General features: G+C 45.1%; 1 protein-coding gene and 1 non-coding gene across 2 annotated transcripts; one reads left to right on the forward strand and one right to left on the reverse strand.

Annotated features, from left to right (window-relative positions):
- Nucleotides 1-6,247: 6,247 nt before the first annotated feature.
- On the forward strand, nucleotides 6,248-20,568 carry LOC132832683 (nuclear factor 7, brain-like). Its single transcript, XM_060850776.1, has 6 exons — nucleotides 6,248-7,102; nucleotides 7,191-7,286; nucleotides 7,380-7,613; nucleotides 9,204-9,226; nucleotides 9,327-9,442; nucleotides 19,842-20,568. Exons 1-6 carry the CDS (start codon nucleotides 6,677-6,679, stop codon nucleotides 20,360-20,362), a joined length of 1,416 nt encoding a protein of 471 aa, XP_060706759.1. The 5' UTR covers nucleotides 6,248-6,676; the 3' UTR covers nucleotides 20,363-20,568.
- A 49,321-nt stretch (nucleotides 20,569-69,889) lies between these two features.
- Nucleotides 69,890-70,053, reverse strand: LOC132833037 (U1 spliceosomal RNA). The gene has a single exon (XR_009647030.1). It is a non-coding gene; the product is annotated as a U1 spliceosomal RNA (small nuclear RNA).
- Nucleotides 70,054-72,089: the final 2,036 nt, after the last annotated feature.

Here is a 72,089-nt window from a genome sequence, read left to right on the forward strand (position 1 = left end):
ACCATCTGCACTTAGGAGGTTCCAGTCAATATTGGGAAAGTTGAAATCACCCATAACAACAACCCTGCTACTTTTGCATTTTCCCAGAATCTGCCCGCCTATGAGATCTTCAATCTCTCCATTGCTATTAGATGGTCTGTAGAAAACCCCCAATGCGGTGGCTGTTCCCTTGCTGTTCCTAACTTCCACCCGTACTGACTCAGTAGACAAACCTTCCTCAACAACCTTCATTTCTGTAGCTGTGATGTCCTCTCTGATTAACAATGCTACACCACCTCCTCTTTTTAAATGTTCTAAACCCTGGAACATCAAGCAACCATTCCTGCCCCTGTGATACCCACATCTCCTTTATGGTCACAACATCATAGCCCCAAGCATTGATCCATGCCCAAAGTTTGTCACTCTTATTTCTGACACTCCTTGCGTTAAAGCAGACACACTTTAACTGTTCCCTTTGTTTCATCGCGTGAGAAACCTTCCCACTAGATTTACTACATTCTGTCACTGTCCCATCTGCAATTGCCCCCCTCTCAGAACAATGGCTTTGATTCCTACCCCTCTGCCAAACTAGTTTAAACCCTCCTGAACCACACGAGCAAATCTCCCAGCCAGGACATTTGTGCCCCTCCAGTTCAGGTATAACCTGTCTTTCAGTACAGGTCCCACCTTCCCCAGAAAGTATCCCAATGGTCGAGGTATCTGAAGGCCTCCCTCCTGCACCAGCCTCGCAGCCACGTGTTAAGCTGTATTCGCTGACTGTTCCTCATCTCACTATCGCGTGGCACCGGTATCAAAATCAAAATCACTACTCTACTCATCCTGCTCTTCAGCTTCCAACCTATCTCTCTGCGGTCACTTTTCAGATCCTCCATCCCTTTCCTGGCTATATCATTGGTGCCAATATGTACCACGATTTCTGGCTGCTCATCCTCCCCCTTCAGAATCCTGTAAACCCGATCGGCGAAATTCTGGACCCTGGAGGCAAAATGTCTTCCGGGAGTCCCGTTCCTGACCACAAAATCTCCTGTCAATCCATCTATTGAGTCCCCTACCACTAGTGCTTTTCTATTCTCCCCACTTCTCTTCTGAGCCACAGTGCCAGGCTCAGTGCCAGAGACCTAACACCTATGGTTTTCCCCTGGTAGGCCGTTCCCACCAGCAGTATCCAAAACGGTAGACTTATTGCTGAGGGGAATGGCCCCAGGGGATACCTGCTCTGGCTGTTGGTTCCCTTTCTTCCCCCTGACTGTAACCCAGCCGTCCTTATCCTGGGTCTGAGGAGTGACCACCTCCCTGTACATCCTCTCAATATCTACTGAGATTATACTGATTCAAGATAAAGATTATACTGAGTTCAACAGAGTCACTCCAAAGGAACACCCTATCGTCGCCAGCCCAACAATAATCTTCAAGCTCGGATGGAACAAGCTGGGGGAGGGAAAAGAACCGTGAAGATACAGTTAGATGGGGTGGCTGTAATGGAGGCACATGTAAAACCAATGAACCAATCAACCGATAGAGAATGAGGTGACACAGGAAATCTTCAACAAAATCAACCTTGCCATGCCTACAGACTCCAGGAGGGCCAGAGGAGAATAAACCTGGACCAGAAAGAAAGAGGTGAGGCATGCCATTGGATTAATAGCACTCAACTGGCAATCCAACACTGACCCTAATCTGTGATAACTCTGATCTATTATTATAATCAGATACATTGAACAACAAAGATAGATCTTGACCGATACACAAAATATAAAATTTCCTCACACCTTTAAGTCGATGTTGTCCCCAAAGAACATGACTCCACTTGTGAATTTGCCCCATTCCCCTTATCCCATCCCTTCTGGAACATCTTCAGCTGATTCCCTGCTCTCCTGTCTCTGAGCCCCGTGACATTTTGAAACATGTTGGCATTTTAATGTGAGTATAAACAGCTCAGTGTCAGAATAATTCTGAGCAACTCGATTCTCTCCCCATTTCCAGATCTATTGGGGCTCACAGTCTCACAGCAGATGATCGAGGTTCCATTGTTGTTTATTTCTCGAGACAGCTGAGATAATCAGGGTCTCTCTCTCTCTCTCCCCCTCTCTGGGCGGATGGGATCAGTTCCTGTGCTTTGATCACAGTTTGGTTTTTGAGCTCCTCTTATGGCCCTGATTGCTCAGTGGGTCAATGCACCGACTGCTGTGATACTGAGCCATGCAGAGCAGGGAGGGCCCCAGCCTGGACTGAGGGATCTGCTCTCAGACACAACAGTGATGGGGAGACGGCATCTGGCACAGAGTATCTGAGGGGAGGGAGATCTCTGACAGATTATTCTGTGTTACTGACAGCACAGACACTGGCCATTCAGCCCAACACATCCGTATTCATGTTTCTATTCTGCAAGAGCCTCCTCCAAACTCTGCTCATTAAAACCCATCAACATCTCCCTCACGGGATTCTCCAGTTTCTCCGGAAATACATCAATGCTATTCCCCTCAATGATTCCATGTGGCAGTGAGTCCCACATTCCCATCACTCTCTGGGAAAATACAGTGCCCATTAAAGTGAAGAAGACTGGGTGTCATGGAGAACTCATGTTCCATCAGGCCCTCCTCCTGCTCCATCTCTGGGAGAAGGAGATACAATCTGAGGGAGAATTGTTGTCTTGTGCTCAGTTTGTAACCCAGCAGTGAGCCCGGAAAAATGGTGGAAATGGCACCGACAGGATTCCCGCCCAAGCTGCAGCCAATTCTGGGGCTGCCCTTTTGGAAGGATGCCAAGGCCGAAGGAATGGTGCAAGGGGAGATTTCCCAGAATGGGACTAGGAATGAGGCTCTTCAGTTCTGTGCAGTGACTCCCAAAGTGAGGATTGAGAGGATCCTGGTGGATTGTAAGGGAGCGGTGAGGAGGTTCTGGGCAATATGTTTCAGCTTGTGTTTCCCACAAAGTCAGACACAACTTGGCCATCCGTGCCTGGGGCTGCTTTGGGACTGAAGGATATGAAGGAGAGCAGCAGGCTGCCAGTCACTCCCAGGACAATATCCCAACCCCCTCCCATCCTCTCTCCACCCACCCCCAACTCCAAACTGACTTTCCCTCCCATCCTGATGAAAGAGCAGCACTCTGAAAGCTAGTGCTTCCAAGTAAACCTGTTGGGCTACAACCTGGTGTTGTATGATTTTTAATTTTGTGCACACCAGTCCAATACTGGCACCTCCAAATCATTCCCTCCTGTCTCCTGGCTTCAGGGATTCCCTGTCGCTGCTCTAACGGTGTATATTCCTCATTGTGCTCTGGAGGTTGTCTCTGCCTCTCAGAGTGGGGGGGTGGGGGAGTTAGAGCAGCCAATAACTCCTTGAGGATTGCAGTGAATGCCCAGAGGGAATGTAGAGTGATAGAGTCATACAGCATGGAACTAGACTCTTCGGCCCAACCTGGACACGCTGACCAGGTTTCTTAAACTGTACTCGTCCCATTTGTCTGCGTTTGGCCAATATCCCTCTAAACCTTACCTCCCCATGTAGCTGTCCAAATGTCTTTTTAATGTTGTAATTGTACCTGCGTTTATCACTTCCTCTGTCAGCTGTTTCCAGAAATGAACCCCCCTCGGTGAGAAAAAGTTGCCCCGCGGGCCTCTTTTAAACCATTTTCTTCTCACCTTAAACCAATTCCCACTTGTTTTGGACTTCCCTACTGTGGAGATAGACCTTGTCTCTTCACCCTATTTTATACACCACCATAAGATCACTCCTCAGCCTCCCTTGCTCAAGAAGAAAAAGCTTGAGTCTATCCTATCTCTCTGATACGAAACCTTCCAATCTTCTTGGAATTGATTTTTGCATCGTTTCCAGTTTAAGACCATCCATAAAGTCACCCCTCAGCCTCCTATGCTCTGCATTGATCCAGCCTCTCCTTAAAACTCAACATTTCCAGTTTCATTTTTAATTGTTTTTGCACCATTTCCAGGTTAATACCATCCTTCCTATGGCAGCCTCCAGATGTGGCCATACCAATGTCTTGTACAGCTGTGACATGACGTCCTAACTCCTGTGCTCAATGAATTGACCGATGAAGGCAAATATACCAAACACTGCCTTCACCACTGTCTACCTGCGACATCACTTTGAAGGAACTGTGTACCTTCCCACCTCCAGCCCCCACAACCCTGCCCTCCCTGTTTAACAACACCTCGCCAGACCCTACAATTAACTGTGTAAATCCGGCCCTGGTTTGTCTTATCAAAATGCAACACCTCACATTTCTCAGAATTAGACTCCATCTGCCATTCCTTGACCCACTGCCCCAGTGATCAAGATGCCATTGTACCCTCAGATAACCTGCTTCGCTGAACCGCTGTGAGCCAAAACAATAGTGTAAAAAGTTTCTTGTTCATTTATTTTATCAATTATGTAAATCTGTGTTCTGTTCTCAATATTCCCCATCAACTATGACCAAAATCATGATTTTCAAAATCCCATCAAACCTCCTCTTATCTCCTCTTCTCCCAGAGAAATACTCCCAACTTCTCCAAACTCTCCATGCAGCTGAAGTTCCTTGCCCTCTTGTTTTAGAAGTTTTCACACCACTGAGTTTACACTGGCATGCAATTGCTGCATTAATCCTCTTTCGAATCCATGGTGTATCATTTGCAAATCTCCAGTTGTCTGTCCCCACTGTTTGAAAGGATTGGAAGGTTACAGCCAGTGTCCCTCCAATCTCCACCATTACTTCCCTCAACGTCCTTCAACACATCAGCTTGGAACTGATGGATACGAAATCTGACTACGGTCAGCCTTCCCACTGTCTCCCATTATTAGTTTTTAATCTAATCAACACGTTATGTTTTAACAATTTGTTCACAAGAAATTAACCAGCATTTATTGCCCATCCCATTCCTAACTGACCTTGAAGTAAGTGACTTGCTCAGCCATTTCAGACAGCAATGAAGAGCCAACCATATCGCTGTGTGTCTGGAGTCACATGGAAGGTAAGAATGGCAGATTGGTCCCCTCAAGGACATTAGTGAAGCCAGATGGGTGACCATGACTAAGACAAGCTTCACTCTCCTGATTTATGACTTGAATTAATATTCTCATGAGATTTGAACCCAGATCCCCATCAGGACATTGGTGAGGCCACTTTGAGAATATTGCACTCAACTCTGGTCTCCCTGCTATAGGAACGATGCTGCTAAACTTGAAATGGTTCAGAAAAGTTTCACAGGGATGTTGCTGGGAGTGGAGGTCCTGAGCCACAGGGACAGGCTGGGACTTCCCTCCCTGGAGCGACAGAGGCTGAGGGGCAGCCCTACAGAGGAGCACGGAGAGGGCGAATAGCCAGGGTAGGGGAGTTCAAAACTAAAGGGCATAGGTGCAGGGTGAGACGGGGAAGATTCAAAAGGGCCTGAGGGGAAATCCCCTCACACAGAGGGTGGTGAATGTACAGAACAAGCTGTCAAAGGATGTGGTGGAGGCTGGCACAATCACACCATTTAAAAGGCATTTGGAGATGTACCTGAGTAGGAGGGGTTTAGACAGACATGGCCCAAATGCTGCCAAATGGAACCAGATCAGTCCAGGATATCTGGGCAGCATGGACAAGTTATTTCCGAGCTGCATGACTCGATGAGCAGTCGGGATTACTGGTCCAGTCATATTCCCACCATCTCCCCCTGAATTTTGTAGTAAAAATAATGGAGATGCCTATATTTCCATGAGCACAACAAATCACAGGAGGGAAGTGGACAGAAAGCCGGTGTTGAAACGATAATGTGATAAAATGAATGTCATTCACATGGTCTTGCCAGGACCAAACACTTGATGGGAGGGCCAGGAGCTTAACAATACACAATTTATATTTAAAGGCTGAGAAACCACCACCAAAAATACAACATAATTTCTTTCAGTGAGTTCTGTACCAACAAAGATCAGTGGGAGAGAATGTAGGGAGAATATTTTCCGCTCAGTGTTGGGGGTTTGGGGTCTGCCACTCATTTCCTGAAAACGGAATGGGGGCAGAACCCCTCAAGGTTTAAACATACTGGGAAATGCCCCACACCTTACAGGGCCACATCCCAAAAGGGGGAAGGTGGGATGACACTGGCGCTCACTTTTCCAGTTTCTCCATCAGTGACCGGCTGAGTGGCCTCTCGCTGGACACTTTCTTTCACATTTTCTGTAAATGCATTTTCTTTCACAGCTTCCCTCCAGAATTTCATTCCCTCATTGTGTCTGTGATTTAACATTAAAACATTCCCAACGTTAGCAAGCGGTCCTGTTTTCTCCATGTATGGGGAAGGGAAGAAATGATTTCAGATTAAACTATTCCTCACCCGGTGACTGTTTCCGAAATGCTGCAATTGTAATTTCTCCCTGAAGTTGTAAACTTGTTCCGGAAGCTGCCATCCTCTTCCTTTCTGTAAACGCTCAAAGGTGAGACATCGCAAAGTTTTCTCAACAGAAATCGCGTCGCTTTCAAGTGCCGTTTAATTCCATCTTGGGGAGAGTTTACCCGAGGGAGCTGCTCCAGTCACATCCAACCGACGGCGAATTAGTCCGAGACTCTGCGATGGACGGTGCCGGTGGATACAGAAAGGAAGCTCCGTATGAACTATCACCATCTCGGTGCTGCCTGAGCTGAATGTGTTCAGCAGCGCAGGGACATTGGAACTGAAAGGGATTTGAATCAGGAAATGCTGAGGGTGAACATGGCTTCCAGACAACAGGGAGAGAGTTGGACCGAGGAGGTAATCTGTCCCATTTGTCTGGGTTTCTTCACCGATCCGGTTACACTGGATTGTGGACACAACTTCTGCCGCTCCTGTATCACCCAGAGTTGGGAAAGGCAGGAGATAAACTCCTGCCCGGAATGTAGACAGGAGTTTCCGGAAAGAAACCTCAGGGGCAACCGGACCTTAGCGAATCTGGCCGAGAAAGCTCGAACATTAAATCTGAATCCACAAGAGAAGGAAAGTGAACATCACTGTGAGGAACATCAGGAAGAACTGAAGCTGTTTTGTGAAACTGACAAGAAATTGATCTGTCTGATTTGTAGAGATTCCCGGGAACACAAATCTCACAACTTCATCCAGATTACAGAAGCTGTTGGAATCTACAAGGTAAAAGGAAACCGATTCCATCCCCTGATTATTCCATCACATTTTCATGATCTAACACTTTTATTTTCTGATTTTCTCTCAATCCCAGGATCGGGTGAAATCTTCCTTGGATTCTCTCACAGGAAAAAAATCAGCAGCTTTAGAAATGGAGCGGGAGCAGAAACAGAAGATTTTCCAAATTCAGGTAAAATCTCCCGGGTTAGGCTTCAACATTTGATTTGTTCATTTGTTGTATGTTTTTTGCAGAAACATATTGTATTTATATTTCCCCTGACAGGAGGAATCCAACAGCCTGCAGACCCACATCAAATCCGAATTCACTAAAATGCACCAGATGCTGACTGAGAAAGAGCAGAGTTTACTCCGAGATCTCAGGGAACAAGAGGAAAACATTCTCAAAGCAATGGAGCAAAATCTGTGTGAAATTCAAGATAATTTAAATTCTCTTCAGCAGGAACTCTCACAATTGGAAAAACAATTGGAACAAACAGACGGAGTGATATTTCTGAAGGTGAGGGATTATGTTTCAGTTTAGTTCAGTGAAAGTGAACAGTCCCAACATGATGCAGACCCCCATCCTCCCTCATTCCCCCGTCACTATCTCCCTCTGCTGCTTTCTCCATCATTACAGTCTCCACTTTCCTGTTCAATAGATTTGTCTCAATCACACTGTGGGACCGTGGGTTCCACATTCTCACCACTTTCTTGATCAAGACATTTCTCCTGAATTCCCCATGGAATTGAATTGAAATGAATTTATTATCACGTGTACCGAGGCACAGTGAAAAGCTTTGTCTTGCAAGTAATACAGGCAGATCACAGAGTTAAGTAGCATAGACAGTAAATAACAGGTAACAGCAGCAAAAACAAAAATACAGGTACAGGCGAATGTTGAGAGTTTGTGAGTCCATTCAGTATTATAACAACAGTAAGGCTTAGGCCGAGATCACAAAGTTTAGTAATCAGTCTCGAGGGGATAATAGTGTTGAAGGCTGAACTGTAGTCAATGAGTAGGATTCTTATGTAGCTGTTCTTGGTGTCAAGATGTTCTAGGGAGGAGTGAAGGACACTGATATGGCATCTGACATGGATCTGTTGGTCCAATAGGCAAATTGGAGTGGGTCAAGAGTAGTGGGGAGGCCGGAGTTGATTAATGACATGACCACCAAAGTTAGGGCCACTGGGTGGTAGTCATTGAGACATGCTGCATGAGCCTTCTTGGATACAGGGATGATGTTGGCCCTCTTGAAACAGGCAGGGACAGTGGCCTGCTGCAGGAAGGGATTGAAGATGTCCGAGAAGACCTCTGCCAGTTGATCTGTGCATGCTCTGAGTGCATGGCCTGGTACTCCGTCTGGTCCCATCGCTTTCATTGGATTCATAGGAAGGAAAGCTGATCTGACCTCTGATGCAGTGGCTGTTTGGATAGGTTCATCTGGACTTCTCTTCACCGAAATCTTGCTCAAAGCGAGCATATAAGGCGTTGAGATGATCTGGGAGGGATATGTCATCGTCTGCTATCTTGCAGTGACTCTTTTTGGAACCTGTGATGTCAATCAGTCCTTGCCATAGTCACCAGGTGTCTGTCTGGGTCTCTGGTTTAGATCGGTGTTGGTCGTTGGCTGGCTTAATGGCTCTGCGAAGGTCATACTTGGATTCCTTATATTTGAGTGGGTCTCCTGAATCTGAAGGCCTCACGCCTGGTTTTTGACAGGTTCTGTATTTACTTATTGGATTTATTGGAATTATTTATAACTGGATGATGTTCACATACTCACATGTTTAAATTCCTTAGAAGTGAAAATATCTTCACTGAATCTATGGAATCAATCCCTTTCTTTATTGTAATTTTAAATATCAAAGTCAGATTTTTATCCATTAAAATATATTATTTTTTTTTTAATCCTTTGTAATTGTTAAAATTTTGTATTTATTCTTCTGGTCTTCAATATCCTTGGTGTCACATCCTCTTTCTATTCGATGCCTGCAACAACCAGAATTGGCAATTCTCAGCAGCTAGTAACAATGTGAGTGTTATTGCTGCTTTCTGGATATAGACAGTCAGTCTCTGTCAACTCAGATTGTGTTTTGTTTATTTCAGGAGGAAGTATCTCGGAAGAGAAGGTAGGACATGCACTTTACTGAAACTCAGTGCAAGTTGGTAAAATTACTCAGGAAAGTGTTTATGCTAAATTCCTAATCAATGAATGTTTAATATTTACAGGATCAGTGAGAACGGTTATGTGCTCTCACTAACAGATGGTACCATCTCCACTCAAACATTCTGCAGCCTCTTCCCTTTTCTTGCATGGAAAGAAATGCAGGAAGCCATTGAACCTGGTAAAGCTCAGATAAGTTCCTCTTTTGGCCTGATTTATATTGTATAATTTGTATTTTTGTTCATGCAAATATCAAAGTCTGTAATGCGCAAAATTTTAGTTAATAGGAATCAGTGCAAATCTCTCTACTTTTTTGAGTCATACTGAACACAAGGGAAGATGGTTGTGATTGTTCAAGATCAACCATCTCAGCTCACAAACATTTCTGGAGGAGTTTGTCAGAGTAATGGCTCAGCCTAAGCATCTTCAGCTGCTTCATGAATGGACTTCCCTCCAGCATAAGGTCAAGGTGGAGGTGATGAGATATTCACTAATGATTGCACAATAACAGCATCATTTCCAACCTCTCAGATCCTGAAACAATCCATGTTCAAATACAACGAGGCCATGACTCTGTCCAGCTGTTCAGCTTTGAGTTGACAAGTGACAGGTAACATTCGTGCCACACAAGTGCCAGGCAATGACCATTTCTAACAAGAGAGAACGTAACCATCAACACTTGATGTTCAGTAACAATTCCATTCATCACTGCGTCCTCCACTTGCAACATCCTGGAGGTTACCATTGACCAGAAACTGAACTCACTTGCCAAACTCACACTACAGCTACAAGAGCAGGTCAGAGAGTGAAAGGTCTGCAGCCAGAAACTTACCTACTGACTCCTCAGTTACTAGAGATTTGGTGTATAACAGAGGTCTCTCCACTTGCCTGGATGAGTGCAGCCCCAATTGTACTGAAGAAGCTCAACACATTCCAGGACAAAATGGGCTGCTTGAATGGCACTCCATCCAATACCTCTAACATTCACTCCCTGCACCACTGACACACAGTTGCAGAAATGTTAACAATTTTTTAAAAAGTGTGAGAAACTCACCAAGCCTCCTCAGAGAGCAACTTCCAATTATGCAACCTGAACTGACTGGAAGGGTAAGGATAGCAGATAGACAGGAAAACCATCACTTGCAAATTGCCCTGTATGCCATATACCATGCTGAATTGGGCCAAAATGCTGGAAATCCTCCCCTAACTGCCCAGTGGGTATCCCTCCCCTACATGGGTGACAATGGGTTAATGAGCAGCCTCCAGGATAATTAGAGTTGCACAATAAATGCTTGCCAAGACAGTGATGCAGAAGTCTCCTGAATGTGAAATATCATCTTCAGCTGGTCAGCTGTGACTGTTCAATCCCAAACCTTCACCAAGACAGGAACTCTCAGACACTGCTCTGTACGAGTTTTGAGAAGATTTGTAGCTCAGGTTGAGATTCTGGATGTAGGTTTGCTCGCTGAGCTGGGAGGTTCCTTTCCAGATGTTTCATCAACCTACCAGGTAACATGTAGGTTGTGGGCCTCAGGCGATTCCTGCTTTCTATTTATATGTTTGGGTTTCTTTGGGTTGGTGATGTAATTTCCTGTGGTGATATCATTTTCTGTTCTTTTCCTCAGGGAGTAGTAGATGGGGTCTAACTTGATGTGTTGTCCCAGTCAAAGTGATGTCCTACCTTATCTCATCAGAATGTCACTTCAATGAGCCTATACACACTACAGCACAGAGGAACTACGGCAGAGCAGAGGAAAATCACCTATACCGTGATTCAAAAAGAATGGATACCCAATGAACACAGTCCGCCAATTTCTCAGCAACAAACCCAAGGAGACAAAACACATCTAGAAACCCTAGCCACTTACCCCTACATCAAAGACATCTCAGAAACGACTGCCAGACTACTCAGACCCTTTGACAACATGGTAGCCCACAAACCCACCAGCACACTAAAACAACAGCTAATGAACTTGAAAGACCCTATATAGACCACAAGCAAAACTAATGTTATTTACAAAATACCATGCAAGGATTGTAACAAGCACTATATTGGACAAACAGACAGAAAACTAGCCACCAGGATACATGAACACCAACTAGCCACAAAACGACATGATCCTCTGTCACTAGTATCTTACATACAGATAAGGAAGGTCACCACTTCGACTGGGACAATACATCCATCTTAGGATAAGTCAAACAGAGAAATGCACGAGAATTCCTAGAAGCATGGCATTCCAACTGGAACTCCATCAACAAACACATCAAGTTAGACCCCATCTCCCACCCCTGAGAAAAAGAACAGGAAATTACATCACCACAAGAAATGACATCACCAACCCGAACTAACCCAAACATATAAATAGAAAGCAGGAATCATGTACACTGCTTTGCCTGAAGCCCACTGAAGATGTTACCTAGTAGGGTACCGAAACGTCTGGAAATGAGGCTGCCAGCTCAGTCCCTCTGTCTCCAGAGGCTGAAGAAGGGGGAGGTTGATCAGAGTTTGATCACTCTTTGATTTTTTTCACAGACCACTTGAGGCTCCGTTCTTAGTTTCAATGGTTCTATTCAAGCAAATACAGGGGACAGGTCCATTGTCAGGCTGATGCACAAACTCTGATTTAATTACAAACAAAGAGTTGATACTTTGTTCATTTCATAATCGATAACATTGATTCCATTAGCTTTGGGAAGTTGTCCGACCAAGATACTGCACACACTTCTGATGTGGTAATCACATGATCACTGGCCAATCTCCTCGATGTTCATGGTGATGACATCACAATGACCAGTTGTAGCAGTGCCCTGTACACCTCAGGGATTTACTGACATCATCAAGTTGAACAGTCTTGTGATGTAACGTCTCCCAGGGGTCAGCTAACACTGCCCCATAATCCCAGATAAACCTGGCTCCCTGTCAAATCCATCCATACTTTACAAATTTCATCAAGTGGAAACCTTATTCTTCCCAGTTGAATTGTTCTGAGGAAGGGTCACTCGACCCAAAATGTTCACTCTGATTTCTCTCCACAGATGCTACCAGAGCAGCGGAGCATTTCCAGCAACTTCTGTTTTCGTTTCTCATTTCCAGTATTGTCCCACTGTCCTCAACTACTCCGCGTGATTTAGTCTGTCAATCCCTGGAATAACCCTAGTGAACCTTCTTTGGACTGCCTCCAACACCAGCATATATTTCTCCTGATAAAACAGAACTATTCAAAGTATACCCAGAGCAGAGCCCACATTGCTGAACACCTACTCTCTGACCATAAAGATGATCTTGAACTTCTAGGTGCCTGCCAATTCAACAAAGCCTCCCCGTGTTTCCATGCTGAAATTTCCATCTCAGACTTGCTGCAGTGCTCCAAAGAAGCTCATCACAAGCTCATCTTCTGCCTTGGTACCTTGCAGTTACACTGAGTTGAACAATTTTGCATGGTACATCACTCACCCCCACAACCCCAGGTCCTGTTCTGTGTTGGCTGTTCCCACCAAAACCAACCCTTTTGTGAAGGTGAAATCATGCCTGACAACTTCACTCAAAATCTTTGAGAAGGTATTAAGCAGGATAGATGGGAGGAAATATAGGGATGTAATATATTTGGATTTTCAGGAGACATTTGATAAGACATCACACATTCAACTGGAGAGATAATTGTCTAATTAATAAAAGACTGAGAATTGGAATAGCTCGTAGATAGTGATGAGCCACACGGTTCAGTGCTGGGTCCACAATTATTTATGAAATACATAAATGACTTGGCTGTGGAAGGTGAATGCCAAGTTTGTAGGTAAAACAAAAAAAGTTGGGAAAGCAAGTGGTGAGGAGGACATAAGGAGTCTGCAGAGGACTATGGTCAGGTTGAGTTAGTGGACAATACTTTTGGCAGATGACATATAATGTAAAGGAACTTTAGGTTAAGGACATTGGCAGGAAGAATAGAGGAGCTGGATATTATTTAAATGTAGAAAGTGCAGGGAGTTATAGAACTAGGGATCTGGGAATCCTTATCCATGAATCACAAAGAACCAGCATCTAAGTTCAATGGATATGTTGACCTTTATTTCAAAGGGAATGCAATGTAGAACTAGGAAGCTTTTGCTAAAACTTTACAAGGGACTGGTCAGAACACAACAATTACAATGAAATGAGGGTAAAGTTATCTGAAGTGAACTGGGTGAATAGATGAGGAGGAATGACAGTAAACAAGCAGGGGAAGACATTTAAGGAGGTTCATCTCAGCTCTGAGCAAAAATATATCTGAGTAAGAGGAAAGGATCTAAGAACAAGATAAACTAAGGAAATTAGGCAGAGTATAATGTTGAAATAGTGTGAGACAAACTAATGGGGCTGAACGCAGAGAGGTTGCTTGGCCCTGATGGCTTACATCTGAGGATTCTAAAACAGGTCACTACAGAGATAGTGAAGGCATTTGTTGTAATTCTCCTTAAATTGTTTATTTCTGGAAAAGTACCAGAGGATTGGAAAACTGCTAATATGACATGTCTGTTTAATAAGGGAAGGAGGCAAAAAGCAGGTAATGATAGGCAGATTATCCCATGATCTATTATTGGAAAAATATTGCAGTGGATTATTGTGGAAGTAACAGTAGAATATTCAGAAAATCATCATCTCATCAAGCAGAGTCAGCAGGGTTTTATGAAAGGACATTAATATCTGTCTCAGTTATGAAAGCTTTTGAGGAGATCTCAACTATAGGGAATGGAACGGAAGGGAGCTAGTAGAGTTTGATTTGGACTTCTAGAAGCATTCGACAAGATACTTCAAGAAAGATTAAGAGACCATGGTATTGTAGGCAGGATTATTTGATGGAGAAAGAATTGGCATATGGGCAGGAAACAGCAGGTGGGGATAAGGAGTGCTTTTTCAGGTTGGTGACCTGTGACCAGTGGGGTTCCACAGGGATCAGTGCTGTGACTGCAAATGTTTACAATAAATATTAATGATTTGGAGGAAAGAAGTTAATGCACTGTCACCAAATTTGCAGACAATTCTAAAACAGGTGGATACAAACAATTCACAGGGACATTGATGGTTCAAGTAAATGGCATAAAGTTGGTAAATGGAGGATTAATTTGGGAAAGTTATTTATTTTGAAGAGAAAACAAAAGCACAAAGAATTATTTAAATGGAGAAAAACTGCAGAAAGGCGCACCACAAAGGCACTTGAGAGTATGTGTGCATGAAATGCAGAAAACTAGCACTCAGGGGCAGCATGTAATCAGGAAGAGCTATTGGAATGGTGGCCCTTTCAATGTGGTTGGAGTGTAAGAGCAGGGAATTACAAGGCCTTCATGGAGTACTGAAAGAGCAGCTGGGAATTTAAGTAAGTAATTGAGAGAGCAAAGTAGGTGCATGAGAAAACACTAGTGGCTAAAATGAAGGAGAATTCCAAGATATTTCATCAGTATATAAAGGGGAAGAGAATAAACAGGAAAATGGATCAAGGAGCAATCCAGGTATGGAGCTGGAGGACAGAGACAGGGTGTTAATTTACTATCTTGAATATGCCTTCACTTGGGAGAAGGACGATGTAAGTTAGAATTTAGAGTCATAGAGATTTACAGCATGGAAACAGACCCTTCGGTCCAACTCGTCAATGCCGACCAGATATTCTCACCCAATCCAGTCCCACCTGCCAGCACCCCACCCATATCCCTCCTATTCATATACTCATCCAAATGTCTTTTAAATGCTGTAATTGTACCAGCCTCCACCACTTCCTCTGGCAGCTCATTCCATACACGTACTACCTTCTGCGTGAAAACATTGTCCCTTAGGTTTCTTTCATTTCTTTCCCCTCTCACCCTAAATCAATGTCCTCTAGTTCTGGACTCCCCGACCCCAGGGAAAATACTTTGTCCATTTATCCTATCCATGCCCGTCATAATTTTGTAGACCTCTATAAGGTCACCCCTCAGCCTCTGACGCTCCAGGGAAAGCAGCCCCAGCCTGTTCAACCTATGGCTCAAATCCTCCAACCCTGGCAACATCCTTGGAAATCTTTTCTGAACCCTTTCAAGTTTCACAACATCTTTCCGGTAGGAAGGAGACCAGAATTGCAGGCAATATTCCAACAGTGGCGGAACCAATGTCCTGTACAGCCGCAACATGACCTTCCAACTCCTGTACTCAATACTCTGACCAATAAAGGAAAGCATGCCAAACGCCTTCTTCACTATCCTATCTACCTGTGACTCCACTTTCAAGGAGCTATGAACCCGCACTCCAAGGTCTCTTTGTTCAGCAACACTCCCTTGGACCTTACCATTAAGTGTATGAGTCCTGCTAAGATTTGCTTTCGCAAAATACAGCGCCTCACATTTATCTGAATTTAAATCCACTTGCCACTTCTCAGCCCATTGGCCCATCTGATCAAGATCCTATTGTAATCTGAAGTAACCCTCTTCGCTGTACACTACATCTCCAAATTTGATGTCATCTGCAAACTTACTAACTATGCCTCTTATACTTCTATCCAAATCATTTACATAAATGACAAAAAGTAGAGGACCCAGTACCAATCCTTGTGGCATTCCACTGGTCACAGGCCTCCAGTCTGAAAAACATCCCTCCACCGCCACCCTCTGTCTTCTACCTTTGAGCCAGTTCTGTATCCAAATGGCTAGTTCTCCCTGTATTCCATGAGATCTAACCTTGTTAACCAGTCTCCCATGAGGAACACCTTATTGAAGCCTAGATAGATCACATCTACTGCTCTGCCTTCATTAATCGTCTTTGCTACCACTTCAAAAAATTCAATCAAGTTTGTGAGACATGATTTCCCACATGTGGGGAGTTGGTTCTTGAGCAGACTGACACAGGGATAAAAGAAATATTGGAGGTTTTAGCAGTGAACAAATTCCCCAAGTTCCAGATGAGATGGAACCCAGTTGGCTTTGGGAGACTGGCTCTGACCCAAACTATTAAATCCTCTGTGGTCACAGGGAGATGCAGAGGCCTGGATGACAACTAACATGGTTCCACTTTTCAAGAAGGTGGTAGGGATAAACCAGAGAATGACAGAGCAGTGAGCCTCACATCAGTGGGAGGGAAACTACTGGAGAAAATGTGGAAGGAGAGAATTAATCTTCAGCTGGAGAGGCCAGGATTGTTTTGGGGTTAGTCAGCATGGCTTTGTCAGAGGGAGTTCATGCCGAACAAAGTTAACAGAGATATTTGAGGAGGTGATAAGGTGCATCAATGATGGCAGTGCAGTTGAGGTAGTTTATACATCTTTCAGCAAAGACCAGATCCCACATTTTGACTAAAAACGAGGGCAAACAAGAGACAGCGAGATGGATGGCCAGTAGATTTAGAGAAGTGATGACACAGCAGGATCAGTCAGACAGATGGGTGACTGCCAGGAATGGTAAGAAGGTAGTCCCGACGTCTCCTGAGGCTGTTCCCCTCTCAACCAGATATTCAGTTTTGTATACTGTTGAAAATGATAATCTCTCACAGAAATGTAGGAAAGGCACTCACATCTTGGACACTAAGATCAAATCTTATTTGGAGTTTGACAACATGTTTAAAAATAATTGTTGTCGGGGACTGTGCTGTCAAGGGCCCAGAAGGGACACTCTGTGGCAGTGAGCGTTTATCCAGGATTGTGTGTTGCTTTTTTGGTGCCGGGATTAAGGACGTTCCCAAAACGTTTTAAAGTGAGTTGTTAAAGCAGAGAGTCAGAAATGGAAGTTATTGTTAAAGCAGAGAATCAGAAATGGAAGTTATTGTTAAAGCAGAGAGTCAGAAATGGAAGTTATTGTACACCTTGGTGGGAATGACACAGTTATAAAAAGCTTGAGGATTTACAGAATGAACATAAACCATCAGGTAGAAGATTAATAAATTAAACCTCAAAAGTAGCAGTCTCTGGTTTACTCCCAGTGCCAAGCTTGAATGAGGGAGAGAGTGAAAGGATAAAGGAGATAAATGAATTGCGAAAGAGGTGATGTAATGTTCCTGGATTCAGTTTCTTGATTCATTTGAATCTTTTCTGGGACAGGGAAGGCCTATTCAAAAAGGATGGATTTCACCTAAACTGGAAAGGGACCAATATCTTGGTGGGAAAATTTGCTAATTAGAGTCAGAGTCATAGAGATATACAGCATGGAAACAGACCCTTCGGTCCAACCCATCCACGCCAATCCAATCTAGTCCCACCTGCCAGCACCCAGCCCATATCCTTCCAAACCCTTCCTGTTCATATACCCATCCAAATGCCTTTTCAAAGTTGCAATTGTACCAGCCTCCACCACTTCCTCTGCAGCTCATTCCACACAGGCACTATCCTCTGCGTGAAAACGTTGCCCCTTAGGTCTCTTTTATATCTTTCCCCTCTCACCATAAACCTACGCCCTCTAGTTCTGGACACCCCGACCCCAGGGAAAAGACTTTGTCTATTTACCCTATCCATGCTACTCATGATTTTATAAACCTCTACAAGGTCACCCCTCAGCCTCCGACGCTCCAGGGAAAACAGCCCCAGCCTGTTCAGCCTCTCCCTGTAGCTCAGATCCTCCAACTCTGGCAACATCCTTGTAAATCTTTTCTGAACCCTTTCAAGTTTCACAAAATCTTTCCAATCGGAAAGAGACCAGAATTTCAAGCAATATTCCAACAGTGGCCAAATCAACGTCCTGTACAGCCGCAACATGACCTCCCAACTCCTGTACTCAATACTCTGACCAATAAAGGAAGCCATACCAAATGCCTTCTTCACTATTCTATCTACCTGCGACTCCACTTTCAAGAAGCTATGAACCTGCACTCCAAGGTCTCTTTGTTCAGCAACACTCCCTAGGACCTTACCATTAAGTGTATAAGTCCTGCTAAGATTTGCTTTCGCAAAATGCAGCGCCTCATACTTATCTGAATTAAATTCCATCTGCCACTTGTCAGCCCATCAGGTCCAGATCTTCGTGTAATCTGAGGTAATCCTGTCCACTACACCTCCAATTTTGGTGTCATCTGCAAACTGTACCTCTTATGCTTACATCCAAATCATTTATGTAAATGACAAAAAGTAGAGAGCCCAGCACTGATCCTTGTGGCACTCCACTGGTCACAGACCTCCAGTCTGAAAAGCAACCCTCCAGCACCACCTTCTGTCTTCTACCTTTGAGCCAGTTCTGTATACAAATGGCGAGTTCTCCCTGTACTCCATGAGATCTAACCTTGCTAATCAGTCTCTCATGGGGAACCTTGTCAAATGCCTTACTGAAGTCCACACAGATCACATCTACTGCTCTGCCCTCATCAATCTCCCTCATCCCCACACACACACCCTCCCTCATCCCCACACACACACACACCCTCCCCCACCACACACACACACCCTCCCCCACCACACACACACACACCCTCATCCCCCCACACACACCCTCATCCCCACACACACACCCTCCACCCCACACACACACACACCCTCCACCCCACACACACGCACACACACACCCTCCACCCCCCCACACACACACTCCCCCTCCCCCCCCACACACACACATTCCCCCTCCCCCCCACACACACACACTCCCCCTCCCCCCCACACACACACACTCCCCCTCCCCCCCACACACACACACTCCCCCTCCCCCCCACACACACACTCCCCCTCCCCCCCACACACACACACCCTCATCCCCACACACACACACCCTCATCCCCACACACACACACCCTCCACCCCCCCACACACACACCCTCCACCCCACACACACACACACCCTCCACCCCACACACACACACACCCTCCACCCCACACACACACACACCCTCCACCCCACACACACACACCCTCCACCCCACACACACACACACACACACTCCCCCTCACACACACACACTCCCCCTCACACACACACTCCCCCTCCTCCCCCTCACACACACACACACCCTCCTCCCCCTCACACACACCCTCCTCCCCCCCACACACACCCTCCCCCCCACACACACACACCCTCCCCCCCCACACACACACACCCTCCCCCCCCACACACACACACCCTCCCCCCCACACACACACACACCCTCCTCCCCCACACACACACACACCCTCCTCCCCCACACACATACCCTCCTCCCCCACACACATACCCTCCTCCCCACACACACACACCCTCCTCCCCACACACACACCCTCCTCCCCACACACACACACATCTTCCTCCCCACACACACACACCCTCCTCCCCACACACACACACACCCTCCTCCCCACACACACACACACACCCTCCTCCCCACACACACACACACACCCTCCTCCCCACACACACACACACCCTCCCCCCACACACACACACCCTCCTCCCCACACACACACACACACACGCACACACCCTCCACCCCACACACACACACACACACACCCTCCACCCCACACACACACACACACACACACACACACACCCTCCTCCCCCTCACACACACACACACACACACACACCCTCCCCCCCCCCCCCACACACACACACACACACTCACACCTCCCCCACCCCATATATCCAGACCCAGGGACTGTCTCTAATTCTCTGTGTTTCTCTCCCAGTCTCTGTGACCCTGGATGTGGAAACAGCGAGTCCCCGGCTCAAGGTCTCTGAGGATCTGAAGAGTTTGAGATGCACCGGGGTCCCGAGGAGTCTCCCTGGCACCGGGAAGAGGTTTACAGACTGGGACTGTCCCTGTGTCCTGGGATCAGAGGGATTCACATCAGGGAGACATTACTGGGAGGTGAAGGTGGTGGGGAATAGGGACTGGAGTCTGGGAATAGCCTCAGAGTCTGTGGAGAGGAAGAGACGGGTCAGACTGATCCCGGAGAATGGATTCTGGATCATGGGGCAGGTTGAGGATCAGTTTTATATAAACTCCTCTCCTCGATCCCCTCTCCCTGTCGGTCTGATCCCCAGGAAGGTGGGAGTTTATCTCAGTTATGAATCTGGGACAGTTTCATTTTACAACGCGGACACCAAGTCCCATCTCCACACCTTCCCTGGGAATACATTCACTGGGAAACTTTATCCTTTCTTCGAGACTCGGGATTTAAACAAGTTTCTGAGAATCAGCTGTTAAAGGGGCGGGGCCTCCCTGACGTCACAATGACCCCCGGGTTTAGGGTCTGGGTCAGGGATTGGGGTCAGAAACCTCCCATTGACAACAGGATGTTACTGAATGTGTTACTGAATTCTGAGATTATACTTTGTATCATCACAACCAAACTGTCAATAAATCAGATACAAATATAAACGTCAGATGGTGAAAATAAAAAGTAAATTAAATATCTTGTGTCTCTCCTTCCTTCATTTACTCCCTGCTACAGTCCCATCCTCCAATCCTTCACCTGTTTCCCAGTCTGGAGCTGGGAATTCTCTGTGTTTCCATTTCTCACTCTGCACCTGGAACATGAAATCCTGAGGGAGAAATCCAAACACTGAAAGGTGACAAATCTGCATTTACATGGCATCCTCTACTGAGCTGTTTGTATCATTGGGGCGGAGATTTACACAGAATCTCTCTCAGAATATGCAATATCCCCAGTGTTTAACTGCCCGTTAACTCCGGTTTTCTTTGCACAGATGCTGCCTGACCTGCTGAGGTGTTGCAGCATTTTCTGGTTTTATTTCTGGTTTCCAACGTTACCCGGGATTTGTTTGAGTGCCACCGCCATCTGCTGGATGACATTGGTACTGAATAATATTGGGCCGCAGTACCATCTCCCGCCTGGCGGTGGCGGTGCTGTACCGTGTTTCTGGAAAAGCTCCGAGGTTCATCGATCAAGTTGTAAATTCACTGAAAAGTAGAAGTTTCCAGGATCGAGCAGTTGCTGTAATACAATGCATTTGTTAGCAAATAAGAAATGTGAGGGATTGATGGCAGTATGGATTAGAAGTTGGCTAAAAGGGAGGAAACAGAGAGTAGGAATAGATAAGCATTTCTCAGACTGGAGACGAGTGAAAAAGATGTTCCCAGGGCTCGGTTTTAGAACCTTTGCTTTTTCTGATTTGTCTATATGGGTGTTAAAGGCAACATTTCTAAATTTGCTTCTGATATTAACCTCGGGATGATATGGGTAATGTAATTTCTGCAGTTTCACACACTCTCTCACACAGGAGTCACACATTCTCACACACACACTTACACACACACACACACTCTTATACACTCACACACATCCTCTCTCACACACACACTCTCACACACACACACTCTCACACACACACACACTCACACACACACACACACTCTCACACACACTCACACTCACACACTCTCACACACACACACTCTCTCACACACACACACTCACACCACACACACACACACTCACACCACACACACACACTCACAGCACACACACTCTTTTGGTATGGGTGAGGTAATTTCTGTATTAAAACTGAGGTTTAATAAGTAAAGGCTAATTATGAGACAGATATTCAACTAGGCCATATGAGAACCTGAACCAGAAGTCACCTCTGTTATGTCAGGAACATGGTAACCTTGGGCAAGATACCAAGGAATGCTTTAGCTAGACACAGAGGGCAAAATACAATAGAAGCCCTTTATGACATGCAGATAAATGCTTTAACCAGCAGAATTGTTAAAAACAATATAACATTTAATTCAGCAGAATTGTTAAAATAATGTAACATTTAATTAAAGAATTGGCAGAGAAAAGCGTGAAATGTTTTAACCAATGGAATTGTACTAATGTTTTTGAATGTAAGAATAATGTATAAATATTACTGCTGTAAACCTTTCGTTGCGATTTCTTCCGAAGCCCCTTTGGAAGACGCCCAAACTTGCAAGTTTGAAATAAACATCCGTTGCTCATTTGTGTGTCTCGCAGCATTTCGATTTGCCACGGGAAAAACGGTAGCCGGAGGGGATGAGGGCTGGTGCTGACAGCTTGGAGTTCGCCTCCTAGGACGGGACCTTGTGGACAGTCTCCCTTGAAGTCAAGGGTTAAAGGACAGTCCGCGGTCGGCAGAGTGTGGAGGCAGAACCCGGTTGATCTGAACCATAGCCCTAGTGTAGAATAGTTAGCCGAGTGTCAGGGACTATTCTCCGGAGATTTAGAATACCTAGACAGAAGTCACATATAACAAATTTGGGGGTTTGTGTCCGGGATCTTAAAAGAACTCCCACGGGAGGCTCTGAATGATTCCAGGACACTGTGACACACACAGATATTTGAGCAAACGATGTGAATAGGAAGCGCTTATAATAAAGTAAAAGGTTGAAGTTTTGATAAGGTAACAGGTTGAAGTTGTTATCTTGAGTCGGACAACTCCGTGCACGGATCAAGGTAAGAACCTTCTCTGGTATTTGGGGTTTTCGCAGAATTATTGAGAGAAGTGTACACTGCCTTGTCGACTCCGTGGTTGTGACAGGTAACCGGGAAATTAAGGGTTAACTTGGTAACCGGGATAAAAGGGTTGACTAAGTAACCAGAGTATAGAAAACAGGTTAGCCTGAAGACCAACCATGGGTGGCCAATGTTCCGGGTCGAAAAAAGGAACGGGAAGACGAAACCCCGAAAATTCCCTCTGATAGATTCGACAGAGATTGTGGAGAGAGAGAGAGAGAGAGAGAGAGTGCGAGAACAGCTAGCAAAACATTTAACCCTTTGTAATTTGGTTTGAATGCACATTTGTTTGTTGGTGACTGAATGAGGAAGTTTTATTCACTGGAGCTTGAGTTCCAGGATTGTTTTAAATGTGATTTTTATGTAAACTTAACATGATTTTTTTTCAATATGTGAAGTACAGTTGAAGTTTCAGTTCAACATTAGGCTGTCGAAAAAAAAGACGATAACTTCCATGGTTATTATCTGAGACCTTGGATTCGGCCATTAGAATTTCTTTTAACTTGAATTGACAAATTATTGTAAGACAGCTCTGATTATTTTACGACCTAAAGTATTGTAATTGAGAAATGATTGGTCAGGAGTACATAAGAAAACTAATTTTGGATCTAAATTAGGGTACTAAATCTGGGTGATTACAGTGGATTTCAAAATTGGGAACTGTATGCATTTTACATTTTAAATATTAAATATTGAATAAATGGATGTAAATATATAAATATGTTTACAAGTTAGGAACAGGCTTTAAAGTTAGTCAAGCATGAATTAATAAATTGATGTTTGAGGATATGAGAAGCTAGGAACATTGCAATATTTCTTAAAAAAAAGGAAGAACGTAACGACTAAAGTGCCAATAGGGGACAAGGAGATTGTGTTTGTGTATGACCCCCTCACCAGTGGGGAGGTCGGAACATTTAAAAGGAAATGACGGTCCTGGTTGAGAATCCGATAGGATTGTCAGAACAAATTAATTTATTTTTGAGGCCCGGTCTGTATATGTGGGCTGAGTTAATGTTTATTTTTGAATATACTATTTACTGGGGAGAAAGGAGACTTATATGGGGATACTGGATAGGGAAAGTGTTAATTGAGATTTAAAAAAAAAACTAGTAGCAGCGCCGGTATTGAGCTTGCCGGACAATTTGGCATGAGAGGGGGATGGTTAGGGGTGAGGACAAATATCCTCTTCAGAACCCTAACTGGGACCACCACAATATAGAAGGGATAATACGTCAGACTTGAGAAATTTGATAATCCAAGGGATACAAACTTGCATCCCCAAACAGCAAAATTTAGCCAAGGTTTTCGACCTGAGGCAGGGAAAGGACGAGTCTCCCTGTGCGTTCTTACACAGATTAAGGGAGTCGGTTAGGAAATGTTCGGGTTCACTTTGTGATTTATGTATGTGTGAAAGAGATGGGCCGGCCCCGATAGGATCTCTGTGTGTAAATTTGATTGTGAAAAATAAAGTAGTCTCTGTGGATGTGAGAATTTGTGTTTGTGTTATCATGGTGTCTGTGAGAAAGAATCTGGCAGAAGGCTTCTCAGCTAACAAGCAGTTTAACACTTTGTGCTCTGGCTTGAATTCATCTGTTTGTTAATGGTTTTATGTTTGAAACTTGTTGTTTGTCATTTGATTCAGTGTGCTATTTTTGATTGTAATTTTATGAATGCTTAACGTTATTTTCTTTCATGATATGATTTTATTAGAACTTAAGGAGGGAAAGGAGGACCATTCATGAGATTAAGGACGAGGTAGTAATAAGTTAGAACAATTCCAAATTCACATAAGGGGTGGTATTCACCTTCAGGAAAATGAGGTATATAGGCTGCCGATAAGGCAGAGGGGAACAGAAACTCTGAGGGCAGATGCAAATTAATATGGGTAACTTGAGAGTGAGTTTCAGGACGTTGAGACAGTAAGTAGACTGTATTGCGCTGAGATTGTTCGTGGGGGCTAGAAAATGCTCTTATTAAAACAGTAATTAAATCATGCCACATAATTTAAAAATTTCATAATCATAGGCTACTTCAGTACTGAAGGCACAATAGAGAAAAGACAAAATGAAAATGACACTACAAAGTAAAAAATATTTTCTGACCTTTTCAGTTAAATGACAATGTTATAGAAAATGAAGTAGTTTTTACCATCAATGTGTAAACTATGATGAAAGTGAATACTCTCACTTTGTCAATGTGTCATGTTTTTAAAAAAAGTAACTGTCTTGACCTTAAAGATAGTACCAACATTTTCAATTACCTTCATTGCAGATAAAGTAGAGTACTTCAAGTGAACTCAGTCCCATAAAAAGTTATGAAGGTTAGGGCTTCTAATAGCTATGCTTTGCAACACCATTAAGATTTTCTACTCTTGGTGAATGTCACATTTTGGATCAACATCTTTTGAATTTTTTTTTGCGAGATACCATTATTTTGAATCTATTATTGAAAATTGGATATATTTTTGTGCAGTCAATACCATTTACTGTTTGACAAACTTTGGTATCTTTGCACTGCTACATTTATTTTTATTGGGAAGTGATGCTTATGGATTTAGTGAGCAGCTTAATATTCTTTTATAAAGCCTATTCTTGATGTAAAATTACTGTTCAAGGCATATTGTTAGTGGATTTATACACATTATTATAAAAGTACAAAACTTAAGTGGAGTTTTAAAGATGCAAGATGAAAAGATGGGAAACATAATTAAAAATGTTACTGACAACCGACCCTGAACAGTTCCATATGTAGAGCAGTGACCTCCGGGAAAGGGGGGGATTGTAGAATTAGGACTACCCCGAACCAAGAGGGAACTCCGGAAGTTCCTGGGTTTGCTGGGTTATTGTAGACTCTGGATAGATAATTATGCTACTCTTACGAAAAAATTATACCTGCAGCTAACAGAAGAGGCTCCGGACAGGGTTAAATGGGATCCTGAAGGAAAGATGCTGATTGAAACTTTAAAAGAAAAATTAGTTACAGCACCGGTTTTGAGCCTGCCTGATTTTAATAAGGATTTCCGACTCTTTGTTAACGCCAAACAGGGGACAGCTTTTGGGGTCTTAACTCAGGAATGGGGTGGACATAGAAAACCCGTAGCTTTTCTCTCCCGAATTCTAGACCCCGTTTCACGGGGTTGGCCTGAATGTGTCCAAGCAGTAGCAGCCACTGCTAAGCTAGTGGAAGAAAGTCGGAAACTGACGTTTGGTGCACCACTGACTGTGGTTACCCCTCACCAAGTTCGCACTATCCTGAATCAAAAGGCAGGACGATGGCTCACAGACTCCCGAATCCTCAAATATGAGGCAGTCCTCTTAGATAGAGAGGATCTTAGAATGGAGGTGGAAGTAAAAGGCAACCAGTTGGCAGACGAGCAGGCCCGTGCGGCGGGTATGGATAAGGAAGAATTAATTTGTGTGTTATGGGTTCCCCAGTTACCAGAGGTCATAGAAACCCCGGTATTTTCAGAAAAGGAGGAGGAAGAATTAAAGTCAATAGGGGGAACTAAGAATGAAATGGGCAAATGGTTCCTTCCTGATGGCAGGCAGTTACTCAATCGGCCCTAATCAAGAGGGGTCATTACTCACCTTCACCAGTGTGGTCATTGGGGAACCCAAGCCTTGTGCGATACCTTTCTTAGGGTCTATGCTCACCCAGGAATACACACAGTGGCCAATCAGGTCACCAGGGACTGTTTATTATGTAGACGAGTCAATAAAAAGGGAGTGAGACGGAACGCAACCAAAGGGGGTCGAAGTCCAGCATATCGGCCATTTGAATTTATTCAGGTGGATTATACTGAGTTTTCCCCAGTAGGGCGTCTTAAATATCTTTTGGTTATGGTGGATCACTTGACAGGATGGGTCGAGGCTTTTCCGACAGCCACTGCCACAGCCTCTCAGGCTAGCAAGACCTTACTAGAGCAATTAATACCCCGTTTTGGTCTCCCACGAGCCATTGATTCTGATCAAGGTAGCCACTTCACCGCAACAGTTCTTCAACACTTAGTACAAGCATTAGGTATACAGTGGGATTTTCACACACCACGGCATCCGTCCTCATCCGGCAGAGTAGAACGTATGAATCAAACACTTAAAAAGCAGCTTACTAAATTAATCTCAGAATTAGGTTTGCCCTGGACAAAATGTCTCCACATGGCTTTACTCCAAATTTGAACACAGCCCCGGACAGATTTGGGTATACCCCCTTATGAAATGATGTTTGGACTACCCTTTCCTGGGCCAAAAGGGGATCTGCCTATTTTTGAATCACGGGATATATTTGTTCGTAAATATGTTGAGACCCTGGGCTCCGCTTTTTCTCGTTTACGCCACCAGGGTCTGCTGCTGCAAACACCACCTTTGGACTTCGCTGTACACACCATTAAGCCTGGCCATTGGGTTTTAATCAAGCACTGGCAGCAGCGCACTCTCGAACCTGTGTGGGACGGCCCGTTCCTGGTGTTACTTACCACCGAAACCGCTATCCGCACGGCAGAGAAGGGGTGGACTCACTACACGCGTGTCAAAGGTCCGGTTCCCTCTCCAGCTGAGAAAAAGGTCTGGACTGTCGAACCAGCGCGGGACCCGCTGAAACTTATACTGAAGAAACTTTGATTAACTGATTATACAGTGGCGACGCGAGCACGGGGATTATTTAACCTTGTTTTGTGCTTTGATATATTGTTTAAGTTCTTAGCACTAGTCAGAATTATGCTGCTATTCCCGTTACTTCTGAGTTTTGCTCATATATCTTTTTCAGATGTTGTGTTAATGATTTCTGTTTCGGAATTTCCACAAGTTATAAAGGTCAATGCTTGCAGCCTAGTAGGATGCCCAGATGTAGAGTTTCAAAGGGAATATCTTTCCTCCAAGATATTTCTTCACACCCTACCGAACACAAGGTTTGGGTCGCAAAAGCCACCGCCTGGCATCACTATCCATAGAGCCCCCTTTAGCCCAGCCCTAAACTGTTTTGACAGGAAGTGTCATCCGATATATCTCACCATTAAAAATGCTTCCTCTGAAGACTCATTTCCCCGTAAAAATGGGTCCCAACTCGTATGGGAAGCGTTTTGTGGGCTGCTGTTTTTGAATTGGCATCGGACGGAGACAGCCTTTGGGATTCCTTGATTCTAAACTGCAACCTTTAAACCCTTCCACTGATCCGAAATCACTAAAAATTATAGAGGTAAAAGACTTGAGACAGACTCTTGAAATAGAAACGGGATATGGAGATGCAAATGCCTGGGTTGAATGGGTTAAATATACTGTTAAAAGCCTGAACAAAAGCAATTGCTATGCATGTGCCTCCGGTAGGACAGTGTCTCAGGTGGTTCCCTTTCCGCTCGGGTGGGAGCGAAACAAACAGGGCATGGAATGTATGATAGCCCTATATCAGGATGAGACTGCATGGAATAATCCGAATTGTACCTCCCTGTCTTTGATGTTTGGATGTTCCCTCGTTTGGAGAAACGAAAGACACAAGCTCCCCCTGTATTTTCGGCTGCTGTTGGAAACCACACGTCGTGTGTGCATAGACAAGGTCGATCTATCGATTTGGGGGAGCTGAGATTGTGTTCAGCAATTAAAAACATTACTGAAGCGGAGGAAGGAAGAAACTACTCAGCTTTAAATGTTCCCCGAGCGGATCTGTGGTGGTACTGTGGAGGCAAACTACTGAGACCCACCCTATCCCCAGATTGGAAGGGGATATGTGCGATTGTACAATTGGCAATTCCATTCACCTTGGCATTTGAGGGAGAACAGATAGTCGGAAGAAAGGGAAGGGATAGGAGATCGCTGTTGCCCACTTCTTTTGATGATAAGATTTATCTTGACTCAATAGGGGTCCCTAGGGGGGTGCCTGATGAGTTCAAAGCTCGTAACCAAATTGCAGCAGGCTTTGAGTCGTCCCTGTTCTGGTGGGTCACTATAAACAAGAATGTCGATTGGATAAACTACATTTATTATAACCAAGCACGATTTATTAACCATACTAGAGATGCAGTCAAGGGGCTAGCGGAACAACTGGATGCTACCAGTCGTATGACTTGGGAAAATAGACTGGCCTTAGATATGCTCCTAGCTGAAAAGGGGGGTGTTTGTGCCATGATCGGCTCTCAATGTTGCACTTTTATTCCTAACAATACAGCCCCTTACGGCTCGGTCACCCGTGCCTTGGAGGGACTTAAGTCACTGGCATAGGAAATAGCTGAAAATTCAGGAGTTAATACTGATTGGACTGGCTGGCTAGAGCGGTGGTTCAGTAAATGGAAGGGGGTGATGGTCTCAGTAATGGTTACACTTCTAGTGGTAACAGGGGTCTTAATCGCTTTGGGCTGTTGTATAATTCCCTGTCTACGGGGCCTGATTACCCGCTGAATTGAAACGGCCCTGATGAAGGGCGACCCGCGTACAGTGGTGGGCATTCACCTCCAGACTGATGCTGATGATCCTGAGGCTGATTGGGATAGAGAGGCCATGATTATGCTGCAGAAATTACAGACTGTATAAAAAGACAGGGGGAATTGATATGGGTAATGTAATTTCTGCAGTTTCACACACTCTCTCTCTCTCACACAGGAGTCACACATTCTCACACACACACTTACACACACACACTCTCTTATACACTCACACACACACCACACACACACTCTCACACACACACACACACACATACTCACACACACACACACACACTCACACTCACACACACTCTCTCTCACACACACACTCACACACACACACTCTCACACACACACACTCTCACACACACACTCTCACACACACACACACACTCACACACACACACACTCACACACACACACACACCACACACACACACACACACTCACACGACACACACACACACACACACACTCACACCACACACACTCTTTTGGTATGGGTGAGGTAATTTCTGTATTAAAACTGAGGTTTAATAAGTAAAGGCTAATTATGAGACAGATATTCAACTAGGCCATATGAGAACATGAACCAGAAGTCACCTCTGTTATGTCAGGAACATAGTAACCTTGGGCAAGATACCAAGGAATGCTTTAGCTAGACACAGAGGGCAAAATACAATAGAAGCCCTTTATGACATGCAGATAAATGCTTTAACCAGCAGAATTGTTAAAAACAATATAACATTTAATTCAGCAGAATTGTTAAAATAATATAACATTTAATTAAAGAATTGGCAGAGAAAAGCGTGAAATGTTTTAACCAATGGAATTGTACTAATGTTTTTGAATGTAAGAATAATGTATAAATATTACTGCTGTAAACCTTTCGTTGCGATTTCTTCCGAAGCCCCTTTGGAAGACGCCCAAACTTGCAAGTTTGAAATAAACATCCGTTGCTCATTTGTGTGTCTCGCAGCATTTCGATTTGCCACGGGAAAAACGGTAGCCGGAGGGGATGAGGGCTGGTGCTGACAGCTTGGAGTTCGCCTCCTAGGACGGGACCTTGTGGACAGTCTCCCTTGAAGTCAAGGGTTAAAGGACAGTCCGCGGTCGGCAGAGTGTGGAGGCAGAACCCGGTTGATCTGAACCATAGCCCTAGTGTAGAATAGTTAGCCGAGTGTCAGGGACTATTCTCCGGAGATTTAGAATACCTAGACAGAAGTCACATATAACAGGGAGAACAGTCAATTGTGAGGATGATTCTGAGGGATTTCAAAGGGACATTGACAACTGAGCCAAATGGACAGAGAGACTGACGGGTGAATTCCAATGCAGGGAAATGTGAGGTCATGTATTTTGGTCGAAGAAACATGGAGAGACAATACAGGCTTAATGGTACAATTCTGAGGGGAGTACAGCAGCAGGGGACTGAGGGGTTTACGTACATGATTCTCCGAATGTGGCCAGGCAAGTCGAAACAGTTATTATGAACCCATATTATTATTATGGGATTCTTGGGTTTATCGACAGAGGCATAGAGTATTGAAGCAAGGAAATTATGTTACACCTTTACAAATCATTGGTCAAACCACTTTGGGGTATAGTGTTCAATTCAATTCTCGACACCTTACTTCGGGAAGGTTGTTAAAGCCTTGGAGGGAGTGCAAAGGAGATTTATGAGAATGATACCAGGAATGATGGATTTTAGATATGAGGAAAGATTAGAGAGATTGGGCTCCTTCTCTTTGGAACAGTGAAGATTAAGAGAGGAACTCATTCAGTTGTTCAAAATTATCAGCAATTTTGACAGGGGGAAGACGGATAATCTGTTTTTACTCGTTGGTGTGTCAGTAAGTAGGCCCCACAATTTCAAGAAAGTTTGGAGTGAGATGGGGGAAACTTGATTAGATTACTTACAGTGTGGAAACAGGCCCTTCAGCCCAACAAGTCCATACTGACCCACAACCCACCCATTCCCTCTTTACCTAACACTATGGGCAATTTAGCATGGCCAATTCACCTGACCTGCACATCTTTGTGACTGTGGGAGGAAACCGGAGCACCCAGAGGAAACCCACACAGACACAGGGAGAATGTGCAAACTCCACTCAGTCAGTCACATGAATCAGGGATTGAACCCAGGTCTCTGGCGCTGTAAGGCAGCAGTGCTAACCACTGTGCCACTGTTCCACCCAACTTCTTTCCCCAGAGTTGTTAGGATTTGGCATGTGCTGCTTCAGGGAGTGGTGAAGGCAGAATCAATAGGAGGTTTCATGAAATCTGGAAATAGAGTTGAAAGGGATGAATTTAGAGACAAGGTCGAGAATGGACAAGCTGGGTCACTCTTTCAGGAGCCAGGACAGACACGATGGGTCAAATAGCCTCTTTCTGGACTCTAATAGTCTATGATTTGATATGAAAGTGGGGGTCAGACTTGATCGGCTGAATGGTCCCATCTGCTACATGATTAATGAATCGATTGATCCGTTGGATATGAACAGGTAATCAAGTCTTTGCTCAACTACAGCAGTGAGAGGGAATGAGTTTGATCAAAATGCTGGAATGACAGGGACCAGTGAGTGCAGGACAACTCAGGGCCTGGCTGAGGCAGAATCAGAAAGCAGACTGCTGTTTAAATAGGCCAAGGCTCCAATAAAGTACAGCATCGAGGAGTCTGAGAGGACATGTGCATGAAATGGAGAGAGTTAGCATCCAGCTTCAGCAAGGAGCAAGAATTTTGGCCTCTGTTGTTGGGGTCAGTTTTCGAGTTTAAGAGTAGGGATACCTTGTTTCTACTGTAGAACATGTTTACGAGGCTACATCTGGAGTATCGTCTACAGTATTGGTTCCTGTACTGAAGGAGGTAAATGCATTGGAGTGGTTCACAGAAGGTTTACCAGACTAATAGCTGGAATGAGTGGATTATCGTCTGAAGAAACATTGATCAGACTATCCATGGGAGGTTAGAAGAAAAGAGATGAGTTGATTGAAAGATCCTAAAGCACCCTCAAAGGTTGGGTTGGGATTGATGTTTCCACTTGTGGGAGAATCTAGAACTAGGAGTCACTCATAGGTAGGTAGGTATCGATAGGTAGTTGGGACTTTAATGTTATGGCCATTTTGGAGACATGGATAGGACAGGGTGAGGAATGGATGTTACAGGTTCCAGGGTTAGATCTCTTGTTACGAACAGGCAATGCAGTAAAAGAGGGGGAGGCATGGCCTTGTTAGTCAAGGATAGTATAACAGTGGCTGAGAGAACTTTTGACGAGGACTCATCTAGTGAGGTAGTGTGAGCTGAGGTTAGAAACAGGAGAGGAGAGGTCACACTGCTTGGAGTTTTGGAAAGGTGTCCACAGAGCTCCAGGGAGGTAGAAGAGAGGATTACCAAAATTATTCTGGGTAGGAGTGAAAGGAACAGGGTGGTCATTATGGGGGACTTTAACTTCCCCAACATTGCTGGAAATGCTCTAACACTAATACGTCGGATGGATCAGTTTTTGTCCAATGTGTACAGGAGGGTTTCCTGATACAGCATGTCGAAGGGCCGACAAGAGGGGAGGCCATACTGGATCTGCTGCTTGGTAATGAACCAGGCCAGGTGTTTGATTTAGTTGTAGGTGAACACTTTGGAGAGACTGACCATAATTCAGTTATGTTTAGTTTAGAACTGGAAAGGGATAGGTACATGCCACAGGTCAAGAGTTATCGATGGGTTAGGGGCAATTATAATGCGATTAGGCAAGAATTAGGATGCATAGAATGGGGTAGCAAAATGCAGGGGATGCAGACAATGGAAATGTGGACCTGGTTTAAAGAACAGATGTTGTGTATCCTTGATAGGTATGTCCCTGTCAGGCAGGGAGGAAGTGATAAGGCAAGGGAACCGTGGTTTACGACAGAAATTGCATCTCTTGTTATGTGTTGATGAGGCAAGATGGTTCAGATGAGTCGATGGAGAGTTACAGATCGGCTAGGAAGGATTTAAAGAGAGTGCTAAGATGAGCAAAGAGAGGACACAAGCAGTTTTTAGCAAATAGAATAAAGAAGAAACCTAAAACTTTCTATAGGTATCTGAGGAACAAAAGGATGATTAGGGTAGGAATGGGGCCAGTCAAATACAGAAGTGGGAAATTGAGTGTGGACCCTGTGGAGATTAGATAGGTGCTAAACGAACATTTCTGATTGGTTTTCGCTCAGGAAAAGGTGAATATTGTAGAGGAGCAGAATGAGGTACGAGATATTAGACTAGAAAGGATCAAGGTTAGTTATGAACAGGTGTTATGAATTCTAGAAGGAGTGAAAGTAGACAAGTCCCCTGGGCCAGGTGGGATTTATCCAAGGATTCTCTGGGAAGCTAGGGAGGAGATAGTAGAGCCTTTGGCTTTGATATTTGAGTCGTTATTGTCTACAGGTTTAGTACCAGAGTACTGGAGGATTACAAATGTTGTGCCCTTGTTCAAGAAGGGCAGTAGAGATAACCCAGGTAATTATAGACCAGTGAGCCTTACTTCTGTTGTGGGAAATGTTTTGGAAAGGATTATGAGAGATAAGATTTATAATCATCCAGCAAACGACAATTTGATTTCAGATAGTCGACATGGTTTCGTCAAGGGCAGATCGTATCTCACAAACCTCACTGAGTTTTTTGAGAAGGTGACCAAGCATGTAGGTGAGGGTAGGGCAGTTGATGTGGTATACATGGACTTCAGTAAAGCCTTTGATAAGGTTTCACATGGTCGTCTGTTGGAGAAAACGCAGAGGCGTGGAATTGAGGGTGATTTAGCAGTTTGGATTAGAAACTGGCTTTCTGAAAGAAGGCAGCGAATACTGGTTGATGGAAAATATTCAGCCTGGAGTCTGGTTACTAGTGGTGTTCCACAAGGACCTGTTTTGGGACCATTGCTGTTTGTCATTTTTATAAATTACTTAGACGCAGGCATAGGTGGATGGATTAGTAAATTTGCAGATGACACGAAAGTCGATGGAGTAGTGGATAGTTTGGAAGAATGTTACAGGTTGCAGGGGGACTTGGATAAACTGCAGAATTGGGCTGAGAGGTGGCAAATGGAGTTCAATGCAGCTAAATGTGAGTGATTCACTTTGGGAAGAATAACAGGAAGGCAGAGTCCTGGGTCAATGGAAAGATTCTTGGTCGTGTGGATGTGCAGAGGGATCTTGGAGTCCATGTACATAGTTCCCTGAAAGTTGCCACACAGGTGAATAGTGCTGTTAAGAAGGCATATGGTGTGTGAGGTTTCATTTGTAGAGGGATTGAGTTCTGGAGGCGCAATATCATGCTGCAACTATACAAAACGCTAGTGCGGCCACACTTGGAATATTGTGTACGGTTCTGGTCTCCATATTTCAGGGAGGATATGGAAGCATTGAAAAAGGTGCAGAGGAGATTTACTAGGATGTTGCCTGGTCTGGAGAGAAGGTCTTATGAAGAAAGCCTGAGAGGCTTGGGTCTGTTCTCATTGGAAAGAAGAAGGCTAAGAGGGGATTTGATAGAGACATACAAGATGATCAGAGGATTAGATAGGGTAGACAGTGAAAGTTATTTTTCCTAGGATGATGATGTCAGCTTGTACGAGGGGACATAACTACAAATTGAGGGGTAATAGATTTAAAACAGATGTCAGAGGCAGGTTCTTTACACAGTGGAATGCCCTACCTGATAATGTAGTCAACTCAGCCACATTAGGAAGATGTAAACAATCCTTAGATAAGCAAATGGATGATGATGGGATAGTGTAGGGGGACAAGCTGAGAATAGTTCACAGGTCGGCAGAACATCCTATGTTCTATAAAATAGGAGTAGGCCATTTGGCCCTTTGATCCTAGTGGGCGGCACGGTGGCACAGTGGTTAGCACTGCTCCCTCACAGCGCCAGAGACCAGGGTTAAATTCCCGCCTCAGGCAATTGACTGTGTGTAGTTTGCACGTTCTCCCCGTGTCTGCGTGGGTTTCCCCTGGGTGCTCCGGTTTCCTCCCACAGTCCAAAGATGTGCTGGTCAGGTGAATTGGGCATGCTAAATTGCCCATAGTGTTAGGTAATGGAGTAAATGTATGGGTGGGCTGCGCTTTGGCGGGTCGGTGTGAACTTATTGGGCCGAAGGGCCTGTTTCCACACTGTAAGTAATCTAATCCTGATCCTGACCTGTGCAATATGATCATGGCTGATCATCCAACTCAGTCTCCTGTTCCCAGATCCTCCCCATACCCTTGGATCCAGATGCAGTTTAAGACTCTGAACTGACCTCTGTGAAGATGTGTCTCTGAGTAGGGGAGACGAGGACCCAAGGGCACAGCACCAAGGGATGACCCTTTAGCGCTAATTAGGAGGAACATCTTCAAACACAGAGTGGTGACTCTGTGGAACTCATTGCCTCATTAGGCTCTGGGGACCAAATCATTGAGTGTCTATCAGACAGAGATAGATAAGTTCTTGATTAGTAATGGGGATCAAAGGTTACGGGGAGAAAGCAGGAGAATGAGGTTCAGAAATGTATCAACTGTGATCGAATGGTGGAGCAGGCACAATGGGTTGAGTGGCCGAATTCTGCTCCGATATCTTATGGCCTTATTATCCCTTGAGCCCTAAGAATTATATCTAACTCCTTCTTAGAGTCATAGAGTCATAGACATGTACAGCACAGAAACAGACCCTTCAGTCCAACTCGTCTATGCTGACCAGATATCCAAACCTAATCTAGTCCCACTTGCCAGCACTTGGCCCATGTCCCTCTAAACCTCTCCAATTCATATAGCCATCCAGATGCCTTTAAATATTCTAATTGCACCACTTCTTCTGGCAGCTCAGTCCATACATGCACCACCTTCAGTGTGAAAATGTTGCCCCTTAGGTCCTTTTTATATCTTTTCCTGCTCAACCTAAACCTATGCCTTCTAGTTCTGGACTCCCCAACCCAGGGAAATCCTATCCATGCCCCGCATGATTTTGTAAAACTCTATAATGTCATCCCTCAGCCTCCAACGCTCCAGGGAAAACAGCCCCAGCCTGTTAAGCCTCTCCCCATATTTCAAATCCTCCAACCCTGGCAAAATTCTGACAAATCTTTTCTGAACTCTTTCAAGTTTCGCAACATCCTTCGATAGGAAGATCAGTTTTGCATGCAATATTCCAAAATGGCTGAACCAATGTCCTGTACAACATGACCTCCTAACTCCTATACTCAATGCTTTGACCAACAAAGGAAAGCAAACTAACTGGAGGAGAAAGTGAGGACTTCAGATGCTGGAGATCAGAGCTGAAAATGTGTTGCTGGAAAAGCGCAACAGGTCAGGCAGCATCCAAGGAGCAGGAGTATCGACGTTTCGGGCATGAAGAAGGGCTCATGCCAGAAACGTTGATTCTCATGCTCTTTGGATGCTGCCTGACCTGCTGCACTTTTCCAACAACACATTTTCAGCAAAGCAAACTAACTGCCTTCTTCACTATGCTGTACACCTGTGACTTTACTTTCAAGGAGCTATGAGTCTACACTCTAAGGTCTCTTTGTTCAGCAACACTTCTCAGGACCTTACCATGAAGTGTATCAATCCTGCTCTGATTTGCTCTCCCAAATTGCAGCACCTCGCATTTATCTAAATTAAACTCCATCACACTGCCACTCCTCAGTCCATTGGCCCATCTGATCAGGATCCCGTTGTACTTTGAGGTAACCTTCTTCGCTGTCCAGTACACCTCTGATTTTAGTGTCATCTGTAAATTTACTAACATTTACATCCAAATAATTTATGTAAACGACAAAAAGTAGTGGACCCAGCACCAATCCTTGAGGCATTCCACTGGTCACAGGCCTCCAGTGTGAAAAGCAACTCTCCACCCCAATCCTTGTCTACTACCTTCGAGCCAGTTCTGTATCCAAATGGCAGGTTCTCCTGCATTGTTTTGGCCTCAGCCACTTCCAGTGGTAGTGAATTCCACAACCTCACCATTCTCTGTGTGAAGGTATTTCTCCTCTTCTCAGTCCTCAGTGTATACAAGAAAATGTTCTGATTCAGTATGTGGATGTACCTACCAGAGAAGGTGCAAAACTTGGACCAACTCTTGGGAAATAAGGCAGGGCAAGTGACTGAGGTGTCAGTGGTGGAACACTTTGGAGCCAATGACCATAATTCTATTGGTTTTAAAATAGTGATGGAAAAGGATAGACCAGATCTAAAATTTAAAGTTCTAAATTGGAGGAAGGCCAATTTTAACAGTATTAGGCAAGTTCTTTCAAAAGTTGATTGGGAGCGGATACTTGCAGGTAAAGGGATGGCTGGAAAATGGGAAGCCTTCAAAAATGAGATAGGAGAGTCCAGAGAAAGTATGTTCCGGTCAGGGTGATGGACATGGCTGGTAGGTGTAGGGAGTGCTGGATGACTTGAGAAATTGAGATTTTGGAAAGAAAAAGAAGGAAGTATATGTCAGGTATAGACAGCAGTAATCGAGTGAATCCTTAGTTGAGTATAAAGGCAGTAGCAGTAGACTTAAGAAGGAAATCAGGAGGGCAAAAAGGAGACATGAGATAACTTTGTAAATAGGGTTAAGGAGAATCCAAAGGGATTTTACAATTATATTAAGGACAAAAGGGTAACTAGGGAGAGAATAAGACCCCTAAAAAGATCAGCAAGGTGGCCTTTGTGTGGAGCTACAGGAGATGGGGATTATAACAAACGAATATTTTGCATCAGTGTTTACTGTAGAGAAGAACATGGAAGATATAGAATATGGTGAAATTTTGGATGTAGGTTTGCTCCCTGAGCTGAAAGGTTGATTTCCAGATGTTTCATCACCTTACTACCTAACATCTTCAGTGGACTTTATGCAAAGCAATGCTGAAACTTCCTGCTTTCTATTTATATGTTTGGGTTTCTTTGGGTTGGTGATGTCATTTCCTTTGGTGATGGTATTTTCTGTGGTGAAATCACTTCCTGTTTCTTTTCTCAGGGGGTGGTAGATGGGGTCTAACTCAATGTGTTTGTTGATGGAGTTCCGGTTGGAATGCCAAGCTTCCAGTAATTCTCGTGCGTGTCTCTGTTTGGCTTGTCCTGGTATGGATGTATTGTCCGAGTCGAAGTGGTGTCCTTCCTCGTCTGTATGTAAGGATACTAGAGAGAGTGCGTCATGTCGTTTTGTGGCTAGTTGGTATTCATGTATCCTTGTGGCTAGTTTTCTGCCTGTTTGTCCAATGTAGTGTTTATTACAGTCCTTGCACGGTATTTTGTAAATGACGTTATTTTTGCTTGTTGTCTGTATCGAGTCGTTCAAGTTCATTAGCTGCTGTTTTAGTGTGTTGGTGGGTTTGTGGGCTACCATGATGCCAAGGAGTCTAAGTAGTCTGGCAGTCATTTCCAAGATGTCTTTGATGTAGGAGAGAGTGGCTAGAGTTTCTGGGTGTGTTTTGTCTGCTTGTTTGGGTTTGTTGCTGAGAAATCGGTGGTCTGTGTTCATTGGGTACCCATTCTTTTTGAACACACAGTATAGGTGATTTTCCTCTGCTCGGCGGAGTTCCTTTGTGCTGCAGTGTGTGTTAGCTCATTGAAATAATGTTCTGATGCAGCTTCATTTGTGGGTGTGGGGATCATTGCTTCTGTAGTTCAATATTTGATCGGTATTGTGTTGTTTTTCTGTAGATGCTGGTCATACGGATGAGGAAGGACACCACTTCGACTGGGACAACACATCCATCCTCGGACAAGCCAAACAAAGACATTCACAAGAATTCCTAGAAACATGGCATTCCAACCGGAACAAATACATCGAATTAGACCCCATCTACCACCCCCTGAGAAAAGGAACAGGAAGTGACTTCACCACAGGAAATAGTGAGAAAGTGGAGTTTGAGCCATTTGCTTGCCTTTATTGGTCAGTGCATTGAGTATAGGAGTTGGGAGATCACATTGTGTCTCTACAGTCTGTTCAGCCGCTACTGGAATAATGCATTCAATTCTGGTCTCCCTGCTAAAGGAAGGATGATGTGAAACTTTAAAATGTTCAGAAAAGATTTCCAAGGATGTTGCTGGGGTTGGAGTGTTTGACCTACAGGGAGATGCTGAACATGTTGGGGCTGTTTTCCCTGGAGTGTCGAAGCCTGACGGGGACTTTATAGAGTTTTATAAAATTACGAAGAGCATGGATAGGGTGAATAGTCAAAGTCTTTTCCCTGGGCTGGGATGTCGAAAACTAGACAGCAGAGGTTAAAGGTGAGAGGGGAAAGATTTAAAAGGAATCCATGGGGAATTGTCTTTTTCATGCAGAGGGTGGTGAGTGTATGGACTGAGCTGCCAGAGGAAGTGGATGAGACTTGTACAATTACAACATTTAAAGGGCATCTGGGTGGGTATGTGAATCGGAAGAATGAATATGAATGTGGAGCAAATGCTGGCAAATGGGGCCAGATTCATTTCGGACATCTGCTTGGTGTGGATGAGTTGACCGAAGGGTCTGTTTTCATGTTGTAGGAATAACGCTCGATCTAAAAAGTGCTGGTTCCCTTTTATTGCTTTTGTAGTTCTCACTGCTGCTTTGTTATTTCACATTAAACAGCGTTGTCTGCTTCGTTTGACCTACAACCCTACTTTTACAGTGGTGTATATAAACTGCAGGGTCTCTCCCTTCCCTCTGTGTCTCTGCAACCTCCCTCAAACTGGGCTGGGAAGGAGCTGTTCAGGCTGAGTTTCTTAAGCTGCCTGTCACCCCTGTGCAGACTGAGGTGAGGCAGTGATGTCTCAGGGTGAAACTGGGAAACCACAGCCTCCTGTTGTATTGACCGTGGGCAAGTGTGGGGGGGGGGGGGGAGAGAGAGAGAGAGAGAGAGAGAGAGAGAGAGAGAGAGAGAGAGAGAGAGACAGAGTATGTGTGAGAGAGAGAGAGAGAGACTTCAGACAGAAATCAGAGGAAGCTGCCGGCAGGTGATCACAGTCTGACATTGGGCTAGAGTGAGAACTGCAGATGCTGGAGATCAGAGTTGAGAGTGTAGTCCTGGAAAAGCACAGCTGCTCAGGCAGCATCTGAGGAACAGGAGAATTGACGTTCCGGGCAAAAGCCCTTCATCAGAGTCTGAGACTGCTCAGTCCCTCTGAGAGCTCCACATGGGAATACAGACAGGAACCCTGTCTCCAACGCTGAGCCCAGCATCTCTCCCACTGGATCACTCTCTGTCAGGTCTCTGAATTGTTCATCTGTCGTGGGGGAGATTCAGATGTTGCTTGATATCACTCTGAGGTGGCGTCACAGTCTGCCCACTCTGTGCACAGCAAGATCCAAATAACAGTAGGGCAGGAGTGAGCTGACCATTTCCTTTCTGAGTTTCTCTTCAGCATCGGGGACAGATATTGATCAGGTTCATTGCACTGAGCTCAGGGGAGCAGCTGAACCCAATCTCACTTCCTGTGAGGGCTCAGCTTTTCTCTCCCCTGATTCCTGCATGTTTTCCAGGAACCCGCAGACAGGGAAAGTGAGACTTCCCGGGAATACACTGTGCTTTCTGTCACCAGCAGAGGTGGGTTCAGGGTGGCTTTGGAGTTGGGGGAAAGGGTTCCACTGCAACAGCACCTCGGGAATATCCTGTTCCTGTCAACAGCTGGAGAATTCCAAGTGCCCATCCTGAGGCGCAGTGAGAGAAGGGGCCTCCATGGGTCGAGCCCTCTCCCCTCGAAGTGGGAAGGTGGTGGGTTCAACCCCATTCCGGGGAGGGTGGTCACTGTCCAGGGTGAGCCCCTTCAAAGTATCTCCTCTCAGAAGTGGCCTTTCTCAGGTTGTCAATGATCTCCCTGTCGCTTTTCTGAGAAAAAAAAATCAGCAAAGGCTGGAATTCAAGGTGGTTGCTCCACCTCACAACTGGTTCCAATTTAACACAGGAAGAAATACCAGACAGATTAAACAACAAAGACAGATCTTCCCTTATTACATAATAGATACACACCAACATTAAAATACCTCACAGCTTCAAGTCGATCTTATTCCCAAAGAACATGACTCCTCTTGCGAATCTGCTGCATTCACCTTATCCAGTCCCTTCAGGAACATCTTCAGCCACTTTCCCGCTCTCCTGTCCCTGAGCCCACGACCTTGGTCAGACAACCGACAGACAACGATAAACCCAGGCCCCACAACCAGGACATGAGAGAGAATTCATCCCAAAGGATGGAGTTCGAGGATAAGACCAATGTACCCCCCCCAGTCACCAGTCTCTGCTCTTTCTCCCTTCATTGCCTGTTCTTTTCACAAATAAATGGATCCCGCTGTGTGAGCCGAGCTGGACAAACCCGGGCCTCCCCAAGTCATCCCGGGCCCGAGTGCCCCGTCCCTAGGCCTTACTCAGAATGGGACACATGGGGGCCTGGGGTTTTCGAGCCCAATGCTTTCAGCTGGAGAAGAGGATGAGGCGTGTCCCCTTCCTCCAGGACAGGGGAATCCAGAACCAAGCCGAGCCAGGCCAGGCTCCTGTTCCCTGGATGGCCCTCAGGCTTCACCAGGGGATCCCAGCACCAGGCCCGGATTTGACAGATCCCGGTGGTAAAAGTGCACACGGCTTGAAGGTATCTCTCAGGAACCCGGGCGGTTCACTTCGTTCCTCGTCCGGAGCCCGAAACATTAGCTCTGATTTCTCTCCACAGATGCTGCCAGACCGACTGAGCTTTTCCAGCAATTTCTGTTTTTGTTTCTGATTTCCAGCATCCGCAGTTCTTTGGGTTTTTAATTCTCAGGTGGACATGGGGTCCAAACCCTCATGGGGCCTGTTCGAAGTTAAAATGTAGTATCTCAATCTGGAATGGATTAAAGTGGCCCAATGTTGTCAAGCCCCCTCACTCCCCTCCCCCTCCCCCCCCCCCATTAGTGTCAGTGCTGCCCTTTGGGGAAAGCAGTCTGCCCTCCTCACAGGCAGGGCGGGGCCAACAGGGGGAGCTCGCGGGCGGTTCGGCTCGAGCTCGGGCTCGGGCTCTCGCGCAGGCGCGACGGTTGGATTCAAATTTGAATGTGCGCTCGCGGGCGGCGGCGACGGTTAAGATGGCGGCGAGTGGCGGGAAGGGCTCTGCTGGCGATAATGGCGGCTCTGGGCGGGCGAAGGGAGAGGCTGGGATCTTCCTGCACTCTCTATCTCCTCTTCCCCCATTTATTTAAGGAAGGGAGGGAGGGGGCGGGTGGGATTGTGTGAACCGACCCCCCCCGTGGGGGGCAGCATCATGATGGAGGGTCGAGTGGGTTTGGGAAGTGGGGCATCTGGAGCCGGAGCTGCCTCTGGGCTATTTCTCTCCCTCACTCCCTCCCTCACACAGAGACAGGAGAAAGGCTGTGAGCCAAGACCAAGCCGGACACCGGGATCTGCTGGAAACAAGAGGTGGGTGATGATCCTGAAAGGAAGCTGCTGGAGCCCGCGCCCCTGACTCTGAAATGGAGAGGTCTCTGAGCTTGCCCCAAGGTGAAGGTTTACAATCCCAGGATTGAGGGGGCACCGTGTCTTCATGGAGGGTCTCGGGGGGGAAATATTACCAGATGACAACGGATTGAATGTTCTTCATGACTGTTTGAGGAGGTTGTACAGGATGTTGGTGAGGACATTTCTGCAGCAATGTGTTAGATTCTCGTCACCCTGCTGTAGGATGGATATTATTAAACTGGAGAGGGTTCAGAAACAATTTACAAGGATATCACACAGACTGGAGGGGTTTGAGTTACAAGGAGAGGCTGGACAGGTTATTCACTGGGGTGTAGGTGACCTTTATCGAGGTTTATAAATCATGAGGGACGTGGATATAAGATGAGCAGCAAAGATTTTTATCCCCTTAGATTGGGGGAGTTCAAAACTAGACAGAGAGGCTTAAGGTGAGAGGGAAAGATTGCAGAGGGACCTGAGGTGAAGCATTTTCACACAGAGTGAGGGTCGTGTATGGAACGAGCTGCCAGACAAAGTGATACAATGACAACATTTTAAAAGGCACTTGGACAGGGACATGAATAGGAAACTGTCAGAGGGTTATGGAGCAAACGCTGGCTCCTAGGTCTTGTTTAGTTTTGGGAAGTTGGCCGGCATGTTCGAGTTGCTGTATGCCTCTATGACAGTGATTAAAGACGTGAGGAAACATGGTGATGGTAAACAGGAATATGAGACAACAATTGTATAAATACAAGTGGAGAATGCTGGGGAAATACAGCAGGTCTGGTAGGGTCAGTGCAGAGAGAAACAGAAACTGAATGTGGAGTTCTGGACATGAGAGAGATTGGACTGAAATGTTAATTCTGTTTCTCTGTCCACTGACTCTACTATACCTGCTTTCTCCAGCACTTTGTTTTGTACTTTAAATCCCCAGAATCTGAAGTATATTGGTTTAATATTATTATAGTAATGTTAAATGCAATGAAAAGATGCATCAATCAGAGATTCAAATGGAAACTGCAGAAGTATTCAGACACAAAATTGCTCTGCGTGAAAAAACATAGAGGGACATAGAGTACAATTCACAATTTCAGGTAGAAATTGATAAACAAATTTGTCAGTAGATCTCAGTTATCTGTAAAATAATAGGGTGGTTATGGTAGGGGATTTTAACTTTCCAAACGTAGTCTGAAACTGCTATAGTGGTAAGGGTTTAGATGGAGATGAATTTGTTAAGTGTGTACGAGAAAATGTTCTGATTCAGTATATGGATGGACCTACTAGTGAAGGTATAAAACTTGACCCACCCTTGGGAAATAAGGCAGGGCAGGTGACTGAGGTGTCATTAGGGAGGCACTTTGGGGCCAGCGACCATCATTCTATTAGTGTTAAAATAGTGATGGAAAAGGGTAAACCAGATCTACAAGTTGAAATTCTAAATTGGAGGAAGGCCATTTTGATAGTATAGGGCAAGAACTTTCAAAAGCTGATTGGGCGCATATGTTTGCAGGCAATGGGACGGTTGGAAAGTGGGAAGTCTTCAGAAATGAGATAACGAGAGTTCAGAGAAAGTATGTTCTTCTAAGAGTGAAAGGAAAGGCTGGTAGATATAGGGAATGCTGGATGACTAAAGAAATTGAAGGTTTGGTGAAGGAAAAAAGGGAGCAAATGTCAGGTATAGACAGGATAATTTGAGTGAATCCTGGGAGATAAAAATACAGTGGGGGTATACTTAAGAGGGAAATCGGGGGGGGGGGAAAAGGGGGCATGAGATAGCTATGGCAAATAGAATTAAGGAGAATCTAAAGGGTTTTTACAAATACATTAAGGACAAAAGGGTAACTCGGGAGAGAATAGGACACCTCAAAGATCAGCAAGGCGGCTTTTGTATGGAGCCGCAGGAGATGGGGGAGACACCTAAGAGAGTATTTACTGTGGAAAAGGACATGGAAGATATAGAATGTAGGGGAAAACTGATGATGTCTTGAAAAATATCCATATTGCAGAGGAGAAAGTGCTGGATGACATGAAACGCATAAAGGTGGATAAATCCCCAAGACCTGATCAGGTGTATCCTCGAACTCTGTAGGAAGCTAGGGAAGTGATTGGTGTGTCTCTTACTGAGACGTTTGTATCAATTAGTTTAAAATAGTGCCGGAAGACTGGAGGTTGGCTACTATGGTGCTACTGTTTAAGAAGGGTGATAAGGACAAGCCAGGGAACTATAGACCAGTGAGCCTGACGTCGGGGGTGGGCAAGTTGTTGGAGAGAATGCTGAGGGACAGGATGTACATGTATTTGGAAAGGCAAGGACTGATTAGGGATAGTCAACATGGCTTTGTGCGTGGGAAATCGTGTCTCTCAAACTTGATTGAGTTTTTTGAGGAAGTAACAAAGAGGATTCATGAGGGCAGAGCAGTAGATGTGATCTGTGTGGACTTCAGTAAGACGTTTAACAAGGTTCCCCATGGGACACTGGTTAGTAAGGTTAGATCTCTCGGATTACATGGAGAAATGACCATTTGGATACAGAACTGACTCAAAGGTAGAAGACAGAGGGTGGTGGTGGAGGGTTGTTTTTCAGACTGGAGGCCTGTGACCAGTGGAGTGCCACAAGGATCGGTGCTGGGTCCTCTACTTTTTGTCATTTACATAAATGATTTGAATGCGAGCATAAGAGGTACAGATAGTAAGTTTGCAGATGACACCAAAATTGGAGGTGTGGTGGACAGCGAAGACGGTTACCTCAGATTACAACAGGATCTGGACCAGATGAGCCGATGGGCTGAGAAGTGGAAGATGGTCTTTAATTCAGATAAATGCGAGGTGCTGCATTTTGGGAAAATAAGTCCTGCTAAGATTTGTACACTTAATGGTAAGATCCTAGGGAGTGTTACTGAACAAAGACACCTTGGAGTGCAGGTTCACAGCTTCTTGAAAGTGGAGTCGTACTTAGCTAGGATAGTGAAGAAGGCGTTTGGTCTGCTTTCCTTTATTGGTCAGAGTATTGAGCACAGGAGCTGGGAGGTCATGTTGCGGTTGTACTGGACATTGGTGAGGCCACTGTTGAATATTGCGTGCAGTTCTGGTCTCCATCCTGTCGGAACGATGTTGTGAAACTTGAAAGGGTTCAGAAAACTTGTACAAGAACGTTACCAGGGTTGGAGGGTTTGAGCTGTAGGGAGAGGCTGAACAGGCTGGGGCTGTTTGCCCTGGAACGTTGGAGGCTGAGAGGTGACCTTTTATAGAGGTTTAAAAACACTGAGCATGGATAGGGTAAATAGACAGTCTTTTCCCTGGGGTTAGGAAGTCCAGGACTAGAGAACATTGGTTTAGGGTGAGAGGAGAAAGATATAAAAGAGATCTAAAGGGCAACTTTTTCACAGAGGGTGGTATGTGTATGGAATGAGCTGCTAGAGGAAGTGATGGAGGCTGCTACAATTGCAACATTTAAGAGGCATTTGGATGGGTATATGTATAGGAAGGATTTGGAGGGATATGGGGCTGGGTGCAAGCAGGTGGGACTAAATTGGATTGGGATATCTGGTCAGCATGGACGAGTTGGACCGAAGGGTCTGTTTCCATGCTATACATCTCTATGACTATGACTCTAAGTAACAAAGAAGCTTAATGAGGTGGACGTGATCTATATGGACTTTGGTAAGGCATTTGACAAGTTTCCCCACGGGAGACTGGTGAGCAAGGTTAGATCTCATGGAATACAGGAAGGACTAGCCATTTAGATACAGAACTGGCTCAATGGTAGAAGAGAGGGTGGTGGTGGAGGGTTGTTTTTCAGACTAGAGGCCTGTGACCAGTGGAGTGCCACAAGGGTCAGTGTTGTGTCCACTATTTTTCATCATTTATATAAATGAATTGGATGTGAGCATAAGAGGTATAGTCGGTAAGTTTGTAGATGAATCCAAAATTGGAGGTCTAGTGGACAGCGAAGAAAGTTACCGTAGATTACAAAGGGATCTTGATTAGATAGCCCTGTGGGCTGAGAAGTGGTAGATGGAGTTTAATTTAGGTAGATGTGAGGTGCTGCATTTTGGGAAAGCAAATCTTAGCAGGACTTATAGACTTAATGGTAAGGTCCTGAGGAGTGTGGCTGAACAAAGAGGCCTTGGAGTGCAGGTTCATAGTTCCTTGAAAGCGGAGTCACAGGTAGATAGGATAGTGAAGAATGTATTTGGTATGCTTTCCTTTATTGGTCAGAGTACTGAGTATAGGAGTTGGGACGCCATGTTACGGCTGTACAGGACATTGGTTAGGTCACTGCAGGAATGTTGTGTGCAATTCTGGTCTCCTTCCTGTCCGAAAGATGTTGTGAAACTTGAAAGGGCTCAGAAAAGATTTACAAAGATGTTGCCAGAGTTGAGGATTTTATCTGTAGGGAGCGGTTGGATAGGCTATGGCTGATTTCCCTGGAACATTGGAGGCTGAGGGGTGACCTTGTAGAAGTTTGTAAAATCATGAGAGGCTTGGATAGGATAAATAGACTTCTCCCTGGAGTGGAGGAGTCCAGGACTAGAGGGGCAGGTTTAGGGTGAGAGGGGTAAGATATAAAAGAGACCTAAGGCGCAACGTTTTCACACAGGGTGGTATGTGTATGTAATGAGCTGCCAGAGGAAGTGGTGGAGGCGACTACAATTGCAACATTTAAAAGGCATCTGGATGGGTATATCAATAGGAAGGGTTTGGATTGACATGGACCAGGTGCTGGCAGGTAGGATTAGTTTGGGTTGGGAGATCTGGGCAACATGGAAGAGTTGGACTGAAGGGTCTGTTTCTGTGCTGCACATCTCTATGACTCTATGTATTAGCACAGCACCTGGGTTTCAAAGAAATACACGAATCCACTTCTCCAGGGAGTGAAATCAAGGCAGATGCAGTTTCAGTGAAGGCAGCTTGAGCAGACAGAGAGAATGAAGAAATTGAGAAGGCAGAAAAAAGATAAGGTGGAGCAGAACATGAGAAAGAAAGAGCACAGAAAGTTAAGGCAAAGGAGATGGAATTACGAAGCTATGAAATCAAACTGAAAAGACATGAAATGGAAAAGAGAGAATTTGGTTGAGAAGTGAAAAGGAGAAAAAAGTGAAATAATATGAATATCAGTTTAACATAATGCATTTGGAACATGAGGCATCAAATACTAATGTAGTACTGAGAGTTGTGGAGGTGCCATCACTGAAAGGGTTTAAAGTAGAAGTTGACAGATGTTGTAATATCTGAGAGTTGATGGCTATGATGAGCTGCCACCAAAATGGAGCTGAGCCCTGGGGCAGGTTACCCATGATCCTGTTGAATGGCAGTGCAGACCTGAGGGGCTGAACGGCCTATTATTTCTCCTATTCCTTAGTTCTTATATTAATATATCAGGTCCTCTCTTTTCAATCCCTCTTCGTCCATCACAACAAATATCTTCATTTCCTACCACAGTTGTGGGTCTGTTCACCGAGCTGGGAAGTTGTTTTGCAGATGTTTCATCCCCTGACTTGGGGAAATTGGCTTTGGATCCTCCTGTGACGTGCTGTTGTACTGTGTCTTCTGGAATTTATTTGGTTCTGTTCCTGCTGCTTCCAGTTGCTGGTTCCTGTTGTTCATTGTAGTGGCCGATATATTGGGTATCGGTCTATGTGTTTGTTGATAGAGTCCGTGGATGAGTGCTTTGCTTCGAGAAATTCTTTGGCTGTACCTCTGTTTAGGTTGTCCCTGTCATCTGTTCCTATGGCCACTTGGGACAGTTGGTCATGGCGTTTTGTGGCGAGTTGGTGTTCATGGATGTGGATTGCAATTGTGTGTCTGTTTGTTCTCGATAGTGTTACATACATCTCAGCATTTTTACAAGATTCCTTGGAAAGACTGCATGAAACATTGGAGAATTTCTAGCAGCATGGCCCTCATCCATGGACTCCCATCAACAAGCACATCGACCGCCAACCAATATACTGGGCGCTACAATGAACAACAGGAACCAGCAACAGGAGTTCCAGAAATAACTTCCAGAAAACAGTACAGCAGCATTTCACAGGAGAATCCAAGGCACTGAAGACGTCACCTAGACAAGAGACAAAATGTCTGCAAATCAACTTCCCAGCTTGGTGATCATGCCCACAACTATGGAAACTGGCACCCGAGGTACAAATCTTCACACAAACCTTGATCTTCATTTCCTCTTTTAGTTCACACTACCCACTTCAATTCAAATGTAATGAATGAGATCAAACTGATGGAGCCAAATGATAAGAATTTCTTGAGTGAAAAAAGGAGTTTTGTTCCCAATAACCCTGAGAAAATAATAAAAATGGACCAACAAGTATAAACACAGACCAGAAGGGACAGGGTGTCTGATCCACAGGGGAAGCTGAAGTTTAAATTCCTTGAGTTGTGAGAATTATCTGAATCCTGTCTGTTTTGCTGTTGTCTTGTTTGTTTAGCGGTAGAGAGGTTTGAAGATATCCTGGAGTTCTTGGTTGTTTTTTTCCAAGTTGCTTTTTCACTGGGCACTGACATTGACTTTGACAGAGAGAGTCCTTCAGCCCTTTCACTTCTTGTTGTTTTTCGCAGAAAAACATGTGTAAATCTTTATTTATATTCCACCACCAGGAAGAAAGGAAACACCTGAGTGGCCAGTGATGTGCGATGCCCTTCCTCAAGGCAATGCTGCGTGATCAAATATGAAGTTGAGGGCAGGGATTAGATCAAAATAGATGTGGAGGGGGAGATAATACACTCCGCCGCTCTTTCAGTTCACAAGGTAATAGCACATTGTGTTGGTGGGAATTTGAGCTTGGATCGAGAATTGGCTGACAAACAGAAAACTAAGAGTTGGGCAAATTGGGCCATTTTCTGTTTGTCAAAATGTAACTGATGGCATGTTACAAGCCCCAAATATTTCCAATCGTTATGAATGACTTGGATGGAAGGATGGAAGAAATTATGGACAAGTTTACAGATTATGCTAAAAGAGGTGGGAAAATTATATTGCAATGAATAAATAACAAATATAAAAATGGATATTGATAGATGAAACATGAATATGTGAGGTTATCCATTTTGGACAGAGGAAAAGAAAAGCAACTTTTTATTGAAATGGAAAGAAACGTCTGAGTGCTTCAGTGCAGAGGGATCTGGATATCCTTGGGTGTGAATCGCAGAAAAGTCGAATGTAGCTACAGCAGGTAACAAGGAAAGCAAATGGAATCCTGACATTTATGACTAAAGGAATAGAGTATGAAAGTAGGTGAGTGTTGCTGCAATTGTACAAGGCATTAATAAAACCACACCCTGAGGATTGTGTACATATCCTTGAGGACAAATGTAGTGACACTGGGGTTAAGTGAGGGGAAATCTCAGTGAGTATATAAGATGATGTAGGGGATTGAGAAATTAAATGTCTAGAGGATACTTCCCAGAATGAGAGATCGTAGTTGTTAGGAAAAGGTATTGTAAATTTTTAAACCGAAAAGAGGAAAGATTATTTCTTTCAAAGGGTCGTGAACATGTGGAATTCACTATCCCAGAGTACAGTGAATGCTGAGACACTGAGTAAACTTAAGGTGGAGATAGGTTTCTAATTGATCGGTGAAAGGGTTAGCAGGAGCAGGCAGGAAGTGCAGTTGAGGCTGAGGTAGGACCATAACTGATCTCATCAAATGGTGGAGCAGGCTCAAGGGTCTGAATGGCCTATTCCTGTTCCTAGTTCTTATGATCTTTCTGATAATTACAACCTCCTTCTCTCTGCTCTACTGCAAAAAAAAAGTTAAGCAATAAATTCTGTGTCCTGTAATCCTGCCCCACGAGCAACCTGATGAAGAAGCAGTGTTCTGAAAGCTTGTACTTCTAAATAAACTTGTTGGACTTCCAAATAAACCTGGTGTTGTGATTTTTCTTTTAGCAAGCCACGTTGCTGTTGGAATATAGTTCAGTGTGTGTTGTAGAGTGAAGATCTATCATGTGAATGTTATCAAATATCAGACAAGTGTCAGTTTTGGGAAGTTCCATGGATGGGCTCATTCAGTGAGTTTTCACACAGTTCTCCATAATTCACCTCACAACATGAACCATGACACCATGTTGCCTTGCTCCCACTATTGTCCCTTCACACTAGTGAAGGTGCTTCCCATATTAAAGCTGGGCCATGCACCAGACCAAATGCTGCCAGGCAGGAGCAGGACTTCACAGTGCACGTAGTGACAGGGCAATGAAAGAAATGCTTCTGGGAGCCCACAATACTTCATTGTAAACTCCCATTCATAAGATGATGTATAACAGCAATATATTTATCTCTGATTGACAGCGATTGCAATTGTAGGTACAGGAATCGATCTATACAGGCTGCATGTCCGAAACGCCATACCATCTTTTAGTTCTGTCTAATGGAATGTTAATCTTTCCCTAAAGCATATCGAAGCATTATGTTATTTCATAGACATAGAAACTGGAGTAGGCCATTTGATCTTTTGAAATTTCTCCACCATTCAACTGAACCATAGGTGATCATTCAATGCAGTCCCTTGTTCTCCCTTTCTCCCCACATCCCCCTTGATGCCTTTAGCCCAAGATGTCGGTCTAAAGCCTTCACAAAAACATTTAGTGCTTTACCCTCAACTACTTTGTGAGGCAGAGAACTTCCCAGGCTTAGCATCCTCTGGAAGATGAAATTTCTCTTCATTTCAGACCAAAAAAGCAAAAGAGGACAAGAACAGGCCCTTCGGCCCTCCGAGCCTGTGCTGACACGTTTTGCCCTTCCATACTAAAACTGTCTTCACTTACAGGATCCATATCCCTCTATTCTCTTCCTATTCATGTATTTGTCCAGGTACTTCTTGAATGCTGCTGTTGTGTGTGCTTCCACCACCACCTCTGGCAGCATATTCCAGGCATTCTCTGCCCTTTCTGTGAAAAATGTGACTCGCATATCTCTTTGAAACATTTCCCAAACCCATCCCCTCTCCGCACCTTGAATCTGTGCCTTCTAGTAATTGACCCCTCCATTCTGAGAAAACCTCTCATATTTTCCATTCTATCTGCCATTCACAATCTGATAAACTTCCATCAGGTCACCCCTCAACCTCCTGTGTTCCCTGTGAAAATAACTCATTCTATCCAGCCTTTCTTCATAGCTACTATCTCCCACACCAGGCAATATCCTGGTAAACCTTCTCTGTACTCTGACTGTGACTCAGGTGCTGCATTCTTGATTATCATCCTTCCTGTATTTATCCTGTCCAGTCCTATTAGAATTTTTTAGATTTCTATAAGATGCTTCCCTGTCTGAAGTCCAGGGAATATCGCCCTGACAGATCCAGTTTCTCTTCACATGTCCATCCTGCTATCCCAGGATTCAGTCTGTCAAATGATATTTCAATGGCCTTATGGTCAGTACTTCTTTCCTCAGATAAAGAAACCAAAACCACACAGAATACTCCAGGTGTGGTCCCACTAACGACCTGTATACTATCCCCTCACTATGAACGCTAACATCATTTGCCTCCTTCACCTCCTGCTGCACCTGCATACTTACTTCCAGCGACGGGTGTACAAGGACATCCAAGTCCCATTGCACATCCCCTTTTTCCTATCTATTACCTTTCTGTTCTTGCTTTAAAGTGGGCAACCTCATATTTACCCACATCATATCTCATCTGCTGTACGTTTTCCCACTCACTTAACATGTCCAAATCACACTGAAATATCTCTGTATCCTCCTCACAGCTCACCCTCCCACCCAAGTACCCTCTGTTCAATGTGAGAGCTTCACATGGTAGAAAACATTTCAACGTTTACAAAGTTAACTTATTTTCAACAGCAACAAAAATTAAGATAAAACAAGGAAAATGATGCAATGTTTCTTCTGGGAACAAACACAGATCACTTGCCTTTCAATCATCAACAAATTTACAGCCAGTGATTGGAAGTGTTCACCCTCTGGAACAGCTCGACAGAATGTTCGGACATTGGGGGGGTCCATGAGATCCGAAATGGACAACATACTCATGGAGCTGTCTACTCAAGTCCCCCCTTTACAGTAATATTCCCCTGTCCATGAGAATAGACATTCAGTATTCCCTGTGCACCCAGTTGAACACCTTGAGTTGGGGTTAAACTAAACATCCCATTGAGAATAGAACTGATCAGATCCCTATGCCTGTATTCCCAGATAGGATACAATATTCGCCCAATCCCCTCATCTCTCACGGAGCTGCTGCATTCCCAGAATCACCTCAACACTTGGTGCAGCATCAATTCTGCAATGCTCATGTTTTATATTGACACTGTGGGGGTGTCCCCATATCCCCTAAATTCCTCATTGCCAGCATTACCTGGGTAGGGAGGCTCATGGGGGTGAGAATAACAAACAGCTTGTTCTCTGGTCCCAGTGACTGGGGAGAGCATCCGGCAGACTTGGGTTCCTCTTTATCTTCGAAGCAAACGGAGGGAGCTTCCAGGTGAGATTAATGTTTTTCCAATGGAACATTTCCCCCCTTAACAGCACACAGCCCCGCAGGCCCACCTGCTTTCCAGGGCGGTGCCATGCAATGCCTAATAGGTCCACCTCTTCCATCCCAACAGTGATGAAGACTTGTCTTTCACAGCCGCCATTCCCATCCTGACTGAATCTGGGGCCTGCCCTAGGCCTCACCTCTTACACACACACCCTGTCTCCCTCACATCGTTCCCTCTAGTACCAACACCAATGCACTAGGATTCTGACTGAGGAGGAGACATCTGGATTCCAGGTATCCCCTCCCTGTTCCCATCTATTTTAACTCTCCTCAGAAACCAGACGGGGTTATTCTCCATCACTGTATTTATGGATGTGTTACAAATGATAAACACTCTTTCTTTACTTATTCTTTCCTAACTGTGTGCTGCTAAACACACTTGACAATTTCTAGTCAGCTCCCCAGTGTAACCTCCCCTCTCATACCTCCACAATTGACCCCACTCCACCACCCTCCTCAGTTACCCAATGTATCCCCCCTCCCCACCCAGCCTAACCCTCAGGGTTCCAATGGGATTGGTGGGTTAATCACTGACTCTGCATTATTAATCTCCTCCTGATTCTGTCTGGACAAGGTTCCCAGTTGGGAATCCCAGGATCATTACTGTCTTCATGGTTCTGTAAAAATCCCCAAACTCCCTGATCTGGGAGCAGGATTGGTCCCAGGAGCATGTTATAGACCAGGCCAGACCCCTCCTCAAAGCAGTTTAAGAAGGTAGCCCAGACCCTAACCTTTCTGGTTGTTTTAAGCAGGCGTGAAGTGGATATTCCAGGAGTGATGCAGCTGGCCCAACCCCTTAGTGTAAACAAATTTCATTTGCAAGATCGAAATGAGAACAGAATATTAAATAACATAACTATTTAAAAACACTTGACGTTATCGCAATTCAATGATGCTGTTCCAAATGCTTGCAACAGTCCCCATAAACACCCCCTTGATAAAATATCTAAAATCAAACACAGGATCCCACAGGAGGGATGTCAGAGAGAGAGAGAATCAGCGTGGAGCTGCTTCCTTGACCAGCAGCGTCAAAAAGCTGCCATCTTGCTAAAACCAAACCAAACCAGAGAGAAGCTGAGCTGGGAGAACTGGGCACTTTCCTTTCACTGTACACATTTTCTTTTCAAAAAATAACACCTTGAAAGCCTTTTGCCTGAGGCATTATTTGTTGGCTATAAGCAAGTTGGCCCTGAAATCCATCCAAATTGGACATATCGGAATCTATGCACTTGTGACTCCTCTGAGAAAAAACTACAAGCTAATCTTGTTAAAGGAGTAGCAACATTCCAGGAGCATTATTCCCATCTCCAACTGTATGGAATGCTCCATGAGATGAGGATCCATGTGGGTCTCCTGTCCCTGTTCCTCTTTCTTGGGGCTGCTGTTACAGTTCTCTGTCCTGGGGCTGGCTTTGTCCATGGCAGACTCTGCGTCCCTGTTGAGTGGGTCAAACATTCCCATCCCAGTGTCATTTCCCACCATCTCCTGATCTCCCACAGCCATTCCTGAATAAAATGTGTTTTGCTTAAATCCTCGCACTGGACCAATCAAATCACATCTGGAATGCAGCGCCTTACACTTCCCTTCAAATAAAATAAAGAATTAGGGTCTCGGCTCTCTCCTTGATCTATTTTGAGGGGGGTTTGGTCTGATCCATAGCAATACTGGAAACACAATGTCTGTCACAATTAAGCTGTAAATTTATCTTTGGTCATTGCCCTCATCTGTGAATTGGTCAGGGTGGGCACCAGTATCCACACTGGCATTCTCATCTGGTGCCCAGTGACCAGTTTGTGAGGGGAACAGCTGGTATCCCTGGATTCTTGTCTCTCGGGGCCCAATGAATATCAGTGGGAGGGTCTGATCCCATTTCAGCTCCTGAGGGAGGAGATCTCTGTTCTTGCTGCACAGACACACCTTTCTCATTTCACATCCAACATTTACATCTATGTTATATCTCCATATTGAGTTTACACCATCGTCACTCCGTTTGTCTTTTGCTCTGTACACCCTCACGATCCGTTCCCCTCTCTGCTCCTCACCCTCTGTCATCAACACAAGCTAACACAATTTTCCAGCCCCTTTCAGATCTAAAGAAAAGTCTTTCTGGACTCGAACCATTAACTCTGCTTCTCTCTCCACAGATGTTGCCTGTCTTGCTGCATTGAATCTGTTGCAATCTCCAGCATTTTCAGGGATATCACCGATGATCCACAAGATCTCCACTTCCCCAGTTTCACTGAGGAATCCCGTTTCCGGACTGATTCCATTTGAAGAATAATCTGTGCAATACTACCATCCTCTGGCGGCGAGCGGTACTGCAGGTCACAGACGTCACTGTAATTTCTAAACGGCGATGGCATTCGTGGTGTAGGATTGCCACCAGCTGGCAGTCACCGGTACTGCAGCCAAAAAATCATTCATGCGCGATCATAGCCCAAAAGTAAAATACTGCAGATATTCAACATCGAAATAAAGTCAGAAAAGATTTACAATTACTCAGCAGGTCAATCGCATCTTTGAACAGAGATAACTTTGCAGATCTGTGGCCTTTTGCCAAATTGTGAAACGGTGAAAAATAGATCAGATTTGAAGCATGACAGAGGTGGGGAAAGGTGAGAAAAGTAACAACCATAAAGGGGAGGATTTGTGATGTGGTGGAAGGATCCGTTCCAGTGCAGCCTCCCCCATTGGATTGTGGGATTAATCCAGCTGTTGTCTCTCGCACCATTCCCACTGCAGTGTGCAGGCTCCTCCCGCTAATCCGACTGATATTCCCAAAGAAAGGACCATCTGAATGTATTTGTCTTTCTCCTGAGTTTTTTCCTGCAGGTTTCCCTCTGGCTGTCCTCTTGAGGTGGAACCATTTGTCACATTGAGCCTGCATGGTGGCAGAGAGGTTTAGTATCTGCACTGTTACCCCAAAAGGACATCAGACAAACTCGAGGGAAGCAGAAATTGCTGGAAAAGCTCAGCAGGTCTGGCGGCATCTCTTTGGATTGTGGAAGGAGAGTGGAGAATTTCCCGGGTGCTGCGAGACCTGCTGAGCTTTTTCCAACAATTTCTGTTTTGGTTCCGATTTACAGTATCCGCGGGTTCTTTCGGTTTTAACGAAAGTCCATCTGAGGCTGGAACAGGACAGGAACCAGCTGCTGGTCCGTTCAGTTTGTCCTTCCCAACGGCTCCATGCTGTGTATCACAATGTATTATCTCTCCCCGCCCTCATACCTAAAGCCACGTGATCTCCTCCTGTTGGATAAATTGTTCATTTTAAATCTGAAATAGATGCATTTTTTGGGTCAAAGGTGTTACCGGATTCGGGCTAAAGTCAGGAACATGGACCTGGGACAAGCTCAGTCATGATCTCATTGAATGGTAGAACAGACCCAAGGGGCCGAATGGCCTATTCCTGTTCCTATGCCCCTGTAATGGGGAGATGGCGGTGCAGTGGGAACCTCACTAGACCAAGAATTCCCGGATGGACACGGGTCCCAATCCATCACGGCGCCTGTTAGAACTTCAATGCAATGTCTCAGTCTGGGATGGAAAGTGATTGCCATTAAAGTGGCCCAATGTTGTCAAGCCCCCTCACTCCCCTCCCCCCTTTGGGGAAAGCAGTCTGCCCTCCTCACAGGCAGGGCGGGGCCGAGAGGGGGCGCTCGCGGGCGGTCGGTCACCATATACTTTAAATCACCAGAAACTGCAGTATGTTGTTTTATTATAGTACGTTCATTGTCATGAAAAGATACATCGACAAAGAGGTTCAAATGGAAACCGCGGAAGCATTCAGACAAAAAAAAAGCTCTGCCCGAAAAAATAGAGGGACGTAGAGTACGATTTCAAACTTCTAAATGAGATGTTGAATCTGGAAGGCTGCAATATTCCTAACTGCAAATGGGTTGCTGGTCAAAGCACAGCAGGCCAGGCAGCATCTCAGGAATAGAGAATTCGACGTTTCGAGCACAGCCCTTCATCTCTATTCCTGAGATGCTGCCTGGCCTGCTGTGCTTTGACCAGCAACACATTTGCAGCTGTGATCTCCAGCATCTGCAGACCTCATTTTTTACTGCAATATTCCTAAACCAAAGTGAAGGGACCATCTCTTCACCTTACAGTCTCATCGGAACTGGTCAGTGGAGCAATACGACCACCAGGCGGCGCATATAGGCAGTGCAGGGAAAAATAAAAAAGTGGTATCTCAATAACAACCACCAGGTGGCGGTGATGGTCCATGGAAAACATTATTTGTAACATGTCCTTCGTCAACTTGTTCAAAAATCATTGATGGACATTTACTCCGCGATTTATTTCAAAGACGACGTTGTTTGATTTGGTGGGTAATCTAGAGGCAGGGTTCGCTGGCAGAGCTAAGAAGGCACAAGCACCTGGGTTTAGAGGAAACACGAGAGAAGCGGATTCTCCAGGGAGTGAAACAGTGGAGTCGGGTCAGATGCAGTTCCAGTGAAGGCAGCTGGAGCAGACAGAGAGAGTGAAGAAACTAGAGAAGGCAGAAAAAGATAAGGTGGAGCAGAAAATGAGAAAGAAAGAGCAGAGAAAGTTAAGGCAAAGGAGATGGATGTAGGAAGCTCTGAAATAGAACTGAAGAGACAGGAAATGGAAAAGAGAAAACTAGATTTAGAAGTGAAAGTAAGAAAGAAGTGAAAAAATGTGAATATTAGTTTAGCAAAATGCATTTGGAACAAGAGGCATCCTGTAGTATTGAGAGTTGTGGAGGTGCCATCACTGACAGGATTTAAAGTGGAGGTTGATAGATGATGAACTATCTGGGAGTTAATGGCTATGATGAGCTGCCATCAAATGGAGCTGAGCTCTGGGGCAGATTACCCATGATCCTGTTGAATGGCAGGGCAGACCTGAGGGGCTGAATGGCCTATTAACTCTCCTATTTCTTCTGTTCTTATATTCATATATTAGGTCCTCGCTTTTCAATCCTTCTTCATGTAATTTCCTCCTGTAGTTGTGGGTATATCTGGTTTCTGAGGAGACCCTAAATCTCCTGGTTATACAGATATATTTTCCCCAGCCCCCATGTTGTGTGTGTGCAGGTGTGAGACACAGTGACAGACAACAGGTGTACAAATCTTTATTCTATTTCCACCACCAGGAAGAAATGAAAACACCAGGGTGGTCAGTGACAAGCAGTGTCCTTCTCCTCAAAGAGCAATGCTGAGTGATCAAAAAAGTGAAGGGAAGGGTAGGGATTAAATCTAAATAGAGTTGGAGGGAGAAATAAAGCACTCCATTCCCTGCAGTGCACACCTTTCCCTGAACAGCTCGAGGGAGTTGGTAGACACCACATGCTCTCTCTCTCCAGGGACACCTGGGCTCAGACATAACCATCTGTTTCTCCTATGTACTGCTTCATGGAGTATTGGCATACAACCTTGTAATAGTGCAGAGACAGTGTGCAACACTGTACAGGACAAACAGAGAGACAACCGGCAATCCACATTCACCAACACCAACTAGCCACTAAACATCACAACCAGCTGTCCCTGATAGCCACACACACAGATGACAAGGATTACAAATTTGACTGGGACATTACAACAATCACAGGACAAGCTAAACAGAGGACAGCCAGAGAATCTCTAGAAGTATGGCACTCATCCACAGACTCCATGAACAAACACACAGACCGTGGCCCAATATACCGGCCACTACAACGAACAACCGGAACCAGGAACCGGAAGCAGCAGGAACGGAACCAAATAAATTCCAGAAGACAGTACCACAGCACCTCACTGGAGAATCCCAAACCCTGAAGATGTCCCCTGGACAGGGGAGGAAACATCTGCAAACCATTTTTCCAACTCGGTGAACATACCCACAACTACGGGAACTGGCACCTGGGCTACAAATCTTCACACAAACCTTGATCTTCATTTCCTGTTTTGGTTCACACGACACACTTCAATCCAAATGGAATGAATGAGATCAAACTGATGGAGCCAAATGACAAGGTTTCCTTGAGGAGAAAAAAGAGGAATTTTGTTCCCAAGACCCTGAGAAAATAATAAAAATGTACCATCAAGCATAAACACAGAGCAGAAGGGACAGGGTGACCAGACCGGAAGCTGAAGTTTAAAGTCTTTGAGTGTGAGAATTCCCTAACTTCTGCCTGTTTTGCTGTTGTCTTGTTTGTTATAGTCCAACAGGTTTATTTGGAAGTACAAACTTTCAGATCGCTGTTCCTTCGTCAGGTAGCAGGACTTAACATTTATCATAAACAATCAAAGTGATTTTGCTTCTTGTAAAGGACCCCTCCACCGTGGAAAACAGCTCATATTTTCCATTCCATCTGTGCCATTCACAATCTACAATCCCCCACACCAGGCACCATCCTGGTAAACCTTCTCTGTACTCTGACTGTGACTCAGGTGCTGCATTCTTAATCATCATCCTTCCTGGATTTATCCTGTCCAGTCCTGTTCGAATTTTATTAGTTTCATCCCTCAACCCCTGACGCTCCAGGGAAAACAGCCCCAGTCTGTTCAGCCTCTCCCTATAGCTCAAACCCTCCAACCCTGGCAACATCCTTGTAAATCTTTTCTGATCCCTTTCAAATTTCACAACATCTTTCTGATAGGAAGGGGACCAGAACTGCATACAATATTCCAACAGTGACCTAACCAATGTCCTGTACAGCCGCAAAAGTTTGAGTTTTTAGATTTTGAGTTAGATAATTTTGTTCATTGGGGTTTTGTCATATTTTCATGTTAAAATGCTCATTTTTCCCCCAAAATGAGTCCACAAAGAATTGAAGTATAATTATAAACTCGAATTTTCTCACAACAATTTCTTTGTAGGTTTGAAAACAGATGTAAAACTGCAATTGTGCAGGAGGACCACAGCCCCACTCTGAGAGTTTTTCACAAGCAACTTGCTCCTTCTGCTCCCTGTATTTAAGGTGGCACGGTGGCACAGTGGTTAGCACTGCTGCCTCACAGCACCAGGGATACGGGTTCAATTCCCGACTCAGGTGACTGACTGTGTGGAGTTTGCACATTGTCTGTGTGGGTTTCCTCCGGGTGCTCCGGTTTCTTCCCACACTCCAAAGATATGCGGATCAGGTGAATTGGCCATGCTAAATTGCCTGTAGTGTAAGGTAAGGGGTAAATGTAGGGATATGGGTGGGTTGCGCTTCGGCGGGTCGGTGTGGACTTGTTGGGCCAAGGGCCTGTTTCCACGCTGTAAGTAATCTAATCTAATCAATGTAAAGACATGGCAGACCTGGTTTTGTTTTAAAGTATCAGCTCCAAGTAATGTCAGTCATGCTCAGTCCTGTGACTGTTCGTGTGGAGCACGTCGTTACAAGTTGGGGAATTTGAGATGACAGATAATGATGATTTGTGGGTGAGCTGATGAACAAAATGCAAAGTTTCAGGAATGTAAACAGTCCACTTCTCAAAGTGATCAGGCTCAGCGGAAAAGGGAAACTGAACAATTCAAGTATGTTAGAGACCATAGGACTGTAAGATAGGAGCAGAATTAGACCATTCAGCCCATCGGGTTTGCTCCACGACTGTTATGTTTATGAGCCCCATTCGACTGCCTTCACCCACTAACCTTTGACTCATTATGAACCTACCTCTCTCTGTCTAAAACACACTCAATGACTTGGCCTCCACTGCTGTGGACCCTGGTGTGCAATGTGTTCCACAGATTCACCACTCTCTGTCTGAAGAAATTCCTCCTCATCTCAGTTCTAAAGGGTGGTCTCTTTCCCTCTGAGGTTATGCTTTTGGGGCCGAGTCTCTCCGACTGGTGGAAGCATCTTCTCCATGTCCAATCTGTCCAGGACTCTCAGTATTCTGAGATCCCCCTCTTTTCTTTTTGATTTGATGTGATTTATTATTATCACATGTCCTGAGATAAAGTGAAAAGTGTTGTTTTCTTTGCTAGTCAGGCCGACCATACTGTCCAATATTACAGTTGGCACGGTGGCTCATGGGTTAACACTGCTGCCTCACAGTGCCAGGGACCCATGTTTGATTCTAGCCTCGGGCATCCGTCTGTGTGGAGTTTGCACATTCTCCCGTGTCTTCGTCGGTTTCCTCCCGGTGCTCCGGTTTCCTCCCAGAGTCCAAAGATGTGCAGTCTTGGTTAACTGGTCTTGCTAAATGGCCCATAGCGTTCAGGGATGTGTTGACCATGTGCATTAGTCAGGAGTAAATGTCGAGTAACAGGGTAGGTAATTGGGTCTGGGTGGATTACTCTTCAGAAGCTCGGTGTAGATTTGTCGGGCCAAACAGCCTGTTTCCACACTGTAGGGAATTCTATGATCTGGGTAATTGAACAGTTTTGGAGGTGCAGAGAGAAATAAACTTAAACACTTGAGATGTCCATCCGGAAGGATGATAACATCAGTGAAGAAGCTGTTCTTGAATCTGTTGGTTTGTGTTTACAAGGTTTTATGTCTTCTGCCTGATGGAAGCGGCTGGAAGAGAGTACATTCTGGTTGGGAAGAGTCTTTGATTATATTGGCTGCTTTCCCAAGACAGCGGGAAGTGTAGATTGAATCAATGGATGGAATCAACTAGGAGAAAGTGAGGACTGCAGATGCTGGAGATCAGAGCTGAAAATGTGTTGCTGGAAAAGCGCAGCAGGTCAGGCAGCATCCAAGGAGCAGGAGAATCGATGTTTCCTGAAGAAGGGCTAATGCCCGAAACATCGATTCTCCTGCTCCTTGGATGCTGCCTGACCTGCTGCGCTTTTCCAGCAACACATTTTCAGCTCAATGGATGGAAGGCAGGTTTGTGTGATGGACTGGGTTGTGTACATGACTCTCTGTAGTTCCTTGTGGTCTTTGGCAGAGCAGTTACTATACCGTACTGTGATACATCCAGCTAGTATGCTTTCTATGGTACATCTGTAAACTTGATAAAAGTCTGTCGAAAGCAGATCTGAGACCAATAAGTAGGAGTCTGACATTGATATCTTTGTTCCCCAGGTGTTCCAGGGAATGAGAGGAGGCCAGTGTGATGGTGTCTGTTGTGGACCTGTTGTAAGGGTAGATGAACTATCCTGGTTCTAACCTGGGAGGTAGGTGTTAGTGTGTGCTATGACTAACCTCTTGAAGCACTTCATCGTTCTCCTGTTATACTTCATCAAGTACAGACCCAGAGACACAAACTGTTCCTCAAGTGGCAAGTTCTTCATTCCCAAGACCATTCTTGTTAACCTCCTGTGTATCCTCCCCAAAGCCAGTACATGCTTCTTCAGAATTGGGGCACAGAACTGCTCACCATTCAAAAAGACAGACCATCAGAGATGGCAGTGCAGTGGTACACAGTTAGGAATGAGTTGCCCTGGGGATCTCACCATTAATTTGGGATCCCATGATGCTTCACATGAAATGGTTCAATATGGGCAAAGAAACAACTGAGGGTGGAAAAGCCAGTGCAGGTATTCTGGGTTTGGGACTTCATGGCCCATCACCAAGAGCTGGCTGGTAGCACCATTACCCACTGAATCTCCAAATCCTGACTGGGTCTGGGTCTGTCACAGTTGGTGAAGGAACCAACAAGAGCAAAATCATTGTTAACCTCACCACCACCGATCTACCTGTTAGAAATACACCTGACCGTGGTAGTTTTTGAAGAAGTGCCCAGGACACAGCTCTTTTGGAGAGAAAATCTTATCTTCAAGACAATACCCTGTTTTGTGTTGTATAGCACAGCCACCATGCTGCATGGGATAGATTTCCAAAAGATCACACAACTCAGAGCTTGGAATCCGTGAGGTGGTGTGGGTCACAAGCAGCAGAAGAATTGTATCCAACTACAATCTGTGACTCATGGCCAAACACATTCCCTCTGTATTTCTAGTATTCTCTGGTTTTATTTCTTGAATAACTGTGAGTGATGAAATCACCTGGATTTGTTATGAGGATGTGAATGTATTTGTTAACACCATGTTCATTGCAGCTTAAGAGGAGGCAGGAGATTCAAATAAAATGTCTGTGCTTTACACAAGTTTAACTTTAAACAATTTGAGTTAGATATTTGTTGCAGCTTTTTTATGTATCCACTCATAAGACCAGTGCATCGTTGGCTGAGCCAGCATTTCTTGCCTGTCCCTAGTTGCCCCTCCAGAGGGTGGTACTGAGCTGCTTTCTTGAATCACTGCAGTTCATCAGAGAGGGATTTCCAGGATTTTGATCCAGCAACAGTGAAGGAACAGTGATATATTTCCAAGTCAGGATGGTGAGTGACTTGAAGGGAAGCATGGCTGGTGGACCTCCATATCTACTGACCATGATAATTTTATTTTTAAATTCAAACTTATCAAGTTGCCACCTGAATTCAGGAATTTTGTGTTAACTGGCATCCATGGAGTCATAGAGATGTACAGAATGGAAACAGACCCTTCGGTCTAACGTATCTATGCCAACCAGATATCCGAACTCAATCTAGTCCCATCTGCCAGCACCCGGCCCATATCCCACCAAACCCTTCCTATTCATATACCCATCCAAATGCCTCTTAAATGTTGCAATTGTACCAGCCTCCACCACTTCCTCTGGCAGCTCATTCCATACTCTGTGTGAAAAAGTAGCCCCTTAGCTCTCTTTTATATCTTTCCCCTCTCACCCTAAACCTATGTCCTCTAGTTCTGGACTCCCTGACCCCAGGGAAAAGACCTTGCCTATTTACCCTATCCATGCCCCTCATGATTTTATAAACCTGTACAAGGTCTCCTTTTTATATATGAGCTTGCTTGCACTCATATTTCATCTTCTCACCCCTTATTTCTTTTGAATTATCCTCAATTGATTTTTAAAGTGTTCCCAAATCTCTGGCATCCCACGCACCCTCAACACATTGTATGATATTACTTTTGCTTTTCTGCTGTTCCTGACTTCCCTTATCAGCCACGGTTGGCTTGTGCTCTCCTTAGAATGTTTGTTCTTCTTGGGGATGAACAGAGTGAAAATACTTTCAGCTGCCTGGGTCCAATTCCCAGCCGGCACTTTTCATCATCTCATCCAGCTTTCCTCCTTTAAGACAACCCTGTCTGTTTGACCAAGTGTTTGGCTCATCTGTCCAAACACCTCTATGTGTGGTCTGATAGCCTCATAATCCAGAGGGACAGGCTAATGATCTGGGAACATAAGAAGATGAGAATGAGGAGCAGGAGTAGGCCGTCCGGCCCTTCGAGCCTGCTCCACCATTCAATAAGATCATGGCTCATCTTTTCATGGCCTCAGCGGTGTATAAGTCAGTGCGCCAAACTACCCCTGCACCCTCCTTGTCCGCTGGTTTGATGGTGAGGTTAGGGTCGGAGCAGAGGGAGTGGAGGGCTGCGTGTTGTGAGGATGAGAGGTTGAAGTGGGTCTCCTCTAAATTGGGGAGACAGGATGCCCACTTGCTGAGCGCTTCAGGGAACTTCTCCGGGACACCCGCACCAACCAACCCCCATCAGCCTATGGCCAAACACTTCAACTCCCACTCCACCGAGTACATGTAGGACCTCCTCCATCGCCATTCCTTTACCACCCGATGTCTGGAGGAAGAATACCTCATCTTCTGCCTCGAGATACTCCAAACCCATGGCCTCAATGTGGATTTCACCAGTTTCCTCATTTCCCCCCCACTCCCCAACCTTATCCCGGCTCCAACTTTCCAGCTCCGCACCGCCCTCCTGACCTGTCCTACCTGTCCATCTTCCTTCCCACCTGTTACCTTTACCCCCCACCTCCATCTACCTCCATTGTCAGCTACCTTTGCTCCAGCCCCACCTCCCTCCCATTTATCTCTCCACCCCCTAGGCTCCCAGCCTCATTCCTGATGAAGGGCTTTTGCCTGAAACATTGATTTTCCTGCTCCTTGGATGCTGCCTGGCCTGCTGTGCTTTTCCAGCACCACACTCGCAACTGATAAAGGTAAGTGTCCTGTATGCTTTCTTAACTACCTATTAACCTGTTTAACCACATTCTGGAATCTGTTGGCAAGCACCCACTATCCCTCTGTTTTTCTGAGCTTCTTAATGTCCTGCCATTCATTGAGTACCCCCTTGTCTCCTTATTCTTCCCAAGTGTATTACCTCACACTTATCAGGGTCAAATTCCATCTGTCACAGATCTGCCTGGAAGTATATATCACCAATATCCTCCTGTAACCTAAAATATTTCTCCTCACCATGAACCACCTAGCCAATCTACATCTCATCCAAAACCTTACTTATCATCCCCCCCCCACCTTCTTATTTGTTATTTATAAATAAACACAAACAATAACAGACCCATAGTGATCCCTGCCGTATGCCACTGAACAGTCACACAAATAGCCTTCCACAACCACCCTCTGCCGCCTGCCATTAAGCCAATTTTGGATCCAGTTTGTCAAGTAATTCTGGATCCTATGAGCTTTTACCAACTTTATCAGTTTCTAACATGGGACCGTGTTGAAGGCCTTGCTGAAATGTATACAAACGACATTAACTGCAACACCATCCATACGAGTAACCTGGCTTGATAAAATATCTTTAGTCTTATTTTGGTTTTAATGAGGTGGTCTGGAACTGAGACAGAAGCATAGAATAATGTAGATTTTAACCAGAAGAAGTTAAGGTTTTGTATAATTAAACCAGATTGTATTTGTTCCTTTTCATTGGAGAACATTGACATGTAGGTGATGAAGCACAAGAGAGCGCCCTCTTATTGATTGATCTGCTTCTTGTTTGTAAACCAGGGGAGAGCGCGAACGCAGTCCCCCACTAAGGATTCACTCGATTACTGCTGCCTATACCTGACATATGCTTCCTTCTTTTCCTTCACCAAAATCTCAATTTCTCGAGTCATCCAGCATTCCCTACACCTACCAGCCTTGTCCATCACCCTGACCGGAACATACTTTCTCTGGACTCTCCTATCTCATTTTTGAAGGCTTCCCATTTTCCAGCCGTCCCTTTACCTGCAAGTATCCGCTCCCAATCAACCTTTGAAAGGACTTGCCTAATACCGTTAAAATTGACCTCCCTCCAATTTAGAACTTTAAATTTTAGATCTGGTCTATCCTTTTCTATCACTATTTTAAAACAAATAGAATTATGGTCACTGGCTCCAAAGTGTTCCACCACTGACACCTCAGTCACTTGCCCTGCCTTATTTCCCAGGAGTTGGTCCAAGTTTTGCACCTTCTCTGGCAGGTACATCCACATACTGAATCAGAACATTTTCTTGTATACACTGAGGACTGAGAAGAGGAGAAATGCCTTCACACAGAGAATGGTGAGGTTGTGGAATTCACTACCACTGGAAGTGGCTGAGGCCAAAACAATGCAGGAGAACCTGCCATTTCGAAACAGAACTGGCTCGAAGGTAGAAGACAAGGATGGGAGTGGAGAGTTGCTTTTCACACTGGAGGCCTGTGACCAGTGGAATGCCTCAAGGATTGGTGCTGGGTCCACTACTTTTAGTCATTTACATAAATTATTTGGATGTGAATGTTAGTAAATTTGCAGATGAGACCAAGATTGGAGGTGTACTGGACAGCGGAAGGTTACCTCAAAGTACAACGAGATCCTGATCAGATGGGCCAATGGACTGAGGAGTGACAGTGTGATGGAGTTTAATTTAGATAAATGCGAGGTGCTGCAATTTGGGAGAGCAAATCAGAGCAGGATTGACACACTTCGTGGTAAGGTCCGGAGGTGTTGCTGAACCAAGACAGCTAGTGTCGGTAGAGGGTCGTACTCCGGTCGATCGCATCCTGTTCATTAAGAAAGTGCTGTTGGGATGCTGTGGGTTCACTGCAGCGGACGTGTACTGCCTGCAGGATTTCCCTGGGGCAGGCTACTTTGACGTGACCTTCAACAGTGTGAAGCAGTGCGAGCAGCTCCTGAAGGTCTTCAAGGAGAAGGAAGGGGAGCTGCTATTCTCCATCTTATCGGCGGTCCCATTGTGTGTGCTTCCTGCACAGAGGAGTCGGGTTGTTACAATCCATATGTAAAACCCCTATGTTCCAGCGGCTGATGTCCTGACCTTCCTGGGAAGGTACGTCCAGGTTGAGGGAGAAGCCACCGATGTGATCGACCCCTTTGGGATCTGGACCAGTAAGCGGCAGGTCAGGGTAACTCTGAGGGTCGATGATCGAACATAGAACATAGAACATAGAAAGATACAGCGCAGTACAGGCCCTTCGGCCCTCGATGTTGCGCCGACCGAATCCTACCTAACCTACACTAGCCCAATAACTTCCAAATGCCTGTCCAATGCCCGCTTAAATGACCATAAAGAAGGAGAGTTCACCACTGCTACTGGCAGGGCATTCCATGAACTCACAACCCGCTGTGTAAAGAATCTACCCCTAACATCTGTCCTATACCTACCACCCCTTAATTTAAAGCTGTGTCCCCTAGTAACACCTGACTCCATTAGCGGTAAAAGGTTCTCAGTGTCGACCCTATCTAAACCCCTAATCATCTTATACACCTCTATCAAATCTCCCCTAAACCTTCTCTTCTCCAATGAGAACAGCCCCAAGTGCCTCAGCCTTTCCTCATAAGATTTTCCTACCATTCCAGGCAACATCCTGGTAAACCTCCTCTGCACTCGTTCCAATGCCTCCACATCCTTCCAATAGTATGGCGACCAAAACTGCACACAATACTCCAGATGAGGCCGCACCAGAGTCTTATACAGTTGCAACATGACCTCAGGACTCCGGAACTCAATTCCTCTACCAATAAAGCCCAGTACACCATATGCCTTCCTCACAGCACTACTTACCTGGGTGGCAACTTTCAGAGATCTGTGTACATGGACACCAAGATCCCTCTGCTCATCCACACTACCAAGTAGCCTACCATTAGCCCAGTAATCCATCTTCTTATTACTCCTACCAAAGTGAATGACTTCACACTTAGTTACATTGAATTCCATTTGCCACATTTCTGCCCAGCTCTGCAACTTATCTATATCCCGCTGTAACCTACCACTTCCTTCCTCACTATCCACAACTCCACCGACTTTTGTGTCATCCGCAAACTTGCTTACCCAGCTTTCAAGCCCTTCCTCTAGATCATTTGTAAAGATAACAAAAAGCAATGGTCCCAAAACAGATCCTTGTGGTACACCGCTAGTAACTGCACTCCAAGATGAACATAGTCCATCAACTACTACCCTCTGTCTCCTTCCAGCCAGCCAATTCCTAATCCAAACCTCTAATGTATCCTCAATGCCATACCTCTGTAGTTTTAGCATTAGCCTACCATGGGGAACCTTATCGAACGCCTTACTAAAATCCATATACACAACATCTACTGCTTTACCCTCGTCCACTTCCTTAGTCACCTTCTCAAAGAACTCAATAAGGTTTGTGAGGCACGACCTGCCCTTCACAAAACCATGCTGGCTATCCTTGATCACGTTATTCCTATCCAGATGTTCATAAATCTTATCCCTTACCATTCTCTCTAAGACTTTGCCCACCACTGAAGTCAGACTCACTGGCCTATAGTTACTAGGGCTATCCCTACTCCCTTTCTTGAAAAAGGGGACCACATTCGCTATCCTCCAGTCCTCTGGTACTATTCCCGTTGACAATGATGACATAAATATCCAGGCCAATGGCTCTGCTATCTCCTCCCTAGCTTCCCATAGGATCCTAGGGTAAATGCCATCAGGCATGATGGGAACATTCTCCACCCACCCTTGAGCTTCACAATTGGAGGGAGCAGAGGCTACCTGACATATGCAGGGCAGCCAAAAGTGTGCCGAACCTGCGGGACGGCGGGACACGTGATGGCGGATTGTAAGGTGACCATCTGCAGGAAATGCAAACAGTTGGGTTACCTGACTAAGGACTGTCAGGAAGCAAAGAGCTGCAACCTGTGTGGAGAGGCGGGCCACATGTACAAGACCAGCCCAAGACGTGGGGCCCCACTTACACACAGATGGCTGGAGGTGGCAAATGTGAGCCGTGCATCCCCAAAGACCAGCAAGGTCCACCCAGACAGCAGGGAAACAGAGACTGGTGGTACCCAGAAAGAAGACCAGGCTGGAGTGGAGGAGGCAGCAGCCAGCAGAAAGACACAGCAGCTGATCCTAGCTCTAGCTGGGCAGATGGAAGCAATGGAGGAGGAGGTAATCGAGAAGGCAGAGGAGTGGATACCTGTCAAAAACAGGAAGAGAAAATCCTGCCAGGTCCCCAAAGCCTCCCAGCAAAGAGGGAAAAGACAGCTGCATGATGGAGAGACAGACAGCGCTTCGGATGGGGAAGACGGGCGCAAAGAAGGTCATCACCACCAGAAAAAGAGACTAAGCGCCGTAGATAAAGAGGAGGGCATTTCCTCCCAACCAGGAAACAACTGACTCCCCGAAGTCCACCTTCCACCCAGTGAGAACCAGGGGGTACCCACTGCCCCACAACTACAGGGAACTGAAAGCTGTGAACCTCTGACAGTCCCATTGTCAGACACAGAACTGGACGGTGCGGACCCTTGCCTTGGCTCAATGACACCAGAGCGGGTAAATGACCCCAGTGAGGAGCTGGATAGCTACCTCAGCTCAGCAAAGGTCCAGCAGTTCGTGCTCACCATGGGGATGCAGACAGCTACCCCAGAGACAGGACAGTCAAATGGACAATGGTAACCCCATAAACTGGGGATTAAAGAAGGTTCCTTTGCAATCATTTAACAGGGCACCCACTCACTAGGTGGGTTCCGCTGAAGCCACAGATAAATAATAAGAGACTGGATGGTTAATAAAGGGAATTGTAAATAGGATAACTGTAAATTCGATTAATTCAATCTATCCTTTGTAATGTTAAGACATGCACCGATTTTGAAATTAAAAAACTGTTCTGCCGATTTGGGTGAAACTGAATTGAACATGGAAATGATGAAGCACAAGAGAGCGCCCTCTATTGATTGATCTGCTTTTTGTTTGTAAACCAGGGGAGAGCGCGAACGCAGTCCCCCACTACCACAAATTTTGCAGTCGAGTATCCCGCATTTGGGGACATCGCAGGCGTCAGCACACCCGAAGTGCAATGGGATAGCCTCGTCCTGGGAGAACCACCTTGGTGATCATGGTATCTCCCCTGCCAGGTAAGTATGCTTAATACTCTCACCCGCTCAAACCCAACAACAGCCCATACCTCTCACACTCACACTAACTGCGTTTTCGAAAATCGGAAACACACCTCTCTAAGGTTCCCTGTCTGTGGAACAGCGCAATTTCTCACCGGGATCACAGAACATCCAGAAAGGATCAGGTTTCACTGAATATGACACTCACTGGGCGACCTGAGAAGCTGCGTACATTTGCATTTCGGCCTTAAACGGAAATGCTCCGCCCCGCCCCCTTCAGACTGTCTCCTCTTTCACCAAAACAAATCCCCAAAAATCTCTCATACACTTGAAGCACTCTGTCACCAAACACTGTTTACAATGTGAGGTGAACGCGAATAAAAGCAATTGTTAAGCTTTGCTGGTGAAACTTGAAAGATATTTTGAAATCACTTTTTCCTAATCCCTACAAATTGAACAAATCTTCTTTTGTGAAACTGCAGCTTTGCAATCTTCCCCCCTCTGTGTTCCACCTTGCAAATCAGTCACTTCAGGAGACCTCACCGTTAAGATTAAAGGTGCCAGGAACAAGTCAATATTTCTCAACGCTGTTTGGATGTGACATTAAACTGAGATCACCACCTTTTCTGGATGTACATTCCACGTTTCCAACACCCTCTGTTGTTTCGAAAAACAGTCGCCTGTGATTCAAATGTAAATATTATTTTCATATATGTCTTTGATTTACTTGCTCACTTATACCAATAATGACATGTGGTTATTATGGTTGAAGTACAAGATTAGATTCCCTACAGAGTGGAAACAGGCCCTTCAGCCCAACAAGCCCACACAGACCCTTGGAAGAGTAATCCACCCAGAATCATTTCCTCTCTGATGCACCCAACACTACAGGCAATTTTAGCACGGCCAATTCACTTAACCTGCTCACCTTTGGACTGTGGGAGGAAACCGGAGCACCCGGAGGAAACCCGCACAGACATGGGGAGAATGTGCAAACTGCACACAGTCGCCTGAGGCTGGAATCAAACCTGTGTCCCTGGTGCTGTGAGGGAGCGGTGCTAACCACTGAGCTGCTGTGCTACTCCCATATAGCACCTCTATAAAACCCATTTGTCCTTCTCATTTCCAGAGCAACTTTACAGTTCTTTAATGCCTGTGCCCTCTGGCTTTGAGAGCGCAAGATAATTTTTAATTTTTAATATTATCATTTATTCATTAAAATGTCTTTACATAGATATGGTGGCGCACTGGTTAGCACGGCTGCCTCACAGCACCAGAGTCCCAGGTTCAAATCCAGCCTTGGACAACTGTCTGTGTGGAGTTCGCACATTCTCCCTGTGTCTGAGTGGGTTTCCTCCAGGTGCTCCGGTTTCCCCACACAATCCAAAGATGTGCAGGTCAGGTGAATCGGACGTGCTAAATTGCCCAGAGTGTTAGGTGCATTAGTCAGAGGGAAATGGGTCAAGGTGGGTTACTGTCCGGAGAGCCGGTGTGAACTGGTTGGGCCGAAGGGCCTGTTTCCATAATCTAGGGACTCTATTCATATATATATCTATATATTATCACAAATGCAGGGTACAGTAGCATATCAAAGAGACTAATAAACATTGGAGTTTTACTCTAATCAACAAACAAACAAAAGGCATCTCTTATTTGTGCAAGATTGCATTTTCAGAGGGTGATAAAGAGGTTTGTCCTACCCCGATTATAGTGGGACAAACTGAAGATCAGGCTGTTCCTCCTGCTCCCAAGGTTTCTGATGCTAATGTTCTCTCTGGAGTGTGTGAGGGACCCGTCTGACCTGAGTTGCTTTATTTGACAGGAGGCTGGAAGAACACAGCAAGCCAGGCAGCATCAGGAGCTGGAGAAGTCAATGTTTTGGGTCTAACCCTTCATCAGGACTGGGCTTTGAACTAGTTATCTAGGTCACCTCCGAGTGCTGTTGGGCAGCAACGGTTTGATGTAAGAATGTAATTAGCATAAATTAGTTACTTGCTGTTAATTGACATTCTACCTCGGGAAGACTGTTACAGAAGACAGTGTTGGATATTGTAATTTCCCT

This window comes from Hemiscyllium ocellatum, chromosome 35 (assembly GCF_020745735.1).
Source record: "Hemiscyllium ocellatum isolate sHemOce1 chromosome 35, sHemOce1.pat.X.cur, whole genome shotgun sequence".
Taxonomy (NCBI): domain Eukaryota; kingdom Metazoa; phylum Chordata; class Chondrichthyes; order Orectolobiformes; family Hemiscylliidae; genus Hemiscyllium; species Hemiscyllium ocellatum.

Coding starts and splice junctions, on each gene's coding strand:
- LOC132832683 (XM_060850776.1), top strand. CDS start 6,677: ATGCTGAGGGTGAACATGGCTTCCAGACAACAGGGAGAGAGTTGGACC. Junction 7,287..7,379: donor AGAAGATTTTCCAAATTCAG/GTAAAATCTCCC, acceptor TTCCCCTGACAG/GAGGAATCCAACAGCCTGCA. Junction 7,614..9,203: donor ACGGAGTGATATTTCTGAAG/GTGAGGGATTAT, acceptor TGTTTATTTCAG/GAGGAAGTATCTCGGAAGAG.